Here is a 72089-nt window from a genome sequence, read left to right on the forward strand (position 1 = left end):
CGAAATAACATTTTGAAACCAATGTAAGGTCGGCTAATGTGAAAGAGGTAAAAGTTCCGAATAGCTGAAATTATATACCCATAGGTTCTGGAACAAAATAAATGATAATTGAATTCATTAACGACATCTACAATTCGTTAATCAAACAATCCAAAATAAATATGTTCTCATTCAGATGTAGATGTCACCAATTGGTAGCCGATAGACACAAAACCGACATCCTGCTTCCAATCAGATGGATTAATCTATCTGTTACAACAGACCCAAAGAGGGGCGCGTAGTATTTCAACCATTTCGTAAAACACCCCTAGAGAAACAGCATAGAAATACGACGGATGAAAATGTGTACATGCGTCATTTGAAGGTTTGGACTTTTCGTTTGTAAGTATAAAATGATATAATATTACAGATACACACAATTTATTAATGTTTATATATTTTATATACATTTATAAATAAATATATTTCAATTGTTGCTGTTATTTAAGATTAATTTTTTATATTAAGATAATTTTGTCGGATTGACCTGCGTATTAAAATACAGTGTCCAGCCATTTCCAGCATAATTCGGTGATGTTTTCGATGAAATACGTATTTCATTCGAAGTCGATACCAAAATCGAGGGTATTTCTGGACCACATAGAGTCTTAAGTAATTTTTGAGTGCCATTGGTCATGATGTCATAAACTTGGAAATTATCCAAATGACAATTGGTGATGGGACCCATATCGAATGCTACAAAATAAAATATATAATTAAATAAAAAACTTTTATTATTCTATAGATATGTTCGGCTTTCATTACTACTCACATTGAAAATAGAGCCTTACACTATTTGGAGCTGGCACCCTAATCGTCCAAGAACAATTTGTGAAAATTCGTAAACCTTCATAGTTTGGACTAATAATTCTGCCTTCTTTTATGTCAAACATACCGCCACAGCCGGGAATCAAAGTGCGTTGACTGACGGAATATGTTAGTAATCCTCTTATAACAAATGCCATCTCAATTCGCAATGTCGAATTGGCGCTAAAAATCGGTACAGGTAGATAAATGTTGGCACAACGATTGTAAATGGTGGTGTTTGTTTTCTGATCAATTATCTATAGCGAAAACAACAAATTATTTTTAATTGAAGTTGTAAAATAAGTTAACTGGAATACATGTGTACCTTAAAATACGATTTGCTGCAATCGGAATAGGTGAAATGCAATGTATTTATATACAGATTGAGATTATATTCATCGGAAACAGTAATCAAAGTTTTGCATGTCTCGTTAGCCATTTCTTGACCGGAAAATTCTAAGTTGTAACTTAGATCGGTATATGTTCGATTGCATACTATAAAAGGAGAGAGAACATAGTTTTAGAAAAGCTTTCTCATAACTAAAAGACATTATCTTTCTCTGATACGATCCATTCATTAAATATACATAGACTTACCCTTATTGGTATCGGTTATAAACTGAAAGCCTTTGGCTTCATTTGTGGCATCACTGTGAAAAGTTATTTCCAATTTTTTGTTGGTAATACTTGATGACATTATTGCATATTTTGGATTGTATCCGCATATTTGAAATGTACTCTAAAAATGCAAATATGTACACATAATTTGATACATTGAATTGTATATTCTGTTAAGACTTACATAATCGCCTTTGATTTGTATATAGTCCAAACATTTACCAGAAACTTGCGATACATTTTGTAAATCAATATAATTGAAACGAATTAACATGGGATTATTCAGCTTAAATAACCATGTACAATGCGTATTGGGGCTATAGGTTGATTCGCCATTAGGTGGAAATGTTAAGGTGTATTGCTGAAATGAAATCGGTTAAAAGGTTTAGAAGTTTTTATATAGATTTTGAGATTTCTTTTGGACCAATTTATTTTTTGTTACAAATTCTTTGGCCCATTCTATACCTACCTCATATTCTCCCAATGTGTATTCATCCACCGGATCACCACACTGACTCTTTTCCATTGTTAAGATTATTTCAAAACTATATTTTCGCGTTTGTGTCCCAACAAATTTCAACAACGCCTCATTATATGAACTAAACAATGTGGTATTCATGGAGGCCATTCTGGTCCTGTTGGCATTACAAAATTTACCCATTGATGCTTCACTACTATCGAATATTTCCACAAAGTTACAATTTACAGAACTATTCAAACTACATTGCCCCGTATCGGCAGTTGAACAATTAAAGCTCTCATCGTTTATTTCCAACTTTTTAATATCGATACGTATGCGATAGCCTCGGGGAGCGCTAATGCGATATTGACACATATATTCTTCACCATTAGCTGTCGCCTCATAATTGCGTGCCAGATTCACGGGTGAATTGCCATCGGTAAGTGTAAAACGTTCGTTGCAGTTCGGTATAAAAACTATTAACGCCTCAAAACCCTTGCCGGAGTTCGAAGCATCTGAAAGGGCATTGATGACAGCTTGATTATGGTCCACAATTATAGTGGGCAAGGTGGCCGTTAGATTTCCTGTCAGCATGGACACTCGCTTTTCACGTAATATAGTCCGACCCGAATAAACGCTTAGATGATCGTAGCTTTCTTCTGTCTCAAAATATTTAAAACGCAACACAATCGAGTGATCCGGCGGAGCTGTAACGTACCAAACACAGTTCATATTATCCGCATAGCTGTTGGGGTTTTCATGTCTCAAGGAACGTATGATTTGGTGGCTGGCGGTTATGTTGCCACCACACGTATCGAAACTATACTCAATGGTATATTCGCCAATGTCGTTCGTCGTAAGACGTAAATACTTATAGGCCCGTTCTTCAAATTCCGATGCACAATGTTCGGTTGCAGGCAACTCCTTCCCGTTAGCATCATGTTTATAGGCACTGAAGCAAACACCGGCATTCGCATTCCTCCTAATGCCAAGACTACGATCATAGATGGAGATGGGCGATGAAGTTATTGTTCGGACACTGATCAATCTATCGCTATCCATGGCTTGAAAGATGTATTCACATTGCCTTCTTTGATAGCGATAACTCTGGAATTGTGGACTGTTAATACGCTGGACCTCGGAACTGGTGACATTTACCACCAACGAACAATGGCTGCGGACAAAAAATGAAAAGCCATCTCCGGTTACATTTTCATTTGTCCGGAATACGACTTTAACTTTGGAGGTTGTTGCATTGTATATCGTTGGAAGTTCCCGCCCACAGTAGCGCACATCTGGTATCCACAGATCATCCTGTTCACGTTGTATCTCCAAATAATCTCTGGTGCAGTTTTCCGAATACTCTACAAAGAAACGGCCATAGAAGGTCACCTGTAAATATAAGCCCTGGCGGGTGAAAAAGGTCCAATAGCATTCCTCATTATTGCGATAGGTCTGACGATCCACTTCGACCATGCTTGTCGCCTGTGTAATCATCGTTTGAGATCCGCATATAATTGATTTCTTTGTTTCAAAGTAGAATTGAGTTGTGGGGAAGCTATAATCCTCTGCTTGGTAAACCACAAAAGTTCGTGAATTTTTTAAAAGGAAATCTAAAGACTTTTCATCGCTGTCACGACATATCTTCATCACCGGGTCATTCTTCCACCGTTGTTCCTTAATCATTATAAATTCACGTTCACACGAATCTCGAAATGTGAAATTTCCCACCAAGCGATATTCGGAACCCATGCGTCCATAATAATACGGTCGGCTTAAACTCCACATACACATTATGGCACCATAGTGGGGATCGCGTATCTCCGGTTCCTTTATGCTCAGATCATTTCGTACTATAAAGTTGCCGCCGCAAGCGTGGCGGCGATATGACATGCTTAGCCTGTGTATTTTGTCGCGATCGGTTTGTAGAATTTGCCAATAGCCAACCGGCTGAGATTGCGGATACAGAGCCTTGGTCAAATTTTCTCCCAAAGTTGTTATCAGTAAATTATCACGAAACGTCAGGGGATATACTGCACGCGGCAGATCATTGTCGAGTTTTATCTCATACTGAGTTATATTGAACACTAATGTCTCAGGCGGATTCAGTGTAATTTTCGATCTACAATAATAGGGTTCTTTGAAGTGTGGCTCCACATTGGTTATATCAACATGGCCCTCCAGTTGGGTTTCATCAATATTTCCCGGGCAAAAAGATATTTGATCCGATGAGTATTGGGCCTTAAGGCTGGTGTACGATTGTGTCATTATAGGCATATAGACACTGACCGACATCATATTATCCGTGGATAGAATTGCTGTATTCGAATCAATGCTATTAATACCGAGTGTTGAAATTTTCGATTGTGATTCATGGTCATTGTAGAAGGAAAATGTTATGGATCTGAAGAGGAAAAAAATAATTGAATACAACAAGTAAAAAAGTCGGTTACAATTTGTTGGTTATATTTTTTTTTTTTGTAGAAAATTGGTTTTCAGGCATTAGTCAATGCCGGATCGAACACAGTTCGCTATAACGCCATTGGGCGCCTTACAAAGAATCTAGGATCTCTTAGTGGTAGAATACCTCTCCAGAATTCTTAAAATATAATTTACTTACTTGTTCTCATTTGCCATGTTAACATCGGGTAAATTTAGAAATTGCAAACGCACACGTAATCCCTTCGGTACGGTTATTTTCCAACGGCAGTACGTAGAGTAATATACACGACGAGGAAAACTCAGTGTTATTGGACCTGATTGACCTTCAAATTCTTGATGACACTGACCACCGAAACGATTGTATTTGATTTGGAAACCACGATATTCTGGGCTTTTGGCAAATGTATGAAATCTGACAATGGCCTTGTTCATACTCAAATCGATTTGTGTACCCTTGGTGGTATTACCGAAGACATAGATCGAAGACGCCATATCAGTAGATTCTGTTGGTATTATGGGTATAATTTCCAAATGATCTTTTGTTTGAGGTCGAAATCGATTAAAGGGTAAGTGTATGTCCTGAACTATTAGACGAATCCGGGTATCCGATGGCTGATTAATTACATAGTCACATTGAGTGTTAGCGGCATAGCCACCGGGATGTGGATAACCGGTTGAGGTTATTAAATCCGATGTAGCTGTATATGTTCCACCACATTTACCAATGGATAGGTGGACTTTAAATCCCGCCCTGGGTTCACTGACATCGGTCACATAGTGTATGTATAAAATGTTCTGTGTGGTCTTCAGTGGCATTGGCTTGCGACAATATTTTCCCAAACTCTTTGCCAATGCGGTTGCACCATCAAACAACTCCACATACTCTTTGTCACAGAATTTCGTGTTCATGTGGAAATCGCCTAAGAATTCAATGTCAATCAATTCTCCACGTGGTGCCAATATTCTCCACTCACATTCGGTATGTGGCTGCGGAACATTGGGGTAATTCGGCGATGTCAGATTAATGCTCGCGGCTTGGGGAATCAAACGATATTCTTCGTTGCATGTAGAGTATTCCCGATAGGTGAGGTTCCAACGTCGCGGCAATAGAGCCCTGGGAAGACTTAAATTATATTGGATAGTTACATAATTACTAGTGGAATTCATTTGGATCTGTGTCACATTTTGGGGATTGCAAATTTTACCGGGTGGCAGGAGTGGGGCATGTTCGTCGAAACCATCATAAATCAGGGCATAGTCAGGACAATCAAAGGGATATTTTTGCATTGATGGAGCAAAATCGAATTGTAGCAGAATACGTTTGCCCGGTCGAACAGTTATGTGCCAGAGACAATTGGTTTCGTACAGTAACTTATCTCCCTCAATGAAGCCCACAGGTTCGGTTAAATTTGAACCACATCTGGTTATAAGACGAGCAGTAAATCCCTTGGCACTAACCGAATTATCTGTCACAAAATCCAATTTTAAATTTGGTGTTCCATGGTAAATTGCATAGGGTGTGTATGTCTTTTCGGGAGTATCACAAAGTTTGGCCACTTCGTACCATTTCAGCAAATCACTCGATGAGGATATCTTTAAATAATCTGCCCTACACTTATCCATGACTTCCAGTTTTACTTCGTATATCTCACAGACCACATGCTGGACACTTGAGAACGGTTTAAGTATCCAATCGCAGGCCAGATTACTTTCATATCCTGACGGATAGTTGGGCGAAGAGATCATAACGCTGGCATGCGGTTTTATGCTTCTCTCCAGGTGACATTTCGATGTGGTCACATTTGTGTCTATCACTGAGGCATTGCTAATTTTCCACGATAACTGGAAGTAGTTGGGGTTTTCGGTGTCGGTTTCAAAATAAATGACATTCGAAGTGGACACAAAACGCCATGGTGAATCGGAAATTTCAATGGGAAGGGCGGTATTGTCATAACCGTCGTAAAGCTATAAAAAAGAAGATGAAAAAATATTTTATGGACGGTAGCAAAACGGTCGAATTGATAACTGCAAATGACCAACATTTTCCGCATTCTCTGCACAATGTTTCATCAATATCACTCCAATGTGTGTTATAATGTCTTACCTTTAGTCCATCACGATAATTTTTGAAATTCAACGCCACATACTGTTGCCTTGGAACCAAGATACGCCAGGCAAATGGTTCATCTTCATAGTGCAGTAATGACAAGGGTGGTGATTGAATTTGACCTCGGGTTTGATTAACAATCTCAGTTAAATGGGCTGGAATTTTAAGCAATAATAAAAAATATATAAAAATCAGTGAGTAAAGTGCGATATTAACCGACTGTTAATTCGTATTGGACCTGAAACAACCGGCCCACAATTGAGACCTTTACAATTTATAATGATCAGATAGACGGATTAATGGACAAACACTGCTAGATCGGTTCATCTAACTGAGCTATGAGATTCATATACTAGAAGTTGGATATCTAGCCGATATTTCACCTTCCCTTCTTACCATAACTCCATTTCAATTTAAAACCACGTCCACTGCTACCTTCAGAAGTGCGAAATTTCAACCAAATTGAATCAATCGATTTCAGAATTCCTTGAGGACGAACACTGCCACAATATATAGCCAAGGTATTCGATCCCAGCCACGGTCGTATCTCCAAGAAATCTTCATTGCAATGTTCACTTTGCGGCATATCGAAATCTTCAAATTCGATTTGCAAGGTATTGCTGAATTCGGCTGTTATTGTCCAAATGCATTCAATATTGGCCGGATACGTTGCTGGGAAGTTGGGTGAAGTTAAAGTTCCACTTGTTGCCTTTATAGTTCCTCCACATGAATTTTGAATACTTGAGAATGTGGCACGAAGATTTACATGTTCGGTGGCAATTAATAATGATGTTCTTTGAAACACCATATTTGAATGGAAATGTTCGCAAATCTTTTCTCTAGATATTCCAATCTGTAATTAAAAGTTAAGAAAATATCTATTCGAAACATTCTTCTGGATTACTTTTATAGGAAGGCCTACTGACCTTAGATATGAAGACCTATATAACTAGGTATACTGAAATTTTTATAAGAACACCTAATTATCCTCTCTAAGAAGATCCTTCTGTCATCTATAAGAAGACATACTCATCCTCTGTGAGAAACTTTCTGTTCTGTTATAAGCATACCTCCTTCTACTTGTTTCTAAAAAAATACTAATATCCTGTAGGAAGACCTACATGTACCTATTTGAATACCTATTCTGATTTTCTTAAAGGATCCCTTCTATATATATTTTTTTAAAAATATTGCTTGCTTTTTTACGAAGAAGACTTCCTTGTTTTCTATAAGAAGTCTATGGTTTTCTATAAGAAGTTCTTCTGAATATCTAGTTATCTTCAAGGAGATTAACTTCGATTCTTCTATAAAAATATTGTTGGTCTCCTATTGTAAAATGTCTGCTCCATTGGATGAAAACATTTATTCTTCTGTAAGAAACCTTTCGGTCTTCTATAGGAAAATCTATTTCTATAAGCATACCTTCTGGTCTTTAGGTTTCTCTTATGCCTTAAATAAGAATTTTCTACTTAAGAAAACCTACCGATTTTCCATTCAACCTAAGTCTTGCCAGAAGTATACGAATCTATTGCATTTATTTATCAGGGTGGAACTTCAATTATGTTTACAAAATACCTGTTACAAATATCCTTTCTTCAGAATTACATATATAAGATTCTGAATTTAAATTATAAAAAAGGTCAACTTACCATTATACCATTTACATTGCAATCTTTGGTTCCATTCTGATGGCGGATGCAAAAACAATCCAACTCTAAAATGTTGATACTAATTGTGTTTCCTTCGAAAAATTAAATAATAAAAATATTTTAACCGAAGAAATTTAATTAATAAATAACAAGACATCAGCTTACCTTGCGGTAGATTAATTAGCCACAGACATTTTTCATTAGATTGGGCCACAAGTGTACCAGATTCCGATTCTATTACTCCACCACAGGACTTTTGATATTGCAGAAAAAATCGACTACCAATTGAAGATTGTTGTGTTTTGAATTCAATAGCTAAACGGGTGGATTTAAAACTAGTCTGTTGTGAATCTACACTACACATTGTCACCGTCTTGGTGGCATTTTTTCCTGAAATATCGGAAATACGTAGAAAACTATTTTCACATTTCGACGACTCGTTAAAGGCTACATCCTTAAATTTCAGAATTATCGATAGGGTGTCTGGTATGCTGAGCTCCCATTTACAGTTGATTTCCTCGGTAATATTTTGGGGGTAGTTTGGAGAATATAAACTGCCATAGGAACCACGAATAACACCGCCACAGGTAGCTTCCCGTGTATGATACATGGCATGAAAATATTTACGACCTCTTGATGCAGACGACAAGTAATGGATGTACAGACGATTCGTTGGCGAATAGGTATTGGCTATATTGGTTTGACTACTACAATAGTATATGAGACCATTGGCTGACTTTTTAGTTTCACTAATGGTAACAGAATCTGCAGAACAATCTTTGTTCTCCTCTCCCCTTAGATACTCATAGATGGTAAATACGATTTGCTTACCAGGTGCTACCTCAATATACCACTCACAGTCCATGCCGCCACTATAGGGATAATTGGGTGATTTTATTGTGCCGAAATCATTAGTCAAAATCTCACCACAACCGATTCGGGAGTATTCTGCCCGGAAACCCATTTTACTATTCGAATAATCGCTGACAAATATCATCCGCAAATGATTTCCTTCGGAGGTAATTATTTCATTGGGACGGGTGCAGAGATGATGTTTTTTCAGTATGTCCTCATCCTTCATATCCCACACTTCGACATAATCATATTCACACTCCATGATGGAGGCCTCCACACTGAAATGGGAAAATGCCAATTGGAGTTTATTATTTGTGCCAGCTTTAATGTCCCAACGGCAATTCAACAGCTCCGGATAAGGATCCGGAAAATTGGGTGATTCAATAATACCCTGTATATGGTCCAAAGCCATCTGGCAATTGGTCACATAGTCTATTATGAAATCCGGCAGATCATCACCACTTACGGCCGTAACCGTATAAACAATTAGCATTTGGTTACCGCTCGATGTGAGTGTTACCCGACCATCCTTCATGACATCCGAACAATTTGGTTTCAATAACGGCTTGAATGTTGTGGCACCATCGTAAATACGTAAATTATTACGACGACAAAAAGTCTGAACATCTACAATCGTGGTTATATTCAGGGAAATCGAAGAACCCTCCGCCACATTAATCAACCAATCGCAGGTAGAGCCAAGTCCTTGTATGGTGAACATTTGTGGTGCATGAATGGAACCTTTGTAGGCCGTCAATTTGCCACCGCATCCTGTCTCTAGTTGTTCCCAACTGATGTGGAAACCGGGACCCGAAACGGAATTGTCGGTGATAAAACGTAAATATAAACTATTGCCGAACGAGGGTATTCGGGAGGGAATGTCTTGACCGCAATAACGACCAATTAAAGGGGATGTTGGCAGTTTACCATTTCTGTAAGAAAATAAGTTATTATTTTTTTTTAAATTCAGATTTTAGACTGGCTCTCTTTGCGAACTTACCGAATTTCCAGTGAATCTCCTGTGCAGTCCGGTTCCAGTGTAAAATTTTGTACTCTCAATTCAATTTTATGTGACAGTGGTGCTGTAATTGTCCATACGCAATCTAAATTCGATGTATACATGCGGGGCCAATTGGGGGAATCGATTACACCATATAATGCCTGATAATTGCCACCACAAACTGAAATGTACATTATGGGGTGAAACACTTTCAAATCTCTCATTTTATTTAATTTTAATGACTTTTTTAAAATTAGAAATCTCGTATTCTACCGATATGTATAAACTTATATAGCTAAAGACAGATTTTTTTTATTTTTTATAGAAAATAATAAACGGAACTTCAGCGATCAAAGTTTTTTACTGTAACAAGTCGATCCTTAGGAAGCTGAGTAAATTTTCATATGTCTTGATGACATTTTCTATGCTCCCTGCGGAATATTTCCTCTATGGATAATAACCCAATGTTCCTGAGAATGATCCTAGGTAATCGTGTTTGTTAAAAAATCAATTCTATGTCCCATAAGTATTTTTTCTATAGAAATTATAAATCCTTAAGATATAATATATTATAGAATAAATTAACAGGTTATGGAAGATACATGTGTCTAATGCACTTACCATCCGAATTATTAACAAACTCGTAGTGTCCATTTATCCAACGTGAATGGGTTTCCGCCAAAATCGTTATCTGATTGAAATTGTATGTATCTTCGATTTTGTCGAAAGTTGGTTTTATACTGTGAATCAAATCCGATATCAACTATTCTAGTGTTTGGCTATATTTTCTCATTTGATCACTTACTTTCTTAATAGGAATTTCTGTCCTCCCTGCACATGGCCATAAATTTTGATTGAACTTTTTGATTGTTCATAGGTCAGGGGTGTAAAGGATATGCGTATGTGTGTTCCTTCTGGTGCTTCAAAAATAAATTTACAAGTCTCGGGTGGTAGGATGCCCTTTGAAAATATGCCAGTCTTTTCAGTATAAACGCCCCCACAGTGATTCTCTTCAAATGAATATTCAATGCGAATGCCTCGAGTCTTTGCGGCGTTGCGGGTGGCATGAAATACAATGGTCATTTTATTTTGTTCCGAATACAATTCCATGGGTGCCGCTTTATAGAAACGTTGTTTTTGTGTATTGGAGAGATGGACCTGCATGTGGGAATTCAAAATAATAATCGATGTTATTGTTGTTATTGTTCGCTTAGTTTCTAACCTCAAAATATGTAAGGGTATCATTAGCAACAGCATCATCGGATACATTCTTTGAGAGATTGTCAATTTCAGGGGTTACGGGTAACGAAATATCCGTGAAATTTGCAAGGACCCTTGTTCCAGCCGGCCCATAGATGTGATAAGTGCAGGTAAGATGTTCCGTATATGGATTTGGATAATTTGGTGTGGTTATTATGCCATTCTCAGGACCAAGAAATCGAAAATCACAATCTACAAAGGTGAACAAAAATTCAATTAAAGTGTGGATAAGAGATTAAAGTTTTTCAAGCCCCTACCTCGTGTGTATTTGATTTTGAAAGGACTTGTGTGTCCTTTTGATGGTAATTGATTTACATATCTAATTAGAAGGTAATTTGTGGAGCTCACAATGGTATCGGGTATTTGGTTGCCACCACATGTGATAAGAAGTCGTGAATCTTCATCTGTTTTTCCATCAAACACCTAATGAAAAAAATAAATAAATTCATTATAGTTTAGGATAGCTTCCAGTTTCGATAAATCGCCACATACCTCAATACTATGCAGATTACAATTATTAATTATTACATTATCGTTTAGATTCATCTCCATGAATGTTAATCTTATTTGTACATTTGGTGGTTGCTTAATTGAGTACAAACAAACGGAGGGTTCCGCGGGACCCACGATAAGACCCGTTGCTTCCGTGAATACTCCACCGCAATGTGGTATGGCTGATTCAACTTCATAGTGAAGTTGAAAAGAACTATCCGAACCGTTGGCATCCGTGTGGAGGTGTAGTTTGAGTTTATTTGAAGACGTTCGAAAAGGTTCGGGACTGGTGGACGTACAAAATTCTTTTGCCAATATATCTGCATCATAGATCTGAAAATAGGAGGAGGATTTTATTAAAAAAAACTACTCTGGGAATTTTTTGAATTTGTAAAATTGGTTCTCATGGACGGATTAACATAGAGAAAATTTAATACTCACGAATTGCAGGTTATTTTCTATGGAAAAATACTCTAATGGAGCCGGTTTTTGTCTCTGTGTTGCTCAGAGACCTGAGGATTTTTTATATTAAAAAATCTAAAAAATCATTGTTTCTATACAAAAATGTATCAAACCTCAAATGAAAACTTTAGAGAAAAAATAGACCTTAGGAATTTTTTCTATACAAAAAAGCAATCCACAGGGACCAGAGGCATTTTTCTATAGAACGTACATTTTTCTACGGAAAATAAATTACTCGAGGATTTCTTAAAAAACATATTTTTTTCCGATTATGTTCTTTAAAAAAATCCTCTGAGACATGTGGATTTTTTTTATATAAAAAATCAATCCCAGGGAACAGAAAATATTTTTGTCCTAAAGAATATTTTTTTTCAATTGGAAAAAGAAACAGAATAATAATAATAATTCCTTAAAAATAAATGTACTTACCTTAAAAGAATCCCCCGTACAATTAGGCGAAGATCCCATTTGTATTTCATATATTCTTAAAACAAATCGATAACCAAACGGTGCTGTCCGTTCCCACTGGCAATCCCTATGAGCCGTTGTCTTGCCAGGATAGCCCGGAGAACGTATGATACCCTCATCCCCAGCTGACAATTCCAGAGTATCACCACAAATATGCGCCTGAGATGTCCAATTCATGTGAAACCCTGATTTCTGTGTGGCATTATCCGAACGAAACCAAAAGAAGAGGACATGCTGTGATGAGTAGATGGTGCCACCCAATGGTAACTCATTGCCACAAAATCTTCCAATTAGCTGGGCGGCCAATGAATTGCCATCGTGTATTTGTAACCAATCACGACTGCATTCCGGATCTGCTTCTAAGTCGAATTTGACAAAATTTAAACGCAGTATTTGACCGGGTAGAGTCCGTATAATCCAGGCACATCTTTCCTGGGGAGCATATTCTGTAGCACCCTCCGTTGGATAACTGAGTTCTCCGAAAGGTTTCCGTTGTATCGATGAACAGACACTGCGTAAAACTTCACAACGTTTACCGGTAGTGCCGCGAGGACACGAACATTTATAGGAGTCATCGGCAAGGGGTTTACACGTGCCTTCATTTTCACAAGGATTCGGATGACAGACGTCTTTTGTTTCACACAAGGCTCCCGAATATCCTAATGGACACAAACATCTGGTGCTGCGACCCACCGCAATGCAACTGCCATTGTTCTGGGTGAAACAAATTAAAGATTATTAACTAAATGAATTTTTCAAACCTGTTTTATACCTGGCAAATATGATTTTCACACGAGTCGGTTATGGGATTCGTGTGGCAGCCTTCCGGTCCAAATCCATGGCCGAACATACCATGTGCACAAGTACAGGTGGCAATGTTAGAGATAAATTCGCATTTTGCCTGGGGATGGCATATCTTTTCGGCATCACAGGAGTTGGTGGGTGCCAACTCACAGGTATGACCATCACCAATCCAGCCAGGAGGACATTTTCCACATAGATAGGAACCCTGATAAAATAAGAGTGAAAATACTGATATTCTAAAATGCAATTTGGAGACCTACCTCAGTGTTAATGCAACGGACGAGTGGCATTGAGCTACATCCCCCATTATTGGTGGCACATTCATCAATATCATAACAGTTCATCCCATTACCAGTGTATCCTGCAGGACATGGTCCACACTTAAAGCTACCCGGTAAATTGATACATTCAGCGTGGCAGGGATTTTTCGATTCTTCACATTCATCGACATCCACATCACAGACTAAGGCGGCTGTGGCATTTATCCCGAGTGTTGTATTTTTAGTCCAACCCTGGTCGCATATGCAGTTGTATCCTTGTGGATTGTTTGCCGGAACGCACGATCCATGGCCACACAACTCTTCGGATTGATATTGTTGACATTGGGTGTTATGTAAACGACAATGGGTACCAGAGAATCCTTTGGTACATTGGCACCTGAAAAAAATAAAAGTCAAGGTATCTCAGAAAAAAATACTGAGGTCTGTAAATTTTTTATCTATAGAGGAAGCTGAGGAAGCTCCGATATCTTTCTATTGAAAAAAAATACTACTGAGCTGGCTCCGATTTTTTTCTATATAGAAACGATCTCAGTGGCTTTTGGAAAGAACTCTAAGCGACCTCAGCGACATCTTTCATTAGAGCAAAAGCCACTGATGTCGTTTATATTCTTTTCTATAGAAAAGAGCACTAAGGTCGCTCCGGGTTTCTTTTCTATGGAAAAAAGCTGATAATGGCGCTCAGATTTTTTCTTATTTAGGGGCTCACAGAATCCTTTTTAATGGAGAAATAAAAAGGCTTTCCTCCAATGTCTTACCTATAACTGCCAGGCGTATTGGTGCATATGGCATTATTTTGACAACCCAAATCTGTGCCAGCCAAAAGATAACATTCATCGACATCTTCTTCGCATGTTTTACCCTAAAACAATGAATAACCAGAAACGCCCCCTTATTTGAATAGGAATTACAAAAAATAAAAAAAACAACGATTATAACAAAGAGCAACGAATCCATTACCTTCCATCCATCAGGACATTCACAATGGTAACCCTTATATAAATCATAACATGTACCACCATTCCTGCAAGGATCATTCGATTCAGTGCATTCATTTTTACCGATATTCTCCTCCAATACCGACAGCCGTAACATGAGAGCATGTAAACGTCGAAGATATTGTCGCATTCCACGCAATTGCAATGGTGATCGTGAATTATTTTGTAAATTGGAAAATCGTTGAAATAATCCGAATATGTCATCCTGAAGTTTGTGTATCTCATTCGTCACTGATTGAATGCTTAGGGATGTCATTTCTTTGGTTGCATCTCCATCCGATGGATTGGAGGAGACGTAACGTTGTCTTATCTTTTCCGTAATATCAATATTATTGAATAGTAACGATGAGCCTTGGCTCAGCCGTAGACTGATATTTTGATCCTGAGCAGCCTGTAATATTAGTCCACCATTTTTGTTAAGGATTTGTGGTTGATGTTCATAGGATGCCTCAATTGTTAGAGGTATTAGAAGTATGATGGTTAAGTAATTTGAAAGAAGTAATTCCATGATTTATTTTTTGTATTGCTTTTTTATTTACATAGTTCTTCACACAAAGTAATTTTATTTTTTTTATTTTAAACTGCACTTGTTTTCTGTGTAAATTTGCCAACGTACTGATGGCAAATTTGCATTCTGCATTTACATTTATATCAAAGTGGGGCGTTGTATTGCTGAATTGTATGCATTTTGTTGTGGTGAAAAATGATTGGCAATTTTGTAAAAACAGATATATTTCACCATTACATTGCATTACAGGGTACCCCCTCCCTCATTTTTCATTTCAAATTTAAATAATAAACTATGACAATATTAAATCGATAAATCAAGTCGTGTTCTCCATTCGCTTTATATATAATTTACAATGCTTCTAAATGCTAATAATTTTAGAGTGCGGAGGTACCAGAAGGAGTGGACGTTGGTTTGGAACAAATATGAAAATGTACCCTAATGGGTGCATCGATGGATCCCATCTTCGGACTTTGTCGAGTTTTGAGCTATGTTTGAGTGGACCAATGGATCCCATCTTCGACCATTATATAGGTTTGCTAAGAATATTTGAGTATTGTAAAGATTGGATTAACTTGGATATTTCATCAAATCGGTTACTTCCCTCTAGGGATATCGCCACAGCCAGTCTGCAAGACAAACGAACGCATATTTCTAAATGAAACCCAATCTTTATTTGTGGCCAAAACTAAAGCAACTGAAATTGCAAACAGACAAAAATTTCTTTGGAAAGCAAAAGCGACCCAATCAAGGTTTATTCATAAGGTTAACAAGCAGGCAAATTCATGCCTTAGCCTTCATTTATGTCTAGAGAAATATCCAATCAACCGCTCATTTTAGCTTCAAGGCGTATTTTCGGCTACCAAAAGATGCCATTGTGTACTTAGGTGAAGCATTAAACCCTGATTTCCGAAAAGTCCGACGGCAAACAGCAATTCCTTCTCTCTTAAAAGTGTATGCTGCTCTGAGGTTTTTTTTTTGCGTAGGGAAGTTTTCAAATGACTTCAACCTTGGCATGGCTCAATCCACAATGTCGGTGATTTTGACCGAAGTTGTCCGGCTAATAGAGGAAAAACTGTGTAAAATTTCGATCGTTTCCAAATTAACAGAGGAGGAAAAAGGGAAGAATAAAAATTTTTTATTCGAAAACAAAGTTCCAGGGTGTTGTCGGATGTATAGATGGCACACACGTACAAATCATGGGCCCAAAAGAATGTGTTCGTCATTTATATTAAAATAGGAAAGGCTACTTTAGTTTAAACGTATAGTAGTAATTTTAACCATTATCGGAAGTCTACAAAATTGAGTTCTTATTGCCGAAAAATTCTATTTCAAAATATTTCAATCCATAATTCAAATTTGGCAACGCCACTAAACTATGGTTACCATACGTAATCGACCCATTATTCTTCGAAAAATAAATTTGACAGTCAATGAAGACTTCCAATTCGCCTCCCTATTAACCTTATGAATAAATCTTGGACGTAATTTTTGCTTGTCAAAAATAAAGCTATTTTTTTATTTGTTCTTATAAATAATCAAATTTTGCTAGCAATCGACAGCACACCTACGAGGCATTGAATCTATAAGATGCTAAATTTGATGCTTGGGTATACTGCTCACATCCTGAACCTGTGGGAAGGGCTTATGTTTGTTTCTTTGTGAATATCTTTTGATTTTGCTAAATACGGTACTACAAAGATTTTTCTATAATGATCTGATGATAGTGAAAAAGTACTGATTTTTGACTCCCGCAAGCAATCTTTGACATGTTTCGACGTATGTTTGAAATTATTGTCATGCTGAGACACCCAGGCAAGAGGTATATTTTCTCCAGCGAAGGGGAATGTAGCGTTTTCCAACACTTTTGTAGAAATAATCCGATCCACTATATTATAAATCTCATAAATATATCAAACTCCATAAAAAGAAAAAAATTGTTTTAGAGAAACCGAAAGTAATCGGAGAAAAATAATAATAAGTAGTACACATTAGACATTTTTACTGAAATGTTACAGATAATAGGTTCTATATTATAATTTATTTGTATTCGATATTATTACGTCATAATATTTTCCTATCTATTAAATCAGACACAAAAACGATAATTAAGAAAAATAAATAATAATTAATTTTTCGATTCATTTTTAGTTTTATACGCTATAATTAATTATATATTTCATATAAATGATAAATCATTTAAATTCTCCCGACTTTCGACCTCGTATTTTAAATACCAACCGGTACCATCGAAATTGGGCGATTTCTTAGAAACAATCATAACGCGATTTGACTTCGTCACAACTATATCGGGCATATTCATGCCGCATAGAGTTGTCAACAGTTTGGGGCTATTATCCGGCATTATATCGTAAATTTTCATATTATCCAAATGGCAATTGATATCGGAACCCATATTGAATTCTGAAATATGAAATTATTTATTTGGGTATATTTTCAGAAATTATCTGCACAACTTACCATAGAAAATAATACGAATTTTATTCGGTGCTGGCAATGTTATATTCCATGAACATTCCGAATAGTTACGATCATTCTCGTATTGGGGACTTGCCAAATACGCTTCTTTGGCATTGAAAATGCCACCACATCCCGGTGGAGAATTTCGCTTAGTAACCCAATATGGTATATTTACGTAATATAATTTCCGTTGCATTATTTGAACTTTGTTTGTTGTTGTAAAAATTTTATGATGACTGCCAGGGTTATTGCAACTGTTAACAAGGCTTTGATTTGTTTTTAGGTCAATAATCTGAAAATGGGAAATCAAAAAATTAATATAAATTTATATAGTTCTTCTACTTTGGGGTGTACGGGTTTTCTATAGAAAAAAATAAATTCGTGATGTTTTAAAAAGTGTTATTTATAGAAAAAAGTCATTCAGGAGATATTTCTCCATGTAGACATGTGGTTATATAATGGAATACCTTTCAGGGTATTATGGATGAAAACCCTCTATTGCTCTTTCAAATATGAACTAATTTTCATACCTTCTAATATTTTCTACAGACTTTTTAAAGATATTCTATGGGCAGAAGACCTAGTCGAGGTATTCTCTTGGCGGAAGACCTTCTGGAGGTATTCTGACAACACAAAACCTTCTAATGGTTTTCCATAAAACTAAGGTATTTTATAGACAGAAGACATTCTAGAGATATTTTATATACCAAAAAATTTTTTTAACCCTTCTATCTATTGAAGACATTCAAATAGTTTTCAGCTTAACGAACAACTTATATATGCCTTTGTAGAGATCTCAAGATCTCTCCTCGATCTATTGAAGCTCTTTTACACATATTATAGAAATTCTCTACGTGAGTTTTGTAAATCTTCGTGTACTAACCTGCAGATCTAATGGATCACAATCGTTGGTATAAAAATCGGGAACAAATATATTAATGTTATATATTTCTGGAACAATTATGGTATCATTAATAAATGTTTCGCTATAGACTCCGCTTATCGTATCACTTAATTGGGTATGGATTAAATTGTCAGCTGGAAGAAAAAAAGGAACAAGAAAATATAAAATGCCAAGAAATTGTTAAAAATTGTAAATGTAACCTACCTTCTTGTTTCAATATCGCCAATTCGAAACCTTTGCCTTCAATGCTGGCATCACTGTGGAATGTTATTTCTACAGACAGTTTGACAGGAGGATCAATTCCCACATAGTTATTTAAGTTAATAATATAATCTGAGCTATGGCCACAGAGTTCATCAACCACCTAAAGAAGAACATAATTATCTATCTCTCTCCATCTCAGTCTATGTATACTTACATTATCATATTCAAGTTTTATATAATCCACACATTTTCCATTGATCTGAGAAGTATTTTGCAGGTCAACATATTTAAAATGGAACAGTAAAGGATATGTGGCCTCTAATTGCCATTTGCAGTGGACATTAGGTTGATAGCGGCGGTCACCGTTTTGTGGAAAGACCAGACTTAGATTCTAAAATAACACAGATATACGAAATTTTAAATGAATTAGTTTTTGTTTGACAATCACTCTCAAATGTCCGCTTACCTGATTGCCAGCCAATTCATATTCCATTTGGCTGCCACATTCCGTTTTTTCCATTGTTAAAATGATTTCCAATCGATACATGCCTCGTTGTTTGGCCGTAAATTTAATTATTGCCTCTTCGTTTGAACTGTAATACGAAGCATTTGGTTTCGTGCAAATTTTGCCCATTGACAGTTGTCGGTTGTCCTTTGGACCGTCAAAGATTTCCAATGTATTGCAATGCGAATTTCCACAAGTTGTTGTCGTCGTTGAATTTAAACATTGTGAGGCATTTCCATTGATTTGCATTTTGCGGATATTCATTTGGATGCGATATCCTTTGAGAGCACTAACTCGAAACAGACACATATGATAATCCTCACCATTCGCCGCCGATAAATTATAGATACGGGCCAAATTAACCACAGTATTGTCCTCGCTTAGGGCAATGCGTTCATTGCAATTCCTAAGGAATATTATCTCAGCCTCGAAGCCCTTGGCCGTATTCGACACATCAGAGATTGCATTCACAACTGCCTCGGCATGATCAATTAAAATTTCCGGTGGACTGTCACTGTAATTACCGCTTAATTTCTTCACCAGTTTATCGCCTTGCGCCACATGACCCGTGTAAATACTGACATGATCGAAATTCTCCTCCGTATCGAAATATTTAAATTTCACCAAAATGGAATGATCTTTGGGTGCACTGATATACCACTGGCAGTTCATATTATTGGCATATTCCCCCTTGGAGAGTTCATGCCTCAGGGGACGTATCATGAAATGGGACGTCGTCACATTGCCATTACAACTCTCCAAACCGTATTCAATGACAAATTTCTTCATATCATAACCCTCATATGAAAGCTTAAGATATTTCGAGGCCGACTCTTCAAGATCTTGTTGACAGAGTTTTTCGCCCGTCTGGTCCTCACCGATGGCATTTCGTTTGGTTACAGTGAAGGACTGGCGGCATTGTTGCATATCAAGCCAATGTTGCACCGGAGATGAACTATCATCAAATATTACCCTAACACTGATCATTCGCTCCGTATCATTGCTTTGGAAAACATAGGTGCATCGATCCAGAATACGTCCGAATTGTGTTAGCGAGGGACTAACTAACCTCTTAACCTCGGTACCAACATTAAGCGTTGCCGAACACCTACTGCGTACCAAAAACGTAAAGCCATCGCCCCGAATGGCATCATCGGTTCGAAACACTAATTGGATCCGTGATGATGTGGTATTCACAGCTGGTGGCAAATTTCGACCACAATAACGCCCATGCGGAATCCACAGGCCATCTTCCTCGTACTGTATCTCCAAATAATCCTTTGTGCAGTTAGGTGATTCCTCAATAAAGAAACGATTTATAAATTCCAATTGCATATAACGTCCCGCCGTTGTATAGAACACCCATGAACATTCCTGATTATCCTTATACAGATTCCGATCGATCTCATTTCTAATATTGCCATAGTGGTATATTTTAGTCTCACTGCCGCATTTCAGGGTTTTCTTCGTCTCTATGGCAATTTTCGATTTCTCCGAATTGAAGTTTTCGGCTTGATAGGTCACAAAAGTCATACCTGTTGGCAGGGTATAATTTTGCAAATCATACGAATTATCTTTGCATATCTTCTTGATCACATCCGAGGACCAGCGACCTTCACGAATTGTCACGAACTCACGGTCACACGTATCACTGAATGTGAAGTTGCCAAATAAATGATATTCCGATTCGGAGCTAACAAAATTTGTGGGTATTAAGAGAGACCAAACACACACCAAGGGTCCATAGTTTCCGGCATTAATTCCGGATATTTCGTCCCGATAATATCCACCAATATTATATACTTGGCCACCGCATTTGTACAGCCGATAATCCATTGTCAGTCGGTGTATACGTTGGTAACTCGTTTGCCTTACACGCCATTCACCGTTAGCATGGTTAAATGGCTGCAGGATACTTGTTACGTTCTCTCTGTAATTTGTTGTAACCATACCATCCACAAAGGTCAAGGGGCTATATTCAAAACGGCGACCAGGTACATGTTCATATTCGAAATTGGATATATTAAAGACAAGTGTGTTTCCGATATCGAACTTAATTTTAGATTTACACACATAGTTGTCCTTAAACTGCAATTGGCGATCTTGTATATCAATATAACCTGCCACATTGTTTTCATCGATATTATTCGGACACAATGATCGTTCATCGGAGGAATAACGGGCTCTAATTTTTTTCCCAACAAAAGATTTTCCCATTCTATCAATTCGGACTGCCATTAAATTATCCGATGATTGAATTATTTTACTCGCATCAAATGTGTCAACAGTGAAGTTATGGATTAACGAATGCCTCTCGAAGTCATTGTAAATCTGGAAATGTGGATATCTGAAAAGAGCAATAAAAATAAAAACAAAACTTATGAGGTATTCTTTAAACATGTAGAATCACAAAAATCTGATTTTAACAAATATTTTTAAAACATTAAAGCATTGAAAAACGTCGAACACATATTTGATAAAAATGTGCTACTTACTGTGTAATATTTTCCATTTTCAAATCCTCAATATTTAGAAATTCCAAACGCACCCTTTGGCCTTTCGGAACCGTTATTCTCCACTGACAATAAGATCCTCGGAAGGACACCGGTATGTATGTAGTAATGAAACCCGATATACCCTCAACCTGCTGATGGCAATTGCTAAATAGCCGACTGTAGCTTAATTTAAAGCCGCGATATTCCGTAGTCTTGGCAAAGGTATGGAAACGAATAATGGCCTGGTGTACATTCAATTCCAGGCGGGTAGATTTTGTGGCATTGCCATAAATGAACAGGGATTCTTCGGCATCCTCCTCTGGATCTTCAGAAATTTGAATAATTTCCAAATAGTCACTGGATTTCGGTTGCTCTGCCTTAAATGGCAAATGAATGTCATCCAAGATTAGCCGTATAAATTGTCCTTTGGGCATTGTGATGGCATAATCGCACTGCGAATGGGAAGGATATGAACCCCGTGTCGGATAACCGTTGGAAGTAATTTGTCCCTGGGCCGCGCTATATGCACCACCACATTTGCTAAGTGATATCTGGGCTTTAAAACCACGCATCGGTTTATTTGTGTCCACAACATAGTGGATGTAAAGAGAGTTTTGAGTTGTCCTCACGATATCTGGTTTATTACAAAAACGCCCCAGACTTCGTGCCACTGCCGTCGATCCATCAAATAATTCCAAATACACATTTTGACATATTCTAGGCTGGACATGAAAGTGTTCGATAAACTGCACTTGAATAATCTCACCCGGTGGTGCAAGTATGGTCCAACCACAATCTGTATTGGGCGACGACACATAGGGGTAATTGGGCGAGGTAATATTTATGCTGGGTGCTTCTGGTATCAGGCGATATTCTTCATTGCAGGTGGAATATTCACGATATGTAAGGTTCCACCTCGGTGGCATGAAAGGTCGATGGGAAGCAAGAACATATTTCACCGTCAGGTGGTTTGTGGTCGAATTCATGTGAATTTGTGTAGTATTTTGAACATTACACAGTTTACCAGGTGCCAAAAGGGGTGCATGTTCATCCAAACCATCGTAAATAACTGCGTATTCGGAACAATCGTGCGCACGATTACCGGGAGGTGCTGCAAAATCCAATTGCAAGAGTATGCGTTTACCCGGTTTGACGTGAATGTGCCACAGACAATCATTTTCAAAGGTAATTTTATCGCCCTCAATAAATCCCAGGGGTCCGGTGAGGTTGGAACCACATTTGGTCGATAGCACCGCCATGAAACCGGTACCGTTAATTGTGGCATCTGTTTTAAAGTCCACTTTTATGTGTGGATTGCCCTGATAAACACGATATGGCGTAGAATCTGCATCACGGATACCACATACCTTGTCCACATTATGCCATTTGCTGAGATCCGACGATGTTGATACCTTCACGTAATCCAAGGCACATTCATGACTCTCCTCCACGTTGACCTCGTACAAAGAACAGACGACATGATCTCTTGGATTTTGTGCTTTAAAAATCCAACTACAATTCAGATTGCCGGCATAGCCGATGGGATAACCGGGTGAAGCAAGATGTGTCATTGCATGCGAACCCAAAAATCTTTCCGAATGACAATCGGATAATGTTCCATTTGCTGGTAGTGGTTTCGTGTCGGTAGTATTCCATTTCAAAGAGAAATATCGAAGTCTATCATTGATCGTTTTCAAATAGACGACACTGGTGGAGGAAACAAAACGCCAGGGTGAGGTTGGTATGTTAACGGGTAGGGCTGTTTCATCATAGCCATCATAGAGCTGGAAGGATAAATGAAAATAGTCACTTAGAAGTTAGGAAGTGATTTACATAAGTTATGGACACATACCATCAATCCATCACTGTAATGTTCAAAATCCAAAGTTATAAATTGGCCAGTTTGGAGAATGATACGCCAGGCATATGGCTCCTCTTCATAATGTACCATTGTGGTGGGGGGCGATTCAATTGAACCCAGAGTTTGGTTGGCAAATACATTGAGATGGGCTGCAAAGTTCACAGAATGGTTTAATAAAAATGTAGTTTCAACTCTCGCTAAATTGCTTACCATAACTCCATTTTAGTTTGAAACCTTTACCCGTACTACCCTCAGAGCTGTGGAATTTTAACCACACGCCTTCGTATGAACGAATCACATCCGTAGGCAATTGACTGCCACAATAGACACCCAATAACTGGCCAAAATCGGATTTTCTTATCTCCAGAAAATCTTCATTGCAATGGTCACTCTTGGTGATGTTCATCTCATCGAAGTGCAACTCCAGCGCATTACCTTTGTTGGCCTTTATCGACCATTGACATTCAACATTGCCGGGATAGTATTGGGGATAGTATGGTGATGCCAAGGTGCCGAGTGGTGATTCAATATTGCCACCGCACGAGTGTTGAATTGTTGAAAATTTAGCATAAAAATCGATATTTTTCGTTTGTAACTGTAAATTGGAGGCTTCATATAACAAATTTGTCTGATGCTTCTCGCAAAAGTATTCGGTACTGGTGTCATTGCCTCCACCCAAATGAGTAGTAATCTGGAAATGATGATAATATTTGAAAAGGGAAGGAGTTATTTTTTTGGGATTAACAAGTTTAAAATTCCGACCGCAGGGGACCAATAATCGAGAACAAGTTTAAACTATGTGCAAGGAACTTCCAATTTGAATTATTGTTCAAAATTCAACAACCCATGCTCTGGCAGCCTTCTTGGCAAGTGTAACCCAAGTTAAATGTTGGTTTCTTTTGAATTTTCGACATAATTTCATAATATTACATAATAATGACATAATTTCCGAATATTACTAATATTCTGCACAGTCCTTCTAATTACTTGTCCATATTCCCTTTACCGTGTGTTGTGATGTTCGGCTTTGATTGTGGCCTGTAGATCGACTCGAAAAATCATAAAAAATTAAGTTTTCGGTCCACTTCATCCCAAAATTATTATCTGATCATCACCGAAAATTATAGGTGTTGTCCTTGACCATAACTGGAACCTCATAAAAAAATTCAAATCGATCAGCTTTATATTTCCGCCCTCTAGTTTGATAATGGGTTACTAAATAATATCTGAATACGTTAGCACCTGTATATATTGAAGTGTAACTCCCACATCCGAGAACATATGACAATATAATTGATATTAACTTAAAAGTTAACCACTTCTCTTGGATATATTATCAACTTCTCGGCTTTATGTCCTTCAGGTGTAAATATATACGCCATAGAATACAAATTTTGCCATTTTTCACACAAAAGTCAGGGTCCATTTGAACCGCTAAATATTGACCGATCCTTATCAACACAGGCATGCTTATTCTTTGGCCCGACCCCGTTCTCCATGAAAAAATTCGCGATGTTTGAGCTATAATTGCGGCCACTGGAGCGACCAGAAAACCCGACAAAAATAAAATTGTTGGTCCATTTCTTAAAGGTGGGACTAGGACCAATATTTCGCGGCGTTACAAACTCTTGGGCCTGTTCAAAGCTTTAATACCCTGACAACATAGTTGTGTAGGGTATAAAAATAGTTAAATATTGTTGTGATGACCAAAGTTACTATTTGAAGACTTGAAATATTTTGTTCAAGTAGTACAGTTGTGCCAAAAATGTTTAGAATGAAAAGTAATTTCTAATGAAGATGTAAACAAGTTCCCGTTTACGATTAATATTTACGATTTGAACACAAAAAATAAAAGTTTTGTGTACGCTGCTAATTTTGACACACATAAGGAATTACATATGGATGAAATAAGTGACAGCACATATGTAAAATACATATCGTGTAAAAACACCATAAGGCTACATATATATTCACTCTCGGTCACTTCAGCAATCGAGCATGTCCCAACAACCGGAGTCACTTGTCGTTGCAATGGTTCTGTTTTTATAGTTTTTATTTCACCAGAATATTGAACTTACCGCCAAGCCATGATTATCACAGGTTCTGCCTGAACCATTTTCCTTCGCCTCTTTGCAATAACAATAGAATTTTAAGATATTTATACTTATTAAAGTACCTAGAAATATATAAGAAAATTATAATGTCTATCATAGGCAATTGTGGACCTTCGTCGCTACTCACCCCGCGGAACATCAAACGACCAATCACATCGCTCATCAGCTTTGGCATACAAAAATCCTTCGTCTCTTTCGATCGGACCACCACATTGCTTTTGATAGATCAATGAAAAACGACTGCCTCCTTGTGGGTTCTCATCGACATACTCAATAATAAAACTATTTTCAGGAATTTGCAGTATTTTGATATCGTGCGAAGAAGAACAGAATTTGTGCAACAGTTGTTCTTTATTATTCCGATTCGTGGAGATGGCAAGGTAATTAGCGGTACATGATAATGCTGTAAATTGCAAATCCTGAATTGTAACTTGAAATGCAGTGCTACTGGGTACGGCTATTTCCCATTTACAGTGATTTTCTTCGGTAGTATTTTGCGGATATTTCGGAGACCCTACTCTTCCAGTTGGGGCGGTGGAGAGGCCACCACATTTCGCTGTTATTGTGTGATACATGGCCTTAAAATATTTACGATTTCCCGAGGAACCCGAACGATATTGCAAATACAAACGATTTGAGGGTGAAGTTAATTTCATGATGCGTTCGGTAAGTGATGAACATTGTTCGAGGAGAGTGTGATTGGATGTTTTTGTCTCTTTAATCGTTAAACCATCAAGGGAGCAATCCGTTGTCTCCGTATCGAGGACATATTCCTGTATATTTAATACGATTTGTTCACCTGGCTCCACCTCCACATACCATTCACAATCCAAATCCAAACTGTGTGGATAATTCGGCGACTTAATGGTATTGAATTTCTTTGTAAAAACTTGACCACATCCCACACGGGAATATTCAGCTCGAAAACCATTCTTGTTATTGGAATAATCACTAATGAATTTCAGTCGCAAATGATTGCCCTCTGATATTATGGGTTCCATTACCGGGGTACAGATACGCCGATTTTTCAAGACATTTGTATTCTGCATATCCCACAATTCTATATAGTCCCGTTCACACAACATATCCTCAGTTTCCAAATCGAGATGAGAAAATGCCAATTGGATTTTATTCTTGCCACCACCAGCATAAATGTCCCAGTTGCACTTCAATAATTCCGGGTAGGGTTCGGGAAAATTAGGCGATTCAATAATGCCATGAATGTGATCCAGGACCATGTTACAATTGGTTTCATAATCCAAAATAAATTCAGGTTTTGTTACAAAATTCTCCGGGGTTTTGTAGATAATCAACAATTGATTAGAAGATGACCGTACAGTCAAATTTCCCTGCTTCTGTAGAACGGAGCAATTGAATGGTAATTGGTTATCCGCAGGTTGGGTGCCATCAAAAATGCTTAAACGTTTGTTGTGACAGAATTCTAGATCGTCTTCACTGCCAATGATATTCAGGGTGATTGAAGAACCCTGAGCCACATGTATTTGCCAATCGCAGGTATGCTGATGTTGATAGGCCAATGTAGTGAGAGGAGCGTGTATCGAACCCTTATACGAAGTCATTTTACCACCACAGCCAGTTTCAACTTGTTCCCAAGTCAAATGGAAACCATTTCCCTGAGTGGAACCATCCGAGAGAAATCTAACGAAGAGGCTATTGCCAAACGAGGGTATCCGGGAGGGTATTTTATTACCGCAAAAGCTACCGATCAGTGGTGAATTTGCAGTGGGACCATTTCTAAAGATTGAGAAAATAAAAACAGATTTGAATATTTTTATCATTTACTGCAGTTTTACGTTACCTAATTTCCAAAAAGTCTCCAACACAGTCATCTTCCAGAGTAAAGTTTTGAACTTTTAATTCGATTTTAAAACCCAGCGGGGCTGTTATTACCCATGTACAATTCATATTATCAGCATAGGGTCTAGGCCAATTGGGCGATTTGATAACACCATATAATGTTCGATATTCGCCTCCACACGCTAATAGTATACGAGAATAAAGAAATGTGCAAATTAAACTATTTTAAATCCATGGAATCAAATAATTGATAATAGGTCTTGTAAATGTAATTTTAATATCCTGACTATGTCAGACATTTTATACTATACGTGATTAGTATAAATAGCAGGAAAATATTTTAATTGTATATACCCTTCAACATAAGTATAGAGGGTTTAATAATATTTGTTATTATATTATTTGCAGAAGTCGGGTATTGGGGATTGTCGAAGGGCAAGTGATCACTTCTCCATAATACGTGAATGTTTTCATGTATATAGGTTCATGTCTTTACGAAGCGACGATATAACGCAGGTGCATAGTACTTGAAAGCCTCTAGAGTCATTTCACAACCAAACATCTACACTAATGCCTGCCAACAATTCAAAATTCCCTGTTCGTTGTGCTTACCAATTTCCGGTGAAATAAAGCGATACACTCCACTGCTCAAATAGGTGTTTCTGTTTAGCACCAATGTCACAAGATTATGGGGTAAAAGTTCACGAAATGATTTCGATCCCGACACACTGTAAATACAAAAATCAATTATATTAACCGACCAGCGTTCAATTTGATATATAATTTTAACTTACTTCTTCAACAAAATATCTTCTCCGCCAACATTTGCATACAGCAGAGCACTATTTCCACCGTAATAACTCTCAAAATTCAATACATCGAATGATAATAAAATATTCATTCCTGTCGGTGCTTCAAAAATAAGTTTACAAACCGTCGGTCGTCCCGCAGCGAATTCAGAAAAATCTCCGGATTCTTTTGTGTAAACACCACCACACCGTATTTCATCGAATGAATATTCCAGACGAAACCCACGAGCTTTTGCAGAATTTTTGGCAGAATGAAATACAATTGTCATTTTATTCAATTCGGAAATCAGTTCCATGGGTGAGGCTTTATAGTAACGCTGTTTATTGCTGTTCGACAGGTATACCTAAAATATAGCGAATAGTGTGTATAATAGTCTATTTTAATTTGTATCAATATTATTACCTCAAAATATGTGATAGACCCATCTAAACTTGTTTCAGTGTTGCCATCAGTGTCATTGCGTCCATTTCCAGCTAATGAAATATCGGTGAAATTAGCACGTACCACTGTCATAGCTGGTCCATAAATGTGATATGTACAGGTCATGTGTTCGGTGTAGGCATTCGGATAGTTGGGTGTGGTTATTATTCCCGATTCTGGGCCAAAGTATCTAAATTCGCATGCTAATAAGTAAAACAGAAATAATGATTAGATGAATGATTCTGACATTGGGGTATTCCTATTGTATAAGTACTGAAGAGAATTGTCAGTTATAGTACGTTTACATTTAACCGGGTTTCGTTAACCCAATGGGTTTCAATTGTCAATTCCTTTGCATATATATCAAATGAATCCTCATAAAGTAGGTTAACCCGGTAAAAAGTTCTAATGTATAGTTTCTTTTTAAGGTTCTGTCCAAAGAAGTTCATAACGGGTTGGTTTCAAACCAGCACAAAAGAAAAGAAAATAAGTGGCGTACCACTTTTAATAAATAAAATATCTCCACCTGCAATATTTTGTGAATTCCGGACCCTATAGATGGATCATCGGGGCCTCGATAGCCCTTGATGAAATATATAATATTAGTAAAGCAGTGGTTTAGATGTTCGATAAATGCGAGCAGCGAATATCGAAGTCGAAAAGCTGTAAACACAACAGGGAACAAAAGCCTACTCCGCTCAACTTATCCACCTGCTTGACGAAAGCACTACTTGTCCCGATATGAATATAGAAGCACAATGGCAAATAATCGCCCACTCCCAACAAACTGCAGCAAAAACAACACTTGGGTACCAAAGACCGCCATCAAGAAACCCGTGGTACGATCAGGAGTGTCGTAATGCTACTGATGTGAAAAACGCAGCGTAGAGGGCAACCCTGCAAACAGTGGCAACACGTAATGTGATGGAGAATTTTCAGAAAAGTCAACAAAGAACAAGAAAAACGTGAGCGTGAGCAAAACACCAAACTGAAGGCTTTGGTGCAGGCACATCTTCCTGTAGACAGCGTTGAGGATCTGGAAGAAGCAGAACCAATAAGAGACGAGGTCAGAATAACAATTAATCGACTGAAGAATAATAAAGCATCAGGTGTCGATGGATTACCAGCCGAACTATCAAGGCCGGTGGTCAGATGCTGGTCAGGAGAAAGCACCAGCTAATTAGTACAAACTGTCTAGAGGAATGCATGCCAATGATTGTGTTCCGTGTAAAAAAGGAGAAATACGGTATGTGTCAACTGGCACAACGTCAGCAGTAAAAGTTGGAAAGGAAAGACCAAGCTGATGGTATGAACGCGCAAGACGTCCAGTAGACTCGGACCAACGGTGGAACACTAGAGAACTACAGCTTCGTGTTAGTCAATGATTTTATATACCTTGGTACCGCTATAAATAAAACTAATGATGAGAATTGCGTTGGCCAACAGATGCTACTATAGTCTTTGTAAGCAATTCAGAAACAAGTCCACCTTTCGCCAGACCAAACTCACACTCTACAAGACGCTTATACTACCCGTACTGTTGTATGGATCTGAAGCATGGGTACTTGCGCAAGCAGATGTGGTAGCTCTTGGAGTGTTTGAGACGAAAAGATCTACGAAAGATCTATAGGCCGATCTGCGTTGATGGTGAATATCGCATCACATTCCAAACAAACAAATAGATGTTTAAAAGCCTAGAAACGTATTTTTGGGAAATCCGTATATGCAAAAAATATCGGTCTACATTTTAGTGGTAGAAACTCTACACACTCAGATTCATCTTCCTTTTAATTAACCTTCCTTACCTCTTGAGTATTTGATTTTAAAGGGTGTCGTAAGACTACCCTTGTCTAATGTATTCTTAAATCTGATGAGCACAAAATTGGATGAAGATATTATTTTCTCCTGAATCCTTGTACTGCATATAAATGTCAAGCGTGGATCTTCATTAGTTTTGCCATCAAAAATCTAAAATAAAAAATAGTTCGCCTTTAATTCATTTGGGTACAGGACAAATCTGCGTCCATACCTCAATACTATTCAAATTACAATTTTCCTCCTCGGAAAGATTTAATTCATTGAACTCCAATTGAATTTGGGTATTCGATGTTTGTTGTATTAGATATGAGCATATCGATGGGTCGCTGGGTCCCACAATGACCCCCGAGGCGTGAGTGAAAATGCCACCACAATTTGGCATTGAAGATTCCACTTCGTAGTGCAGCTGAAAAGAGCTGTCCGCTTTGATGAGATCCGTGTGGAAATGTATTGAAAGTTTATTGGATGTAGTCTTAAAAAATTCTGTGGATGAGGTGTCACAATATTGCTTTAGCAACAGATCACCATCATAAACCTGAAAAACATAAAAAATATTGTTAAAAAGCTTATTAGAATACCAGCAAGTTGTGTACCGACCTTCAGTGAATCCCCACTGCAATTGGGACGATTGCCGGTATTGATCTCATAAATCCTCAAAACAAACCGATAACCATATGGTGCCGTTAAATCCCACTGACAATTTCTGGAAGTTGGACTTTTAGCCGGATAACCAGGAGAACGAATAATTCCCTCATCTCCCACCTGGAGATCCAATGAATCTCCACAGATATGTGGCTGGGTATGCCACTCCATGTGAAAGCCGCCTCTTTGTGTGGCATTATCACTGCGGAACCAAAAGAATAATTCATTTTGCGAGGACAATATATTACCACCCATAGGCAGGTCCTTGCCACAGAATCGTCCCAGTAACTGAGACGACAATGAATTGCCATCGTGAATTTGCAACCAATCGCGTCCACATTCTGGATCCTCTTCCAAATCGAATGAGGTAAATGTGAGATTAAAAATTTGTGTCGGCTGCGTGCGTATTATCCAGGCACATCTTTCATTTGGTGCATATGCGGTGGCATTTTCCGTGGGGTAGGTTAATTCCCCTGCCGGTTGTCTCAGTATTGTGGAACAGACATTGCGTACAATTTCACAGTGTTTGCCCGTGGTACCACGTTTGCAGGAACACTTGTACGATTGATTGGGTTGGGGTTTACACACTGCATTATTTTGACAGGGGTTTGGATGACAGCCATCTGCAGTTTCACACAGAGCTCCGGAATAACCTTCAGGACAAATGCAACTGGTACCACGTCCCGTGGTCAAACAGGTGCCGTTATTCTGTAAGTAAACTGTATTATATGTCTGATTTTTAAACCCAATTTAATTATCAGTTTACCTGACACAAATGTTTCTCGCAGGAATCTTCAATGGGTGTGGTATGACAACCCTGCGGTCCAAAGCCATGGCCAAACATACCATGGGGACAGGTACAGGTGGCAACATTGGAAATATATTCACATTTTGCCTGGGGATGACAAATATGTTCGGAGTCGCAAGAGTTTGAGGGTGCCAAATCACAAGTATGGCCATCTCCAATCCAACCCACAGGACATTTACCGCAATGATAGGAACCCTGTTCAAAACATTCCAAATATCTTCAATTTCCAAAACAATCTCTCCACTCCAACTTACCTCAGTATTAATGCATCGAACTTTAGGCTGAAGACTACAACCTCCGTTATTTATGGCACACTCATCTATATCCAAACATGTTGCACCATTTCCTGTATATCCTGCCGGACAAGGTCCACATTTAAAACTACCCGGTAAATTTATGCATTCACTGTGACATGGATTTCGTGATTCTTCACATTCGTTTACATCGATGTCACACACGGGCGTTGAGCTGGAATTTGTTCCAATTAGAGTGGAATCTTTGGTCCAACCTTGATCACAAATACAGGTGAAACCTATGTCATTATTTGCTGGAACACAAACACCATGGCCACACAATTCGTGCGATTGTTGTTGTTGACAAATGGAGTTTCGCAAACGGCAATGGGTCCCCGAAAAACCTTTCGCACAAATACATCTACACAAAAATAAAAAAAACATATTAAAAATGTAAATAGTTTTAATAAAAAATGGTCAAATTAATATTATCATACTTACTTGTAGCTACCGGGCGTATTCTGACATACGGCATTATTTTGACATCCCAAATCTGTTCCAGCCAATAGATAACATTCGTCAACATCTTGCTCGCATGTTTTCCCCTAAAAACAAAAATTCCAAAATGCTAATAATAACATAAGAAGTAAACGCCCCCTAAATTTGTATCTAATTATCATATCACCGAAATTTGTGGCGTAAACACTTCAAATTATATTTTAGAAATTATTGAGATAATGAGAAAAACAAATTAAATGCACAATTTTCAAAAAGAAAAAAAATTAAAAAAGAAAATTTAACTTTTGTCTGCTGTTAATTGAAAATCTGTGATTCAAATTTAGCCTTAGAAAATAAGTTCGGAAAATACACAATATGAGGAGCTATGCCTGAATTCGGTTGAAAAACGCACTTAAGATCCCCAAAACACCGAAAAGTGGCGGTACTCTTATATGTGGGCTACCCGAAAAAATTTACCTATATTTTTAACTTTTAGTGAAGAGATTTGCCACCCAATAAGAACTCAAAGTACTAAATTACAGCCAATTCTGTTCTAAAATACTTTTGAGCGTATTTAAGAACAGAATTGGCCCAAAAGTGGACCTATATATAATTTTTAGTGGAGTTAGTTGGTACGAACCCAATGTACCAAATGTCAGAGAATTCGGTTGAAAAACGCACTCTAGAACCTAAAAATACCGAAAATTGGGAGGTACCCTATATGGGAGTTACGCTTAAACGTGGGCCGGTATAGCCCATCGTCGAACTTGACCTGCCTGCAGACATAAGACAACTCTATGCTAAATTTTGGCGATCTATCTCAATTAGTTTGGAGGCAGAAGGACAGACAGACGTACAGATTTAAATCGAATTTTACGCTGATTATTTCGATGAGTTACAAAAGGGAAAACAAACTTAATATACCCTCCATACTATAGTGGAGGGTATAACAAGTGAACCGATATCGGTCAGGGAGATTTGCTATTCAATGGCAAATTAAAGTAAAATCAGGATAAAAATTTGCCAACGATTCCCAAAATACAGAATATTTGGGGGTACTGTTGGACCGTTGACCGATATATCCATCCAGGATATGCATAAATCGTCGAAGAATTTTATTCTGACCACCTTATTGTAGAGGCTATACAAATATTTACCGTCCATCCCTCAGGACATTCACAATGGAATCCTTTATATAAATCATAACAGGTACCGCCATTCTTGCAGGGTTCCACTGCCATGGCACATTCGTCCTTATTTAAATTTTCATCCAATACAGCCAGACGGCCACTTAATCTACGCAAACGGGCCAATTGACGACGTAACACACGGGGTCCTATTGTATTTCGTGTACGATTTTGAAGTATCGAAAACCTACGCACCAATCGTTGAATATCATCACGAAGTGCGTGAAGTTCTGTACCGGCTTTTTCAATTGTTGGAACATCTAATGGTTTTACCTCACCATCTAATGTGACTGGTGTGTAAAGTTGTCGTATCTTTTCCATAACATCGACATTATTTAGTTGCAGTGTAGAGTCATGGCTTAGGCGTAAACTAATATTTCGATCAATGGCTGCTTCAAATATTAAATTGCCATTTTTAGAAATGATTTTTGGTTGCCCATTATAGTCGGCAGCAATGAATTTCCCGTTTAAACATAATAAAATTGAAACACAATAGTATATTATGGAGTGCATTGTGTATATCCTTTGGTGTATAATAAACAATTTTAAAGGACTATTCGATATGAATTTGTTTCATATGGCCCGCATTTTTTATTTATTATATTCAAGCATCTACTTTCTTTTATTTTTCGCACACTTTTTCTAGCACTTCCTTTGAGAAATCAGAAAATATATTTATTCGTTGTAATTATTTATTTGTACTGAGGTCCGTTTAAAAGTCCGTTTGAATATTTATTTTTTTATATATATTGTTTACACATATTGAATTATTATCCTTTCCAATAATATCCAAAGGATAACATATATTTATTATGAACTTATTATTTGTCCTGTGATCCTGTTTTAGAGATTTTTTTATTTATATTTATTTTATTTTAAATGTTTCCACTTTTACCGATCCGACCGATTTGAGAATCTAATTCGTACTGTTTAATTTCCATTACAAATAACATGTATTTATTAAAAAAAGTGGGCGTCTATTCGAATGGTGATAGAAATGCGACAATCTATCTAATCAATTTCATTTTTGCTTCTGACTTAGTAAGCGGCACCATTTGGGATTTGATCTTTTCATTTTACTCGAGGGATTTGTGATGGATATATGGATGTGTGAGTGTGGTGAAATAAATGAGAGGGTGTGTTTCGATAATTCGAATTTTTGTTAGATTTCTGTTTTTTGTTTTTTTGTTCTGTGAACTGCTACTGAAATTGTAATACAATATTTAACACACCCCGGATAAAGCGAAAAGTAAGGATTCATGTTTGAATTATGTAAAGTTATAATCGATTAATGGGAGATATGGTATATATTCCTGATCAGAATAAAATTCTGTTTGCTGAAATCACGATAGAGATCGCAGTGTTTAAGATCGAGCCATGAAACGTACATACATTGATAATATTCCTAGAATACGACGATATTATCATTCTAGTATGATGGTCGATTTCTCGGCATTTTGATTTTTTTTGCATTTCGAAAGAAAATGATCTATATAGGTGCATGTATTGACCTAACCCCTATAATGTTTTTTTACCCTTCACCACACTGAGGAACAGGGAATTAAGTATTTGTGCATATGTTTGTAATATGGAAAAGGAAACGATATCGACCCATAGTTCCTTTTGAGAATGTGCGTAAAATCACTTTATAATCCGATTGAAATTTCGTGCAGCTCATTTATTTGGCCCAATGACGAACCCTATTGAAATGTAAATAGGTTCGGATTTATATATAATTTTGTCCGATTTTATGTAAATAGGGCATCAAAGCCCCTATATTTCTTTCGTTTCGCACAAAATTCCGTGAAAATTGGTTCAGATTTTGATATAACTCCAATATATATTTTCGTCCGAATCTTTCGTCCGAATCTTTCGATTGCACGAAATTTGGTATATCGTACCGAATTAAAATGCTAAGTTTCGTGAAAATGGGTTCAGTTTTAAATATAGCTCCCCTATATATTTACATCCGATTTTTTGTAAATGGTGCACCAAAACCCCTTATATTTCTATCGGTTGGTTGGCACGAAATTTTGTATAGCGTACTGAATGGAATCTGATTATGTGTGCTAAGTTTCGTGAAAAGTCGTTAGTCGGTTAACATATAGATAAATATCACATATTTATGTTCGTTCAATTCCATGTTAATGTCCCTACAAAAAGGAGACGTCTGTTAGGATACATATGTTAAATATACCTAAAGAAGTCCTAGTCCGACTTTACTAATTTCCTTACAGCCTTTTATTGCCTCAATCGAAGTGGGTGTAATTGGCGATATTTTAAATATTTTGACGCATTATCCTGGTTCTGACTCCTCTGTATCGAAATTTAGGAAGGATTGCAACCTGTATTGTCTGCGGCAGCAGGGAATTTGGATGTATATGAGTTGACTCAGCTTCGTGGGCGTATGTATGTATGAATGCTATTTAGATCTGTTGATAGGTCTGTAGAGGTTCACACTTTGAGCCTCCTTTTCTAGGTCATGAGTATCCCTCGTGACAAGCTTGCCTGGGCAAGCTGTTCCTGGCTATGATAGGGACGTTCCCGTGGATAACACCCAAGGAGATAACTTGACTATTGTGAGCAAAAAAAAAAAAAAGAACTACTCCATTCGAATAAACCTGTTTCAACCTTTGCATACATAAACCTTACAGCCATAAACACATGATACAACAACAGTTACGACGCTCTGGGGATCTGGGGAAGACCTACTTTGTTGTGGACAACGCAAACAACCAAAAATTGAAATTTTGTATTTAGTTTTTGATTCGCTGAAGGTTCGCCTAGAACAAAACAGGTCCTTTTGAATTTCTGATCCATAGAAAGTACGAATCCTCTTAGAATATATATTCAGCATATGTTCGGTAGATCCAGCTTTTCGTCATTTTTATCACATGTGTGCTGGAGATCTTAACCAATGTTTTTGGGTTTATTTTGACATGAATACTGGTTAGGATAGGCCACGCAAAAGAGTACCAATTTATTATCACAATTGTGTTATGTACAGCTGTCAAAATTGTTAGATGTGTATAAAAAAGTTATGTTAGAAACGAACTTGAATAAATCTGTAAATCCATTTCTTCTTTTGTTCTGGGAATATTTTGATTTTATCGTTTGTATTTTACTCTTTATTAAATTACTAACATGGTTTCTTTGTTTTAGATTTGTTTGTGTTTTTTTCTTAATTTAATACAATACATGACATAATAAATTAATAATTATGGTTGTTTGTTTTTTTACTTATAAATGCTATAACAATTTCACAGTGACAATAAATAATTAAAATTACATTGTTTTTTGTTGCGACTTATTTTATACAATACAATTTACAAGGTTCTAAAATAAAACCGAATTTTGAAACAAATAAGGAATATAGAAAAAATAATAACATAAACGATTTTCCTTTTTTTTTTGGTTTAAATCACATTTTCCAATTTTCTGTTCTGTTCTAATCTATTTTCCATTTTGTTTGTGCTTGAACATTTGGGAAGGGAGGGAGTGGAGCAATATATCTACTACTTCCTATTGTGGTTAAAAACTATTATTTGAAAAAGAATTGCATGTTCTAAAATTTTAGTTTTTCCTTTTTTGTGTTTGTTCGCTTGTATTTCCGGTTCCGTTTCAGCTGAAACTTTGTATTAATATGTTTTCATATATGTTGTTGTTTTTTGTGTTTGTTTTTAGTTACTGGCTAATAAATTCGTACAATTTTTTGGTTTAGTTTGTTTTTGGTTTTTGTAAATATTATAATTCCATTTTAAATAGAACTTAAGAATCTCCTTGAAAATATGAATTCTGCATTAAATATAATTTATCAATTGGATTTATGAGGTTATTATTCAAATTGGCTAGAATATCTTGAGGATTGGAATTGTGATGGTGGCCCGATGAACTGGTCGATTGCAGTTCCAAATTGTTAAGCGACAACGAGTCGGCATCATCATCCAAGTGATCGAAATTACTGCCATCCAAAGAGAGATCAGAACTGCAAAAGCTATCATTTGAATTGGCGGGATAGTCTGAAAGTATGAAACAAGCAAATAAGCCTCAAAGCCATAGAAAATTTTATTTTTTTTTTAATAACTTACCATCTGGTGAGAAGGGTAGGTTTGGATTTAACGGCTGTGTGGCATATGAATTGTCCATACCCAGATAACCGTTTTCACTACCCGAACCGGAGCCCATTTCTTGTTTAATACCATCCTTGTCTTTACCATCCTTATCCTTGTCACCATCCCCTTGGCGGTTGTTATTATTCTTCGCCTTCCTTTGGATTTTCTTCATTTTGGCTCGCTGATTTTGAAACCACACTTGGACAACTCGTACCGACAGTCCCGTATCTTTGGCCAAAGCTTCACGTACCTTACGGCAGGGTTTGGGTGATTGTTCAAAGGAGGCCTTGAATTGCTTACGCTGCGCCGATGTTAATATGGTGCGTGGTCGTTTAGGTCCCCGCCGTCCATCACGTGGACGCATTAAATCATCATCATCCAAACCCAAATAGCCACAATGTTGAGCAGCAGCTGCTAAAAACATTTCCTTTTCCAAATCGTGGCGAAAACATAAAATCTGACCATCTCGCAGCATAAATTGTTCACCTTTTTGCAGGGGGATGCGACAGGCGTAACACACAAAACACGACAAATGAAATATTAAATTTGGCAGGGGTCTCATAACCATATCTTGGGGTAAAATTGGATGACAGCATGCAGCACATTTGAAGGCAAATAATCTGAAAAACAAAAAAAAATATTTGATTAGTTTTCGAAATTCTGGAAATCGATGAAATTTTAAAAAGGTGAACATTGCAGCATATAAGCTCCTGTTATTTTCGTATGCTTACCTATCATAATCCATTTTACAGTACATTTTTCCATTCCGCACATAACAGGTCTGATGCAACTGTAGGCCACAATAGCAGCAGGACAGACAGTTCTCGTGCCAATTTGTATCGCCCACATTCATCAGATAACGATCGTGTATCTTTAGGCCACATCCTTCACAGACTTCGAAATTCTTTTCACATTTGATTTGATCGACTTCTGTAAAAAAGATGAAAAAGAGATTTATTTGGATAAGTTTTTAGGAGATTCAAGACATAGACGGCAGCTAAAGACATTACACATTTAAAATTGTAGTCATAAGGCCAATAAAATATCTCATAGTTTTGGAAACCTTATATAGTTGTCATAGAAAAATTGTACATAGCTGTCTGGTCTAAGAAAGACGAACAAAAAGGCTCTTCGATATATAGGGTATCTAAAGTTCTATGTGACCTTTAAGAAATTTTCAAATGCAATAATGTAATTATTAAAGGTCTTCTGGCCTTTAAAATGTCGTCTAGGTATAGAAGACCCACTAAAGGTTAGCTATAGATGATCTGTATAAGGAATTTTGTGTAAAATTGATCTTAGCCATAGCATATCTTTAGTAGACCATCAGGAATCTCCTGTACGTCAAAGTTCTATAAACGTGGGGAATCTTAAAGCCCAAAAAAAGGTGAATCCATGGAAAATATGTTGAAATTCCTATTACCATAGACTACATGATAAGGTATAGCTTTAAGCATGTCCTTAACTTTAATCAGTCTTGAGAACTTTGAAAGATAAATACCTAAGATCTGGTATCTATAAAATGCAAATGCAGAATGAATTGAAAATATATATTGGTCAGGATATGTTAAATTCAGTCAAGCAAAACCACATTTTCTCCAGTGGATCAGGGGTTTATGCTGCTTAAGACCCTAAGTTGGGAGCCAATTCTCCCTATATATAATAGGTGTTACAAGTTTGACTTTATTTCTTACTTAGTCAACTACCCTGTAGTTTAGTTAGCAACCCTGTACCCTTTTATATTTTCCTAAAGTGCTTAATATATCAACATATGATTTACTAAGCATATCATTGATAAACTCCCTTTTGTCTGCATATAAATACAAAATATAAATATACATTTTCGTATAGCCATCTATACATATGTATCCGGTTTTATGATATTATTGACATTGCGTGCTCTTGGATTTTTATTTTTGCATTGGGTTTTTTGTTCTGTGTTTTGCATTAGAATGTTTTTTGTGTCATAATCAAAATGCAATTTTTATGATTGCATACTGTACCACAAAAAGAAAAAACAAACAAAATGTTTGCATATAACAATGCCGACGGCGACATTCATAAATCAAATTGGCAAACGAAACTCTTGAGCTCGTATTTTACAGTTAAGCTGAATCTAATACTAGCACAAGGAGCAGACCAGAATTTTTTTACGCCAATACTATGTTTTTAGTGGGGAGACTAAAACTGAAATCTGTATTTACAACATTACATGAAATAGAGATGGTGTGTGAGAGAGAGAGAGAGTGTGAGCTATTCTCTTACTCCCTTCCATTGAAATGTTAAAAAATGTTCTCTATGATATGGAGAATAACGATTCATGAATGTAGTGGTAGTTATTGTTTATGATGTATTCCATTGAAAGGAAGTGGGGTTTTGTGTGGAGTCAAATCTACTAACACACACACTCACACACATTTAAAGAGGATGTATTATACACTACTTGTTGGTTTCTACAAGTGACTTGATAACCCAATCAACTGTATGAGAAGATAAATTCTGTTACTACATATAATTTAAAAGTGATTGAAAAAGTGCACAGACATTAAAAGATACGGGTGAGTTTTACATCATAAGAAGGCATAACTACCAAGACTTTTAGACGTATAAAGTTAATATATAATTAAAAAAATAATTATATATTAAATTTTATTGAGTGATATTTTCATATAGCCTTTATATGAGTTTAATAAAACCCAAAGAAAACTTCAAGATTAATTTGTATCCAGCTTTCTTAAAACTTATACATTTATTTCATAGTTATTAAATAAATGTACTAAATCCTCATTCTCACGTTGCAATGTTTACTGGGTTACCCATACACTCTGACTCTATGATTTATAGAAGTGTTCGTTTTATTTACATTTCGTTGTTTTTATGGTTATTTTTCTCTGCGGTTTTTAGTAGATTTTTTATAATTCCCCAACTACAACAACAACTGCAATGGATATTTTCACTTTGACATCGGGTATTATTTTTGAGACTACCTATTTTTAGAGCAAATAACCGTGAAAAGGTGATTTACATCGAATGTTTTTTGTTGTTCAGGATGAATGGAAAGTTATGGCAATGGCGACAATACCATAAATAGTATAAGGGGTTTGGGGTCTCAGACTTGGAGGAAAACCAAAGAAATGTTTAAATTTAATATTGAAATTTATTTCAAGTAACATTGGCAGCAGACATCACAAACAGATGTCAACAATACCACAGCACATCAATTGCAAGGTGACAAGTTCTTTTGTTTTTCCTTAAAGGAATGTTTTTTTTTTTTTTCTAAAAATAGTTGAGTAAATGGTTCATCAATATAATATAAGAAAATAATAAGTATTGGTAGGTGTTTTATTTTAGTGTGCAAAATTTGAACCAAATTTTAACATTTTTTAAGGGAAAGGTGTGGTAATTACTATGGGATGGATCCCACATTCATAGTTGAATCGTTTATTTTGAAAGTGATTAAGTCCATATTAGGTTACGATAAATATCTTGGTTTTCTAAAAAAGTTTACAAATGTTTAGGGGGCAAATGTTTTTGAAACAAATCAAACCCAAACTTTTAAATATTTCAATATAAGAACAAATGGACTTAAACCACTTTCAAAATAAACTAATTTAAGACTAGATTGCCCAAGGCGGTCATTTTGACCGTTTTTCAATTTCAAGTACAAAAACAACTGGGCATTTAATGACACCTTTTTTTAAAATGTGGTGACGTTTTATACCACATAAAATTGTGTTTATTTTAAAAAAATCACCAAATTTTAACCAATATTAAAAAATGGTCAAAATGACCGCCTTCGGCAATCTAGTGTTAAAGTTGGTTTGGTAAAGATACACCATTCCGTTTGTATGAGATTTAAAATTATATTTGTTAAATATATATGTTTATCAAATCGAACACTCTGTTCGCTTTTTATGAGATTTACAGATTTTTACATATTTTGATCATTTTATGGGAACAGTACCAGAAGGTTCGGTAGCATGCATTACCAAGTCGGGATCAAATCGGATAATCCGTTCCCATTATACTAAAGACTTATATTTTACAGTTAAATTCTGATTTTGGAAACGGAATTTGCATCTTTTGCTTGGAAATATATCTCAATATTGTAAAATAGAAGACATGTATCCCACATTGACATTTGATTGACCTTACAAGGTCATATTTGGAAAATTACAAGCTTCGAAAAATAGAATCCTTAAATCCGCCACATATGACAGATTTCTTATTTTCACCCTTTATATAATAGGTATTACAAGTTTGGCTTTATTTCTTACGTAGTTAATTATCCTGTAGATTAGTTAGTAACCCTGCACTCTAGGTTTGGAAATATGTCTCAATATTGTAAAATTGGGCCCATTTATCGCATATTAACTTTCGATTGATCTTACAAGGTAATTTTTTTTTTTTTTTTGAAAATTACTGGCTGGGATAAATGGAACCTTAAAAAGGAACTTCAGAAAATGATAGACTGTAGAAGATTTCTAAGACATCTTTTTCTAAACATTATTTTTCCTACAAAGAAAGTTATTCGCTTTATTTCTTTTGACATTGCCGTTAATTTCATTATAATTTCAAATGTAATTTAAACAATTTGTAATATTTGATTAGTTATGAAAACAGTAAATTTAAATATTTTTGCAATCCATAACAATTTTATTTATCATTTAAATTTAAATAATTTTACATCGACATGCCTTAAATTTCAATACACACGATTGTATACGTGCGTATATGCATGTGTTTGGTGCCCATATCATATGTGGTGGTAGTGATTATGTCTAGTAAGTGGCTACATCTGTTGCAAATATATTCAAAATATTTTCGAAGACGAAAATATTTGACGAACAATTTGTTTGGAAATTGTCATGCAACACTTGGCTGGGATATTAGAGCGGGTTAAATAATTGGAATAAAACCAAAAAAAAGAAAATTTAAATATTCCATCAAATATAGTTCATTACAATATGCAGTTATGTATAAATATGCACTGTAACTATTGACATTTATGTCAATCATTCAAATGCGCACTTGATCCTTCTAATCTATTATCTTGTGATACTTGAAAAATATGACAGAAAATCCTTCAACATAATAATATAAAAAAATATGACACTCTGTTCGTTCGTTCGTTTACAAAATAAATATTGAACACCCCCCTTTAAATCCTATCCAATGTATATACGAGTATATATAATCGCAATAATATATCAACATTAAATAGTTAAGATAACGAGAACCGATTAAAGTTGAACTTGTTTAAATGTGTAGCTGTTCAAATATATATTTAGATGGACGAACGACAATCAAATGGTTGATGATAAGCTTTTGATAAGATTAGCCGAAAAAGGAAACCAAAGGTAGTTTGGTGGTAGGGTAGAAAAAAAAACACGCACACAAAAGGGTTATATGGAGTATAGATAAACCCATCATTGAAGTCAGCCAAAAACAAAACAAAAAAATAAATGGCAGGCCAGAAGTATTTTTATCGATTATTGACTGCCTTTTAATGACATAAATGACAAACAAAATCTGCAATTATGCCAATATTGACTATATTAACTGTTGTGGTCGGGAGTGACAGGTTCATGTCATATTTTCGTGATGTTGAAAAAAAACTGGCAAAATTTGGGAGAAGTTTTAATTTTCGAAAACAAAATACCTGTATATTACAAGTAATTTTCTAACAGAACAATTAAAATAGTTTAAATCCCTTTTATCTTCACTTGGTGGAAACTAGATATTGCCAGAGAAATGGATTACAAGAGATTTTGCTGGATGAGTTTCGGAAGGATTGGTATATTAAGTAAAAACGTGACTGAAGTTTTTTACCATGAATAAGGTTTTTACCCACAGAAGAAAAATTAACAAGAAATAATAAGCCTAATAAATTTGTGACAATAAATGAACACATTCCTATAATCTTCTTATGACGACTGATGCTGACGCTGATGCACGTAAACTAAATTTTATTGCAGCTATGAAATAGGTAGGATTACCAAAAGCGACTTTTACAAAATTCTTTGAAAACAATATTAAATATCAATGTTTTGGGCTTCGACTTATTTTACACCGACTTCGTCAGACCTAACCCCAGCGAACATTTTGTTTTCCTAAAAGAATAAGCAGTCCTGAGTAATACTACTTTCAAGGCTTTAACCCCAGCGAACATTTTGTTTTTACGAAAATGGCATTGATAAGGCTTCACTTTCAAGGATTGCAATGATCAGTATAGGGAAGTTAATTATGTTGAATGAAAAATACGAATGTGGCCAATAAACATGTGTAGACTGTTACAAAGACAGTGAAAGATTCTGAAATAATATTTTATGTCTGTATATATATTTTTTTAATATCTTCTTTTTAGAGAATACTATTAAAATTAGAGAAGACAATTAAAATTATTTTATCATGAAATTTATAGTCTTAAACCTTAGATGATGCTAGACCGAATTGTCGTGGACCAATTTTGACACTTTCCAAGAACTTGAGTATGTATTGATTTTCCATAGTACCCCAAAATTGTAAAAAAACAAACAAAATTGTATGAAACTTTTTTACAACTTCCATTTTAGAATAAAGAATTTTCAGTATGGGTATTTTTATTCATTGAGAACCAAATTACAATAACTTCTTCCGGAAATTCTAATGTGAACCTCAAAATACATAATTCATGGATTAGTATTGAAGTGTTTCTACATTTTTTTTTTTTTTTAATTTTTAAAAAAAGAAATCATAACCAACGACAGTATTTTATATGTCAAAATAATTGAAAACGTTCTGTTCAGAGTTTTTTTAGAAAGGTCTACTATCTATTAAACCCGAGATGCCGAAAAATGGGCCATTCGAAATACCGTACGCTAAATATGAAGGCTATGTATAGATTGTGAACCTATATTTTGACTTATGGGGGAAAACGCCGAATTACTGTGACTTTGTTTGAAATATGTGGATAAGACTTTAAAAATACCGAAACAGTATTCACAATTCTTCATAATACAGTCGACGAACACCGGTTATAACGAACTTTCCTTACAGCGAACACATTTCCAGGTCCCGAAGTTTTAAGACATATTTTTCATAGAAATCCTTACTCTTATAGAAAAATTACGGATATAACGAACTTTTTATTAGGTCCCAACATTCACTTTTCATATATTTTAATTTGGTTTAATACTGACGATCATAATCTTCACAAAAGTTAATTTTTACTGTAACGTTGACAATCTTTACAAAAGATGTCAGATGTAATGTGAAATTCATTAAAGAAAAGGAGAAGCATCTTACTAATTTTCAAAAAGGACAAAAAATCTACCAATTTCTAACTGAATATATATTTTTCTACTAAGACTATAGTTTGCCTTACCTTAGATATAACGAACTTCTTCTATAACGAACTAATTTGCTTGGTCCCCACGAGTTCGCTATAACCGTACTCGACCGTATATCAAAAATACAATTTTTTTATTTTTAATATCAAAAATATATTCCCACCTCCCACAAAAGAGAATGTCATCATTAAAACTCTCAACAGCAACAACAACAACAAAAAGTGACCAAATATTCAATACCTTGTACCAGAAGAGTTGAGAACAAAACTTGTAAATAAATTAAGGTAAACATACCAACACCTAAGTTATAAAACCAAAAGAATTATTTTAAGGATATTTTCCTTCATTACCGCAACGAAATGCAGGAGGTAGGAGGTGGAGTGGCAAAACAAAAGAAGATGTTAACGAAGAAAATCAAGGTGAAAATCTAAAAACTCTTTTTTCACTTTTTTGTTTTTGAAAATGTTTCCCCAAAAAAGTTTTTACTTGCACACACACAAAAACATCCAGATGAATGCTGAAAGGCTTAAGAAATCCAAGCAAACTATTTTCGCTTTTAGAATGTTGCTGACTGCCGTAGGTCATCGTTTCACAAAAACCCGAAAGAAACAGTGTGTAAATGATACCAACCTGTGCGTCCATTACAATCCGTAGATAATTTTGTACAGGTCGAGGAGGAACTAATGCTGCTGCTGGTATTTGCCGCCGTCAAGTTCGAAGACGATGTAGCCAATGTTGTTGTTAAACAGGACGACGAAGAGGTGGAGGATGATGATGTTGAGGAGGTGGTGGAGCAGGAATTTGATGATGCTACCGTATTCAGAGAGTTTAAATTTGCTTTAAGGTTGTTACAACTGCTGCTGCTGTTGTTGTTGTTGCTGCTAATTGCTGTGGCCTGTGAAGTTTCTGAACTCGAGGCCGGCAAACAGGCAGCTGATGTTTGAGCTGTTAATGAAGCTGTCGACGAGCAGGTGTTTAAGGAATTACTGTTATGATTATTGTGTGTTGGCGGGCAAGCGGCCAGACTGGGTGAGACAAGCATTTGGTGTGATTGCTGCTGCTGTTGTTGTTGCTGATTTATGTTATTGTTGTTCATGTTCGGGGCCGTCATGGCATTTGGATTATCCAAAAATCTGGCACCACCATGATTCTGACCATGATGATGATGGGGATACAAGGAGGCACCATGATTTAGATTTGTAGGCATTGGATAAAATTCTAACATTTTATTGATTTAAAAAAACTCACACACAGTGGTTCGGTTTGGCACTGTGTTTTTTTTTATTTATTGGATAAGGTGTGTTAATTGAATTTTGTATTTCTTGGTAATTGACTTGTGTTATTTTTGCACTAATATTCCAATGTATTTTACTTCTTCTTAAAAAGCACACATTTAAGTCCACTTAAGATTGTTTAATTTTATTTTCTTGATTTTTAGTTTAAAATCATTTTTATTCCAATTTATTTTTCTTTCGATTTTTCACTTCGTAAAAATTCTTTACTGTTTATATTGATTTGTATTGGTTGCTGTTGTTTCTATTTTTTTTTCATTTGCTTTCGTAAGCGCGCCGCGTTGTCTGACCGTTTCAATGCACTGTCATCGGACATATGATCGCAAATCAGAAAAATCAAAGCATTTTAGGATTCCAATTGCAAACTGAAACCTCCACTAGAATTCGACAACAATGACAACCCTCTCAACCAACCATCCATCCAGCAGCAGAAGGGAAACACACAAAACAAACCCCGAGTAGAAGGTATTGTAAACAATACACCAGGCTATTGTAAACAATAAGAGTTTCTCTCTCACAAATTCTCTCTCTTGTTCGTATTGTAACGAAAAAGAGTTTTCTCAAAGCAACCAACCCTTAAACACAAGGGTTGTTTATTGATATCATTATGACTGCTCAGTTTCCGGTGCGCTTGTGCCAAGAGATAATAGTGTTTCCCCCATTTATTCAACACTAACTCATTGCAACACTGAGAAAGAGAGAGTATCACACCACACTCACTCAATGTCTCTTGGGATTTAAGTGTTTTCTGCCACTAGCGGAGAGTGTGCGTGCTAATATGAGTAATTTTGATTGTTCAAGTCCCACCTCTATGTGGCTGTGATTGGTGCAGAGTTTCCCCTTATTTCTGGATGATTTAATTCACCATTTTTATGGGATGGCATGCAAAATGTTTAATTTCCATTTGAGCATGTCCCACAAACCCAAAAGGGAGAGAGTGTTGAACACATAACCAAAAGAACACGACGAAATTCATTCTAAAAACCAGTCTAATGTGAAAAATGTCGATTGTTTGTTTATTTGTTGGCTTTATGCTTCACCGAACATTTTTGTGCGGGCATTCTCATTGCCGTCGTCGCTTCTTTGAGGCTGAATGCAACAAAAACAAAACCGAAAAAACAGGAGGAAGATTTACGCAAAAGTTGGCTTGATTGTCATGCCCACAATCATCAGTAAAACTGGCCCAACAACAAACTGCTAAGAAAGTACACAGAAAACAACAACTAAGTAAAAAACTTGTCAAACGACATTTGAGTATGTCATCACATTGCAAAAGCAGCAACAAAAAACTTCGCAATGGCTTTAAAAGTTGTATTTTTTCAAAGGACTTTTTTTCTTAGCTTCAAAGTTCAAAATGGAACAAAAAATGGTTGCTGTCGATTCTCGTTGTTGTTGCATATTCTATGTTTTGATTTGTTGTTCCTGTTGACCGCTGCTCTTGCTGTATCGATTGTGTGTAATGGCTTGTATTTTTTGTGGCTACATGGTTAGATGATTGTTGAAAAAAATAAGGTAAAAATAATAGTCAAAGTGGAAATGTCCAAGTACGTAATAACCTACATGCATAGCAATAAATAATAAGAAACACATATATCGGCTTAAATATCAGTTTTCGTTTCAAATATTATAATTTACTAACATATTAAAAATCGATCTGAAAAATTTAAAATGTAAAAATGCAATAATATTATTTCTACTAAAATAAAAACGAGCGCGGAGATGGACAATATCGGTCCACTGCTACTACATAGATGGAGGTACTGAAATTAAATCCTTATGATTTTTAATTTGCACTTCAATATTTTGAATTTTCGCATTAGCGTACTCCTTCTGTTAACTCCGCCACAAATGGACAGAATGGAAAATTTCATGTGAAGTGATTGATCAATCCGTATCCGATTTGATCAACCCAGTTGATATCATAATATTTTTTACCACAATATCGGAATAAGTCTCCGATATAATTTAGACATTGTGATCAGTACAACTGATCGGTTTCCATACTATTTCGCACGTTTCGTGATTTTTTCACGGTCAAACGTCTTCAGTTTGGTCTACAATTTAACAATCGTGTTACAAACGAACAACGCTTTCAAATCATTGAATTTTATTATTAAAATTCGTGCTCTTTTAAATGGAAGACCCACGGAAGCGGCTGTTCGGAGTACTTAATAACCAGAAGCAGAATTATAGATTATTGAGCGAAGATCAGCCAGAGGCATTGGTACGGTGTATGGATTGGTGGTATCGTTAGATCGTATTTCCTCAAATATGCTGCCAATTGTGAATGTTCAGCGCTACCGTGAAATGATATCCAAGTCTTTTTGCCCAAAATGCAAAAATATGTCTTGCATGACATGTGGTAACAACAAGACGATTAACCCTGGACTTATTGAAATGAGAATTCGGTGAACATTTTATTTCACGTTCGGGACTGACCTATTGGCAGCATTCATCGAACGATTAAACGCCTTTAGACCATTTTTTGTTGGGCTATGTTAAAGTCCATGTCTCTACAGAGAAATCCGCTTTAATTGACACATTTGAAGATAATATTGAAATGTTGGGACAAGTATGCCAAAATGGCTGTTGCGGTCAAGATTTGGATGAAATAATCTTCATATTCTAATAATATTCAAAAATAAAGATTTAATTTTTTCTGAATTTTATGTCTTTTTTTAATTTAATGGACTTTAACACAACCCAGCTGCAGTGTTGGCGGTTTACTTAGGATACCATTTGTATTTTGTTTTAGTGGGAATGTATGGCATTGTATGCCGGGGGTTAAGGCAGGGAAGACTATAGTTTCGGAACTCACCACAGATCCTCATCAGTTCCCTTGGTTTTTTGTTGGCTTCTGGGGAGAATATCCCACCGGAATTCTACTATATTGCCATTGATCGAGGCCTTTATATTGAATATATATTATGTTGTCCCATAAGTTTCTTCCGCGCCACGCTATGATTGAGTCTGACAGGCTATGCTTATATAAACATGCAGGCTTATTTATCTTTTAGCCGTTTATGGTATCGGTTTCAGTCGTCCGTTTCGTTTCCTTGGTGACAAAGCCGTTTTAAACATTTTTTTCTGCCCCGTTCAATATGGAGAACCAAAAGAAGCATTTGCGGCATGCTATTCTTCATTTTTTTAAAAGGCAATAGTGCAAAGGACACTGTAGACGAGACTTGCACATTTTACGGGAGTGGTAATACGACCATTAGGACCCTCCGCAATTGGTTTAAGAAATTTAGAGCCGGCAAGCGGCCGCTCAGTAACGACGGATGCGGACCTTTTCAAGACTGTGCTCGCTGAATATATATAGTGTATATAGTGGATGACACTAACATTCCAAAGACAACGGTACATAGGCATTTGATCAAGATGGAATATGCAAATCGGTATGAAAAGGACAACCAATACAACATTAAGACTCATATATATATATATGTATATATACAACATTAAGACTCATATATATATATATATATATATATATATATATATATATACGTGGTCTCCAACGAATATTTCGAGGTGTTACAAGCAGAGATAAATTTAATATACACAGCTCCTCATAATGGGGGGATAAGCATATATTTGGAAAAAATTAAAAAAAAAAATATTGATGAAATGAATATATGCTAAATTCATAATGTTAAGTTCGGCCCGGCTGAACTATTTATACCCTCCACCATGAGGATTATATTCGAAATATGTAAAATTAATGGGTGGGTTCTTAGAAGAAAACTATTGTTATGATAGGTCCTTGAACATAACAGAAAATACGTGAGAAAATTATGGATCTAATTCCCAAGATACCTAATAGTCGGGTTATATAGGCCAAAAATACCAACTTGAGTCAATTTAAACCCTCCACTATAAAAATAGCGTAAAATTCACCAAAAAACATAACCGGTAATTCCAAATTAAATTCTTAAAATTTAATTTAAATGTACAATTCACACACTTTTTAAATGGATCTGTTTACTACCGATCACGAATCCTTAATAATAATTACAAATCTCTTTACAAATCTCTTTAATATGTCAAATGAAGTATTTGACTATTAAATTTAATTTTTAAATTCTGTTATATTCTCACGTTTTGTCATTTCGAAAATAATAAGAACAAAAATTATTATTTTCAAAAATCAAGTTAGTTCGTTGTTAATAACTGTAGGTGTGTGCGTGCGTTAGACTGCATGGCGACATTTTTAAAGCGGAAGCTCAAAAGACAAACCAAACATGGCGCACTTCAAAACAGAAAAAATAAAAGAAAAAGTTTCTTTTTCATGCCATTTTTTCTTTCATTTTATACTTTGACTTTGTTCAACTGATGTATATATATATATATATATGGCGTGTTGTTTTAGTATTCTCCAACCATTCAAAGTTAATGTTTGTGTCAGTGTGTGTGTGTGAATGTACATGTATGCTATCCACCATCCAAAGTGGTAGCATGTACCAAAAAAGTATTCTTTTTGTTTAGTTGTTGGCGTTCTCTACATATTGTTTCCTAGAGAGAAGAACAGGACTACTGGGACGACTTCCACTACTGACATCATCTTGTTGACTTTTTGGCTTAAATCTTTTGAAGCTTTTTTTTCTTTGGCTTAAATTTCTTCAAAAGAGCACGTTGCAGCTCAATAGTCAACTTGTTGGCAAGATTTAGAGAGTTTTGGATTTCTGTTTCGTTTTTTTGTTTCTTTTTCGATTTTTGTTTCATATTTCAATACAGTGGAATAAGTTGAGGATAAAAATGTAATCTATATACAAACAAGTTGCATTACGAGTAACTATATAATTATCAAGACCCGAACGATGTGACTGAAGGTAAAAACTTTTACATAAGTACAGGGTTTTATTACAAAAAAAAAAAAATAAAATAAAATCTACTAAATAAAGTACATCTGTAAAAAGTGTAGAGGTCGAAATCTGTATGCAGTACGTATGAAAGCAAAGTGCTGTACAAATCTATTCTTTGGTAAAATTATAAAAAAATATCATTAGGTACTTAAATAGTAAATTGGTATATAGTGAGCAAGGTATACCCGGCATATATTTCCGAAAAATAATTTTGTGATTTTTATTTCGTTTTCTGGAATATTTCCTAAACTTGTATACCACTGTCTTGCAAATCGCCATAGAAAACTGTTCATCTTTGCTATTGTCCATCAGTCCTTGGGAAATATTGAATGGAGTTTTTCAACGAAAAAATATTCACGTAGTTTTTCCTTTCATTTTATTTTACTTTTTCATTCTTCTAAGTTCTTCTATAGTCTACAACATATTTTCTTTTTGATTTTTTATCTTATGCTTTGTGTTGCTGGCCACAGCATAAAATGCATCAAGCTAATGCTGTCTGGTGTTATTCTTTAGTGGGCGTTTATATTTTCTGCCAGCCAGTGTTAGCAACATGTATTTGTTGCGGTATGCTCTAGATATTTGTTGCAGTTTTTCTTTGTAAAATCTTGTTTGTTGGTTATGGTTTATAAGGACAAGGATACTTTGAATTACACATTTTGAATTTGAACTTTTTTAGTTTGAAATAAGAAGAAAATCTAACTTCAATATTTAAAGCAAATAAATAAGGACTATTTATCAAAAATTTATACCTAAAACTGCTAAACATGTTGTTTCAGATTTTCATATTTCATTCAGATTGATACTGAAAACCTATACACAAACAATACATCCGATCTTTTGAGATAAATCGCGTTAAAGCATATTTCACCCAATTGACTGCAATGCGGAAATTTTCTGCGAAATTTGCACCAAATGCGCCTACATCGGACCTCCACTGGCAAGGATTTCTTTACGAATACACTGGTTTTCATAAAGAATAATTTTTAAGAACAACTATTTTTAAGGACCTCCAATGGCGTGAATTTCTCAAAGAACCTCCACTGGCGAGGATTTCTTAAATAATATATTTTAAGGACCTCCATAGGCGTGCATTTCCTGACGAATATTTTAAAGTTCCTCACAGGCGTGGATTTTTCAATTAATATTTTTTAAGAACCTCCATAGGCGTGGATTTTTTAAGGACCTCCATAGGCGTGGATTTCTTAAAGAATATTTTTTACAGAACTCCATAGGTGTGGATTTCTTAAAGAATATTTTTTACAGAACGCCATAGGTGTGGATTTCTTAAAGAATATTTTTTATGAAGCTGCTTAGACATGGATTTCTTAAAGAATGTTTTTTAAGAACCTCCGCAGGCACAGTTTGGTTAAAGAATATTTTTTAAGGACCTCCATAAGAATGGACCTTCACAGGCGTGGATATCTTAAAGAATATTTTTAAGGACCTTCATAGATGCGGATTCCTCAAAAACTATTTTTAAGGACCTCCATAGGTGTGCATTTCTTAAAGTATAAGAATAATTAAGGAATTCCATAGGCGTGAGTTTTTTAAAGAATATTTTTAAGGACCTTCATATGTTTTTTTAAATATATGGATAGATGAATTGTTTAATATTTTTAAAAATGTTTTTCAAGGACCAAAACAAGCATAAGCTAAAAATATTATATATAGACTAAAATGTATTAAAATCGGTTAGGATTTATAAAAATCTGAACGTGGACCGAAGAGAGTCTAGAATAGCGTGTATCAAGTTTTCGGATCAAGTGAATTATATCAGTTCATCGGATCTTTGTAATTGTTTTAATCAAATGACAGATCGTCTCGGATTTATCGATAAATTAAATTTGCTTGGAATAAAAACTCCGTATATAATTGTCGCTTACAAATTGCATTGAGAATTTAATTTATCTAGTAATAATTACATTTCCAATTACATAAATTCGATTTTATGTTTACTCCCTTTGTTACAAAAATTCCAATTACAAACGATTTAGTTGCCACAATAAACAAAACATACACATCTGCCTCTTCCTTCCACCAACAACAACAACTACCCGAGTTTTACTCGGCCAACGTCTGTCACCTCAGCCCATTGTGTAAAAGCAATAGGGCTGCTACAACAACAACAACTACCAAAGAAGAGACAACAAACCCTTTTTAAAGCCACAAACAATGTCAACAAAGCCAAAATTTCCACGTACTTTTCTAAAATAAAAACTAATTATTTTTTAAGTAGGTCTTCCTTTAAATTGGAAATACTGCAGCAGCAGCAGAAGGACAAATAAGTCAAAATATCACATTCCAATACAAGTGGGCACCAACAAAACAAATATTTGAAACCGAGTAGTAAAGAAGCGCTTGCGTGCCTTATATCATCATCACTTGCTTGACATCGGTGTTAGTATGGACTACGAATAGAAAGTGGAATGAAACACTTTGACAACAGCTCTACAGTCATCTGCTGTCCTCGATGCAGCTACGTAGCTACCACACCACAGCAGGCCTGCTGTTCATGAAGTGAGCTAATTTCAGTTGGCAACGAGAAAAGGCAAGGATTATTGTTGTTTTTTGTTGTTGCTGCCGGATAAGTGTTTGTGCATCTCCAATAGGCAATGAATGATGAATGTTAGCATTGCCATTGCAAAGGATTCAATATTCATGAAACCGGGGGTACACCAAGAAATCGAACAATAAGTTGTGGACCATTGTCGAAAGCCAACCAACCGACCGACCAACCAACGAAATCCGGAGTTGATGAGTTTTGGCTCTCTAGTCATTTTTCAATAACCATGGAACGAGACACACACCACGAGGACAGACATTATTGTGTTTACACAGTCTCTTAATGTGTTAAAGGATTTACAACTGTGTAAGAATGATATGTTCCGCTGGGAAGCTACGAGGTACTTCCCCTATTTCCACTCTTGGCTCTATTTCGGTATGGTATCGTCGTCGTCGATGCATTTGTAATAAGAGGTTATTTCTGCAGATGTTCGAAAAACGTTGTTTACACTCTCAAGAGCCAATGGACAGACAGACGGACAGATAGTCAAACAGACAGCGATTGATGATGTTAAACCACCATGCATCCTTAAGAGGGCAGCACTTTATTGCTCATAAATTCTTACGAAATTAGTTCACTTTTACCCTGATAATCGAAGTGATTAAATGGAGTTAAATATGGAAGAATGGTATGGAGATTATAGGGTAATGGTCAGTGATAGTCACTTGGATTTAGAAAAATATCTAAATCTAAACATCTTGTAATTACCTCCATAGGCGTGGATTTATCAGAGAATATCATTTATGGACTTCCATAGGCGTGGATATATTAGACAACATCTTTTAATTACCTCCGTAGGTGTGGACTTATTAGAGAATTTCGTTTAAGGACCTCCATAGACGTGGATTTATTAACAATATATTTTAAGGACCTCCATAGGCGTGGATCTATTAGAGATATTTTTTTAAGTACCTCCATAGGCGTGGATTTATTAGAGAACTTCTTCTAATTGCATCCGTAGGTGTGGACTTATTAGAGAATTTCGTTTAAGGACCTCCATAGACGTGGATTTATTAGAGAATATCTTTTAAGGACCTCCATAGGCGTGGATCTATTAGAGAACTTTTTTTAAGGACCTCCATAGGCGTGGATTTATTAGAGAACATCTTTTAAGGACCTCTATAGGCGTGGATTTATTGTAGAACATCTCTTAAGGACCTGGATAGGCGTGGATTTATTAGAGAACATCTTTTAATGACCTCCATAGGCGTGCATTTATTAGAGAAAATCTTTTCAGAACCTCCATAGACGTGCATTTATTAAGAGAACATCTCTTAATGACCTCCATAGGCGTGCATTTATTAGAGAACATCTTTTAATAACCTCCATAGACGTGCATTTATTAAGAGAACATCTCTTAATGACCTCCATAGGCGTGCAATTATTAGAGAACATCTCTTAATAACCTCCATAGGCGTGCATTTATTATAGAAAATCTTTTTAGAACCTCCATAGACGTGCATTTATTAAGAGAACATCTCTTAATGACCTCCATAGGCGTGCATTTATTAGAGAAAATCTTTTCAGAACCTCCATAGGCGTGCATTTATTATAGAAAATCTTTTCAGAACCTCCATAGACGTGCATTTATTAAGAGAACATCTCTTAATGACCTTCATAGGCGTGCATTTATTAGAGAAAATCTTTTCAGAACCTCCATAGGCGTGCATTTATTATAGAAAATCTTTTCAGAACCTCCATAGACGTGCATTTATTAAGAGAACATCTCCTAATGACCTCCATAGGCGTGCAATTATTAGAGAACATCTCTTAATAACCTCCATAGGCGTGCATTTATTATAGAAAATCTTTTCAGAACCTCCATAGACGTGCATTTATTAAGAGAACATCTCTTAATGACCTCCATAGGCGTGCATTTATTAGAGAAAATCTTTTCAGAACCTCCATAGGCATGCATTTATTATAGAAAATCTTTTCAGAACCTCCATAGACGTGCATTTATTAAGAGAACATCTCTTAATGACCTTCATAGGCGTGCATTTATTAGAGAAAATCTTTTCAGAACCTCCATAGGCGTGCATTTATTATAGAAAATCTTTTCAGAACCTCCATAGACGTGCATTTATTAAGAGAACATCTCTTAATGACCTCCATAGGCGTGCATTTATTAGAGAAAATCTTTTCAGAACCTCCATAGGCGTGCATTTATTATAGAAAATTTTTTCAGAACCTCCATAGACGTGCATTTATTAAGAGAACATCTCTTAATGACCTCCATAGGCGTGCATTTATTAGAGAAAATCTTTTCAGAACTCCATAGGCGTGCATTTATTATAGAAAATCTTTTCAGAACCTCCATAGACGTGCATTTATTAAGAGAACATCTCTTAATGACCTTCATAGGCGTGCATTTATTAGAGAAAATCTTTTCAGAACCTCCATAGGCGTGCATTTATTATAGAAAATCTTTTCAGAACCTCCATAGACGTGCATTTATTAAGAGAACATCTCTTAATGACCTCCATAGGCGTGCATTTATTAGAGAAAATCTTTTCAGAACCTCCATAGGCGTGCATTTATTATAGAAAATCTTTTCAGAACCTCCATAGACGTGCATTTATTAAGAGAACATCTCTTAATGACCTCCATAGGCGTGCATTTATTAGAGAAAATCTTTTCAGAACCTCCATAGGCATGCATTTATTATAGAAAATCTTTTCAGAACCTCCATAGACGTGCATTTATTAAGAGAACATCTCTTAATGACCTTCATAGGCGTGCATTTATTAGAGAAAATCTTTTCAGAACCTCCATAGGCGTGCATTTATTATAGAAAATCTTTTCAGAACCTCCATAGACGTGCATTTATTAAGAGAACATCTCTTAATGACCTCCATAGGCGTGCATTTATTAGAGAAAATCTTTTCAGAACCTCCAAAGGCATGCATTTATTATAGAAAATCTTTTCAGAACCTCCATAGACGTGCATTTATTAAGAGAACATCTCTTAATGACCTCCATAGGCGTGCATTTATTAGAGAAAATCTTTTCAGAACCTCCATAGGCGTGCATTTATTATAGAAAATATTTTCAGAACCTCCATAGACGTGCATTTATTAAGAGAACATCTCTTAATGACCTCCATAGGCGTGCATTTATTAGAGAAAATCTTTTCAGAACCTCCATAGGCGTGCATTTATTATAGAAAATCTTTTCAGAACCTCCATAGACGTGCATTTATTAAGAGAACATCTCTTAATGACCTCCATAGACGTGCATTTATTAGAGAAATTCTTTTCAGAACCTCCATAGATGTGCATTTATTAGAGAAAATCTTTTCAGAACCTCCATAGACGTGGAAGAATATTTTCTTAAGGTCCTCTACAGGTGTGTACGAATATTTTCTTAAGGACCTCCTTCGACGTGTAAGAATATTTTGTTAAGGACCTCCATAGACGTGGAAGAATATTTTCTTAAGGTCCTCCATAGGCGTGGAGGAATAGGCTTGCATTTTCAAAGAATATTTTCTTAAGGACCGAAGTTTGGATCAAATCGTGAGCATTCACTTCAAGAATTGTCGTTCTCATAATTCATTTCCAAACTATTTAATTAATTTATTTCCAAAACTATTCCACTTTATCTGAAACAGATTTGGTCCAAAGAAACTTAGGGACTGAAACCGATATTTTGTTGAAGCAAATATATTATAAGGTGTAATTTAAGGAGAACACACCGCGAAATTCCCATAATGTTCTTAAGAATTAATGCTCGCAATAAGAAATCATTCGCAAAGAACTGGGGAATCATTGGCATGTTTGTTTACATTTAACAATTCGGGTTTTGTGTCAACAATTTCGAAAATACAGAATGAAGAAATTTTTATAAAAATAAACCTCATTATGTTAGACCGTTGTCGTGCGCCAAGCAGTCTGCAATGTCAAAAAAAAAAAGAAAGAGTTAAATACCAATGGGTGTGTATGTATGTTTCGGTACGGCAAATTTTCATCTGCTCTAATTGTCGTTTCGATGTTTTTTCCTCAATGGACACTCACTCTGCTTTAGTGTCATCCTGAGATCATCCTCAATACACACAGCCCCACACAAACGCATTAATGGGTTCTCTTCATATAGTTGTTGTTGTTTTTTCCATTTTTTGTTTTCTTGTCCCCTGTTGTTAAATAATCTCTTTGTTAATATGTAATTTTGTATTTATCCTGCGTTTATTTTTGCCGTTTTATTGTTTATTTTGACAACAGTTCATTCATATCCATGATGACGATGATTGTGGCAGCAACAGCCACAGCGGCACCGCTAAGAGTCTCCCTGTCGTGAGAGATATTCCACTTGAGATTTTTCATTAAATCACTCACCAGTGCTGTGCTGTGCCGCGCCGAACGAACATCTTTGGCAGTTGGCAAAGCGGTGCATTTATTTGTCCACAGCTCTGTTGTGGTGACGTTCTTTGAAATCATTGCGTTTTTGTTGCTGTTCTAGTTGTTGTTTGGGTTAAGCCTTTTCGTTAAGTGGAGATTTTAAAATAGCTTAGCTTGGTTTATTATTATTGTTATTATTTTTTCGGCGCTGACTTTTTGTGTAAATATAAGCGATCCAGTTTTTTTCGTTTATTTCGGTTTTTGCAAAGAATGCGGATTTTGGTCAGTTGGCGTGGGAAATGAGTTTTTTGTTTAGTTGATTATTTTGTATGTCGACATCGGACATGTTTTCAATAAACAGTGTGTATCTTTTCTCAGGGATAAAACGGATATTAACCTTAAAGGGGAATTCTGATAGATGGGGACGTGTGATTTAAAAAGGAATTTTGATTTGCAAACCTATTCGAAGCAAATCAACAAACAAAAAATTAAAATGTCATAAAAGTCGGTGGGGTTATGTCAAAATATGGAACTACATTGAACACGTTTTAATAATATATGTTGTACTCAACATAAAATAAAAGCAAATGGATGGTTCCAAATATAGAAGGAGTGTAACTTACTATGGTTGGAAGGGCAAAAAAATGATGTTCCATAAAATAATAATAATAATGCAAATGGAGTTCTTATCAAAGAAATTTTTTTCGGTAATTCAAAGATGGATCGCCTGAAGAAAATGAAATATATGCTTGTTATCGAAACGTTGGAGGGTCGCTATGGCCTTAGAATCGGCCGTGAAGGTAATTATGTTTAATACATAGTTAGGCAACATCAGATATATTCTCTCAGAAAATATAGTATATTTTTATACCCTCCACCATAGTATGGAGGGTATATTAAGTTTGTTTTTCCTTTTGTAACTCATCGAAACAATCAATTCCGACCCTATAAAATAAATATATTCATGATCAGCGCAAAATTCTATGACGATTTAAGCATGTTTGTCTAGTTTTGCATAGAGTCGTCTTTTATCCGCAGACTAGTCAAGTTCGAAGATGGGATATATCTTCCATATAAGGGTACCCTCCAATTTTTGGTATTTGAGCGCGTTTTCAACCAAATTTGGCCCCATATAACCCTCTTTTTATAATAAAATAGTTTACTAATTTGTTCTGCGTTTTAGAATAGTCTCAATATAACCGTTTTGCACCGTAGTATGGAGGATATTCTGTACTCGAAATGGTCAGTTTATACCCAACAAAATATGGAATTCAAAGATGATTTAGTCGATTTATCTATCTATTGTAATCATTCTACCTTCGGAGGATATCGAGATAAACAAACTAGAACGTCAAGAATGAACTATATCGGACCGTATTTAGGCCTAGTCCCTATATAAAAATACCAACTGATTTAATATTTAGGGTGAAGGAAGGAATTGTGATACACTACGAAAATGTTATGCTCGAAATTGAGCTATATCGTCCTCAGTTAGACATAGACCCTCACATAATGATAACTCAAATTTTTTGTAATTCCTTAGGTATAGTCTCATATATAACTTAGGTATAGCCTCACATATAACTTTGCCCTCTAAATTGCAGTATTTTGAGGATTTTATACACACGTTGCAACCTACAATGCGTTACCAATATCGGACCACGATTTGGGGTTTGAGATTTTGGGGAATTCCCATTAAAATTGTTGAAATTTTATTTTCTTGTGCATTTCGGATTAAAGTAATCGCCTTGTACAATGTCGGTATGGGCGACTTTTGGATATTCCTCCATTATTCCTTACACGGGGTTGGAATTTTAATTTCCACGTATATCGATCACGCTAGACTATACAACATCTGACTTATGAATATAGGTGCATCTATTTATGAATATAGAAGCGCCAAACACGTTTATAGAATATTTTCCGCAAATTTATTATTTTTGTTACTATTTAAAGATTTCAAACCTCAAATAGTTTCTAACATATTTTTTACGCACATACATTTTCTTGTAGTTATCCCTTTTTTATACTTGAATGATTGTTTTTGTTAACAGATTTGTTAATATTCAATGAGACCACAAGGTGGTCCTTCATTAATCCACCACCATCAGCATGACCTTATCAACACTCTGAGGGCATACATTCATGCCTGAGGCCAATAATACGAAAATCGTAAGGCATACATTTTCATTGATCTTGAATGGTAGTCAGGCGTGGCAACATTGATACTCCTTCAATGATGATTTCATAACACCATCAAAGAACAACAACATCACAAAAAATATAAAAGACTACAAAACCAAAAAAAATAAAAGAATAAAAAGAAAGACAACCAAAAACAAATCGAAACGAGTCCTTTTTAAAGGTTGGCTGTTTATCATGGTTAAATGGGATCTCGAGTACTTTTCTATGGAGGTCTAGTCAAGCGACATAATATCAAACATAAACGCACACAAACTATACCGCATTTTATGTTACCTTTGTAAGGAGTAATGCATTACAAACGAGTTGTTTTCTCCATGTCAAGGGACAGGGCACAATACATTGTTGTCTCTCTATTAGAGATGGACCTTAAAAACACACACACACAAATTATTGTTCAATATTATCAATGTTGACTAGACAATAGTACCCCTTCCCTATCGTCCGCCCTTTGTTTTTTCCGAATTCTTTATGCGACTTTGGTTTTTTTATTAAAAATATATTTCTTTTGCAATCTCATTTATGTCAGCGCAAGGGGTGGGCGTCGGTAGTTTGTTTCTCGTTTTTTGCTTTGTTTTACAATGGGCAATTTGCAATTTTTATGACAATTTTCTGCTGGAAGAAAAAAATATCCACAAATAAATAAATAAATGAATTGTTTGGGCGGTTAGATAGTAATTGTTACCCTGATAGGGTATTTTATGTATTTATGACAATGATGATGATTTCTTATTACCCTTTTTATTGTGGGTCTAATGCCGAATTGACATGTTATCAAATATTTTATTTAATTTATTAGACTGATGATTGGTGGTTATGAGTGCTGATGTTCAATGACAATTGTTAGATAATGATTGATTTAAGGGAACCCCCCCCCCCCATTCTGGATTTTCAATGGTCTGGTAAATCAATACCAACGCTTGTTAAGGTTTGTAACTTTGCACATATATAATTGAAGATTTAAAAGAGAAGAAAAATAATTTACAAAAAATTTTTGTTATTGTTTTTTGCAATTAAAGAAAAGTCCTTATTTTTGATGGCGGGCATGATAACTCCTCACTGGAACATCGGAATCCGAAAATTCCAACGGTGTTAGAAAGAGTACATGTCTGGCTCTCGTATGAACTAGGATTATTGACTTCGCTCTAAAATTAACAAAATGGTGGACCTTTGAAAAATTATTTTTGGAAAATCGGCGATTTTTTACCAAAAACCAAGTTAAAAAATAAGGAAGATCTTCACCGATTGGCTTTATCCTAGTTCATACGAGAGCTATACACTCCCAGAGAAACGTTGCAAAATTTGGAACCGATTGGATTATTAGTTTTTGAGTTATCGTGCCCGCCATTCGCAAAAAAATGTTTAGAGAAAAACGCGTTTAAAGTTTGAGAAGCCCTTCAGCCGTCACTTGATGCTGACACAATAAATCGGCTATATCTTCAAGAGTTCTTGAGATTTTCATTTGAAATTTTGTAGAGACATTCTTTAATCAGTGTAGATTCGAATTATATCAACAAAAATTTTGACCCCGAGAATGGGGGGATCCCCTTAAATAAGATAAGAGATAACCATCGTGAATCTAGATAATACAGTGACATTAACCTTGGTGTCCTTTTGTAATATTCATAAGGATATCAGGACAAATACACACAATGCTGGGAAATTTAAGTATAAACATGCAAAAGATATTTTAAATATTTTTAATAAGATTATTATGCTGGAGGACAAAATCACTATAAAAACAATTTTAATATAAGGAAAATTTTCGTCGAAGAGAGGTTTCTACATTCGTCGAATTAGAAAAATTAAATTACAGGTACTTTAATGGGGTAATCCTTGGGGACATAATTAGAAAATAGTCATTATTTTGGCCTTCGCATGTGATTCCGCCAACTGAAACATGATCGCTCTAGGATTAATTATTTCTTATGAAAATTAACAAAATAATAAAAGTCGGGATCGATATAATTTATTGTTATCTTCTGAGAAACTGAAACTCAAGGGAAAATTTTCTGTTAGGATGTTTTATTTATTTATTTATTCATTCAGTAATAAGGAAGCCTTCACGGCCAATATTATATTACAAGTTCAATATATGCCTAAGAATAATTCAATATTAATAATAAATTCAAAATTTATACATTTATTATTTACATATTTATAATGAACCAAATACTCACTGATCCCCACCATAAAAAGTAAACGAAAATAATATACAAACTAAAAAACTAAGAAGGTCGTGCCAGTAATAGATTCTTCAAAATTTGACCTAACTTAGTTAAGAAAACGCATCAATTTCAGGCGGAAAACATTATTGGAGTGCGAGAAAATCCTCAAGTCATAAGGTAAGCTGTTCCAAATCCGGGCTATACGCACAACAAACGATCTAGCGTACATAGATCGAAAAACGCGTGGTATAAAAATTTGAGGGTTTCTAGTGGATCTAGAAAAAACAAAGAACGAACGCAAAAGAGTAGGCTTACCAGTCTTCACAACTTTGTGGAACAATATTAAATTGCGACATTTGACCAAGTTTTTTAACGAGCAGCCAAGAAAAATTTTTACATAACTTGATATATGATTCCTACTAGGAACACTGTAAACAAATCGCACAATAGTATTCACTACACGCCTTAGCTTAAGAGTGCAATTGCCAACAGTGCCTGAAACAACCTCTAAACCATATACAACTTGCGACAATAGAAGTGAACGAGCTAAGATAGTTTTGACACGAAGGGGCAAGAACATATTAGTCGAACGTATTCTGCGCAGAATACCCCAAACCTTTCCAGAAACGACGCACAGTGGGAAAAAATACCGATCTAGCGCGCAGAAAATCAAAAAATGAAGTTGAAGGAAACTTTAAAACATTAATGCAGTTTTAAAGTAGAGTGTTGAGAGTACTTAAGTCCGTATAAAATAATCCGAATTGATAAGCTAGAACGGAATAACGGTACATTTAAAACAGAAAATTTTTCCAATGTTAAAAATGGCATTTTTTTGCTATAAAATTGCGATGGTCGTGTGCATTCTGTGAATATATTATTATAAAATTTTGTCTATTTTTGATATATAGTATTGGTATTTAATTAAATGGTATAGTTATATAACCCATAAGTTATTTTAATTTAGGTGTTTCGGGCTAAATATATGTAAGGTCCGTTTTTTTTAATTCCTTCAATTAAAATAGGGGTTTAGTATGGAGTGCAGTTGAGTTCAGCTTTGATTTTTGTTTTATTTTTCTTGTGTGTCTGTCTAGAACATCATACTAAATTTTTTCCTGCGACTTCCTGCGATTCTCGGATTTATGGCAATTTTTTGAAAAAATGCCAATTTTGTGTAGGAAGCTTTTTTAAGGTTTTGTTCAAATAAAATTAAAAATTTGTGAATTTTTTTGATATAATTCATCAAATATGACTTGGAATAGATCACAGCATAGCAGATAAAAAAAAAAATAAGTTCAAAATGTACATCCTAATGTTCAATAGTAATGGGTGTGAGTATGAAAATGAGGGATTTAAGTAAGCTGCTCCAAACGTTGATTTTAAACTCATGCACTGAATATACATTTATTCCAAATGTCTTTCTAAATGAAAATTAAAATTACAACGAAATCGGTTGTAAGAGTCTTCTAAAATACCGCAGGTAAAGGGTCCACTTTATGAACCCTGAAAAATATCATTGGTGTAACATTCATATATACACTGTTTTACCTACATTTATGGTTTTCGCTATAAGCACATAACAGCAAAAGTAATGAATGATTACAACAAAATTTCGTCATTAACCCCAAACATCAATTTATACGAATACGGTCTGTCTACCTTACATGCAAGGATTCGATTTTTAGAATGTATATTGCACATTTCATACCGACTGGTTTTGAAAAAGTGGAAAATTAATAGCTCCGATCGGCCACTTTTCGAAGAAAGGAAGGCACGTATCATTAATGATTTGAAGGAAGAAATGCACATTATTGTTGACACACCTAAGTCAGTATCCGGAACAACAAACGATGGCAATATTGCTAGGCGTTTTTAGCCAACCTGGCTTGGCATCATCGATAACTGGTGTTGATGAAAAATTAATTAAAAATTTTAGTATCATCCTTTCAACGATGGCCTGTGGATATGCTATTAACGCAGAGTCATTTGAAAAACTTACTGAGGAAACATTTATTTTTTTTTCGTGGAATTATATCCTTGGTTCTATATGCCTTCAAGCATACACAAAATATTAGTGCATGGAGCTGATATAAGTAAATGTGCAGCTTTGCCCATAGGAATGTTGTCTGAAGAAGCCATGGAATCCAGAAATAAGGACTTTCGGAACTACAGGGAACTGTAGACCAGAAAAATTAGTCGTGAGGAAACAATGAGGGATCTTTTCAATAGGTTGCTATTTTCTTCTGATCCAAAAATATCAAGTTTGTCTCGTAGTACATCTCTTAACCATCGATATAGTGAGCCACTATCTGAAGAAGTCCTTAAACTACTGGAGGATCCAATGCTACCAACTAATTCCGATCAAAACTCGGATTCTGAATGTGATTAGTATTTAATAAGTAACGCCTAAATTTTGTAAAATATATATAGTTTAATGTTTTAGATATGTAATATTTACAATAATAAAGATATATATAATAACAATAGTGTTTGGCCTTAACCCACTTTTTACCCTCCAAATGTTTCGGAATTTTTAAAAGAAGCTTCCATTTTAGGAGTACTATTAGTTATAACGAAAAATATTGCTTATTATAAAATATTTCAATTGCTTCAAAATAGTAATTTACACCAAAAAATTTAAGTTTTTTCTAAAAAAAAAATCGGCGCTTAATGGGTTAATAAAAAAAAATTGCCAAATTTTTTCATAAAATAATTAAAATTGTCCATCTAAATCTATTCTTATCCAAAATATCGATAAACATACAGTAAAACATCTACTTTGATTTTCTGCGCGCTAGATCTGCATTTTTTCCCACTGTGCGACGTCGATATGAGACTTAAATGTTAACCTATTATCTAATATAATACCAAGGCATTTATGTTTATCAACAAATTCAATTCGAGCACTACCAAGGAAGATGTTCAAATCAACCGACGAACGGTTGTTAGGGCAAAATAACATTGCCTTAGTTTTCGAAGCATTCACATTTAAAGAATTTAAAGAGGTCCAGTTCAAAAAACGTTCTAAGCTAGAGTTAATAGAACTCTCTAAAATATCTATACTAGAAATAGTACCTGAAAACAACAAGAATACATCATCCGCAAAGGGAAATGTGGCACATGAGCGAGGGCTAAATATACCAGGAAGATCATTAATATACAAGACAAATAATAGGGGCCCCAGAACTGATCCTTGTGGAACTCCAGAAAACAACTCTATGATCAATTATCAATTAAAAAACCGAAATTCCAAAATACAAAAACATAGATTGAAAATACGTTTGAGACCTTCAGAATACCGAAAAAGAAACTTGACCTTTATATTGAAACTTTCTCAAGTCAATATAGAAAATATTTTCCAAGGAGGACTTTCATTCTCAATAAATGCATTTACTCATATTGAACAATTTCTACCTAAAAAAATCTGAGAATTCACAAATTACAGTCCCTTCGGATCAAGAAATAGCTAAATTGGCTGGGTGACCCATTCCAAAACCCAATAGTTATTGAAGAGAATCTGAGGCTGTCCGCAGTTTATTAAAGAGAGGACATGTAAATGTTTAATATGATCAACAATTTGACTCATCAAAAGAACGATTTTTAGAACGGATTTAGAAATATCCACACGTCTTGGTGAAATCGAATTTTTGCTTACAAATTTTTACAAAGCTTAGTTCAATGCCGAATATGCAGAATATCGAATATCTCCCTGAAAGGGGAATATTTTTAAAATACATTAAATTAAATCGGGAAATTCAGATTTCATTTAATATTTTCAAGGCGTACAATATTTACACCCCAACATTGCTCCAGTGGAACCGTTGCCAAAGAATCATGCGACCCTTTGGAGCCTCGAATATCGTCCCACATCAATTGCTTTTGCTTTGCTTTTTTGCTTTTACTCTTATTCATAGAACTATAATACGATGATGATTTAATATATCGCTCATTTGCTGCAAGATAGGCATAACTAAAAAAATGCACAAAATGCATTTTAAGTTTTCAATTTACACATACATTACATTGAACAGAGAAAATTATATAGCGTCTCAATAAGAGTGTGTAAGAGATATGCCCTTCGAAACATTTCGTTTATTTTCCTTTTTTAATAGTTTTAAAAATAGGGTCGTCACGAGGGTTTTTTCCTCGATTCAAAATTTGTCCAAGATTCAACGAGCACAAACCTGCCTTTACCAGGTGTTCATGCTATATTTAATGTATACGACATTTTTGCATACTCAAATTATTTTTCCATTTGTAGGATCTAGAATGTATCAGCTGGAATGATACATTCATATGAATCACTAAATATGAATCACTAAACAGTAAGTCAGTTTTTCTATGAATTCATAACATCACCAAAGAGCTAATCCAAAAACGTAACCAAACATCAGCTAATCCATCTAGGAGCAAAAATCAAATAACAAAAACTCCAAATGGCTGGTCGCTTACATCCCACATTCAACATGAAACCAAAACATTGCCTCCAAATAAATTGCGAAAAAAATGTGGTAAACGAATATTTTTGGAAATAACGCGAATATTGACATAAAAGTTGCCTTAGGCTACTTCATCTCCCTCTCCCAGCGGCATTAGAACTTAGAAATGATGTTTGGCATTTTCTATCTTTTTTTTTTTTTAGGGCATAGTTCGGGAAAAATAACAATACCACAACGGAACAGAACAGAAGCGAACCGAACGGAAGCATGAAGTTGTGGTAAAGCAACACAATTGCCACATGAAATGGCAAGTGGAAGTGTTGCAGGATATCTACAAGGATTTATTGCCTTTGGTGTCACCGATATGTTCTTGCTATATAGCTTAGCTGTCTATATACGAATGTATGCAGCAAGATACAAAAACTCAAAATTAAATTTTCCCCAAACAATGTCTTTCGTAAATGGCAATGTGAAAACGAGTAAAAAAAATATTTGGTTTCGACTTGTGATATATGACGATTTGACTGGGGGAAAAATAAAAAAAAAACTCATGTCTCGTTTTCTTGTTTTTCTTTTTTTGTTTCGGGTATAGAGTAATCTATTGAAGGATGTATGTTGTTGTTGGTGTTTTTGTGGCTGTTGGCCTAAACACACCGCTCACCACACACCATATTCGTAAAAATGTCAATTTTGAGAGTTTCATTTTTAATGAATGAACTCAGCCATCTATCATTGACTTGTTAAGTAAACGAAATATTTTGGGGGAGCTAGGAACAGTGATTAGTAGTAGGACCAATACTGACTTTTTTATGTGGATGTTTTTTAAGGATATAGAGAGTTATAACCTTAGATTGTGTAAACAACATTAACATTAAATATTGGATTTAAACAAATATATATGTTAAAGATTTGGTCTATAGAACAACGTTGGAGTTTTGAAAAATATTTTTTTTCAAAAAGGGGTTTCTTAAGGCGTGTTACTTTTTTGTCTTTTTGTCTTGTTTATATTTTTGAAAATTATTATTTTAAGTCGTGCATTTATGAAAAAAATTTTCTCAAGCCTTTAGAATTCAAACATATTTTTAAGCCGTTCAATTTTTTTCTAGTCGCGGTTTTCAAGGCGTTGCTTTTGTTTAATTCGTGGCCCTTCTTCCAAGGCGTGGATTTTTAAACTATTTTTTCATTCGTGGAATTTTAACCTATTTTTTCATGGCGTAGATTTTTAAACTATTTTTTCAAGGCGTGGATTTTTAAACTAATTTTTCCAAGGCGTGGATTTTTAAACTAATTTTTCCAAGGCGTCGATTTTTAATCTATTTTTTCAAGTTGTGGATTTTAACCCATTTTTTCACGGCGTGGATTTTTAACTAATTTTTTCACGGCGTGGATTTTTAAACTATTTTTCTCATGGCGTCGATTTTTAATCTATTTTTTCAAGTTGTGGATTTTAACCCATTTTTTCACGGCGTGGATTTTTAACTAATTTTTCCAAGGCGTGGATTTTTAAACTATTTTTTCCAAAGAGTAGATTTTTTTAACTATTTCTTTCATACCGTGAATTTTTTAACTATTTTTTCATAGCGTGAATTTTTTAACTATTTTTATAAACATGGATTTTTTAACTTTTTTTGAATATAGTTAAAAAAGTACTCACGACTTGCCTTTAAAAAAAGATGTTCTCAAAATGTGACTTTAAAAATTCACAAAATGATGTTTAAGACAAATTTTCTCTTAATCTGGCTATCAAAAATACTTCAAGGTGTGGATTTTTAACATTTTTATAATTTTCAAGTCGAATATAAAAAAAAAGAAAAAAAGAAAATTTGGGTTTAATTTTTTTTATATGAAAATTTGGGTTTAATTTTATATAGAAACTATTTTTCCAAGGCGTGGATTTTTAAAATATTTTTTTCCATGTAGTCTAAAAAAGTGTTCTCAAGGCATGGCATGGCATTAACAAAATATTTTCTCAAAACGTGTCATAATAAAAGGATATTCTTAAAATGTGGTCTCACAATGTGGCTTAAAAAAAATTCACAAAAAGTGGCTACTACTTCAAGGATTTTTAAACATTTTTTCAATAATTTTGAAGTCGAAGATTTTTCAAAAAAAAACAGGTTTCACGTCGTGGATTTTTGAAAAAATTTGATTTATATTGTATGTGTCCGGGAGCCATATGCTCCCCTACGTACTTCCCACTACCACCCTGGGAGGAGCAAAAATTGCAAAATTTTACGGGATGTTGATCCGCAGAAATAGTAGTAACACGCCGTCCCACTGTCTTAAATCCGAACCCACACTCATATCCTTGGAAATAAGTCAAACGAAACGTTGCACAAACAACAAAAAATGTTTCATAAAACCACAACTCAAGTTGTTGCTATTCACGGCGGTATCAGCCAACATTGTCGCTCTTAATTCCTCAAAAAGTTTTCAAAACATTTTCATTGCGATATTAGACAATTTTTTTCATGATTAATTTTGCGGCAACGCATCCGATGAAAATACTCTCTACGGATGGTTGATGAAAGGATGTACTCACCCCGACCCCATTTAGAGAATAATTCAAACATTGAAACTTTGGAATACAGCTGACAATATCGGGATCTGGAGCTAAATGAAAGAGAAGCTATATTTAGAATAAAAAAGAGGCGGGAGATGGTGTGGTGGTTCAAAATAAATATTTAGACAGAACGCTGGTATAGCTAGTTTTCGGTTTTTGTTTACCAAACTTGGTTGACTTACTTCGGGTTTGAGGGGGCGAGGGCGTGGAGGTTTCCCTTGGTTGGCGTTGGTTTGTTGATTTCCAAACTGGCAAATGATTGAATGTTTTGTGAAAAGTTTGTGTTGAGGTGGTGTTGTCACAACCACAGCCACGGGCAAAAGGATGTCAACGTCGATATGGATGGTTTCACGAATTCGGTATTTATCTATCGTTCAGTATTCTGTTGGTGGCTTGCTTTTTATGTGTTGTTATTGGGTGACACTTAAATAAACACAAAATGCCAATAACGAAGCGTTTGGCATAGACATCGCTTTCGACTTGGCGTTTAGCAAATGGTTGCTAGCTTACAATGAAAACTGTGGCAAAGTCAAAGAATTTTTATTCTTCTTTCTTTTAATGAAGATTTTTTGGTGGGGAAAACTAACTTTTGGGTCGAGTTTTTTTTATGTTCTTTCATATCTGTTTTTTACGCTTCATAAGTTGTTTTTAACATCAAAAGAAAACAGTTTAGTTTGTGGTTTATTTGAAAAAGTATGTTGTAGTTTTTAGGTTAGGTTTTCAGGTTCAGGTTTTCATGACGTTCGAGAGATCGAAGAGGGACAGAGGGACTGTTAATGCCAAAAAAATCAATGAGGTAAAATCCTAAAATCTGATGCACACTATTTAGAGGAATAAAATAATTTGTCGAAGTCATGACTATTGAATATTTAAGATTTTCGTTACAATCCCAAAGTTCGATATTTGGCAATAGTTCGATTATTGATATTAGTGCAAAATTCATAGTTTCACAACGGTCGGAATGGTCGGAACCCCAAAAACGTTCTTCAGAATATAATTTTAATTTTATTAAAGAAAAAATTTAAGTGTTTATGGATTAATGAGGCTACAAGGACATTACAAATACAAAGACCAATAATCTCCCTTTCAATCAATTTCCAAATTGTATTTCCTTTAATAGCCACAAAAAGCTATTGTTGGCAATAACGGTTTTCTACAAACATACAAAATTTAAATCGTAATATTGACACGCTAAGGCCTCACAGTCATTGGTTTCTTTTTTTCTTCTTCTACTGTTTGTATTGCTGCATGCAGAGGCGATTTCTACCATGTTTTAAATACATAGACACACATATGTATATGTATGTATACATATATATTCCGACTATGTCTACACATTTAACTGTTGTTTTTATGTGCTGCAGACAAATATTTGCTTTCCGACAATAGTCATAAATACCAAAAGTTACATGTTCAGCATACTCAGAACACTTATGGCCGGTTGGATGGTTCGGTTGGCTCTTTGGTTGCTCGCTTGGTTGGTTGGCTGGCTGACTGGTTAGTTAGTTACTTAGGATGGAGGACGAGGACATGTTGAGCTTATTGGAAGGGGGAATGGGTATTAAAAAACAAATACTATATTTTTTCTTTGGCAATTGCAACCCAGTGTAAGAAAAAATGGTCTGAAAGAGAGACATGAAAAGGAAGGCCCTTTTTGGATTTAGTTAAACTAGAAAAAATGTTTGCTTAGAAAACTGCTAGAGAAGAGAAAAAAGAAATGTTGAACACAAAAAATAAGAAGAAACAAAACCCTGGTAACCAACCAACAGTCATCGACAAGCTCAAAAGGATCGGAAAGAGCTCAAACAAACACATGTGATGTGTTGAATATTAAAATAGCCTAACTAACAAATTATTATAATAAAAGAGGATACTTAAAACATATTGTTTAAAACATAATGTTAATAATAATAAATGAATAGACAAAGGTAAATTAACCATAGACAATATCCCTTTTCCGACAAATAAATGTGGAGAAATGTTGACGAATTTGTTTTCATACTCCAAAATTGTTATAAATTTTTTACAGTTAAATATTATACAGATATTCTTTATATAGCCAATTAGTATTAGGAAATAATGTGGGTGAATTTGGGTCATAAGCCCAAAAAAAACGAAATAATTTTTTCCTTTAAATACCCAATTAGTTTTGCAGTTTTTCTGGATTAAATATTATAC

General features: G+C 35.4%; 3 protein-coding genes across 3 annotated transcripts; all 3 read right to left on the bottom strand.

Annotated features, from left to right (window-relative positions):
• Window positions 1-502: 502 nt before the first annotated feature.
• Window positions 503-15247, bottom strand: LOC133336038 (cubilin homolog). The gene is made up of 22 exons (XM_061544334.1): window positions 14702-15247; window positions 14500-14603; window positions 13724-14120; window positions 13432-13668; window positions 12621-13373; window positions 11730-12062; window positions 11495-11660; window positions 11200-11429; window positions 10783-11135; window positions 10599-10717; window positions 9978-10158; window positions 8288-9909; window positions 8123-8214; window positions 6870-7326; window positions 6471-6628; window positions 4545-6331; window positions 1934-4328; window positions 1649-1825; window positions 1444-1585; window positions 1172-1341; window positions 812-1103; window positions 503-735 (listed from the first exon to the last, which is right to left on the bottom strand). Exons 1-22 carry the CDS (start codon window positions 15245-15247, stop codon window positions 503-505), a joined length of 10944 nt encoding a protein of 3647 aa, XP_061400318.1.
• A 3331-nt stretch (window positions 15248-18578) lies between these two features.
• Window positions 18579-34558, bottom strand: LOC133336039 (cubilin homolog). The gene is made up of 20 exons (XM_061544335.1): window positions 34016-34558; window positions 32862-32965; window positions 32382-32781; window positions 32086-32322; window positions 31275-32027; window positions 30889-31212; window positions 30665-30827; window positions 28842-29062; window positions 28424-28782; window positions 28242-28357; window positions 27631-27811; window positions 25939-27566; window positions 25776-25873; window positions 23908-24388; window positions 23689-23846; window positions 21837-23620; window positions 19303-21688; window positions 19051-19227; window positions 18837-18996; window positions 18579-18766 (listed from the first exon to the last, which is right to left on the bottom strand). Exons 1-20 carry the CDS (start codon window positions 34556-34558, stop codon window positions 18579-18581), a joined length of 10461 nt encoding a protein of 3486 aa, XP_061400319.1.
• A 3255-nt stretch (window positions 34559-37813) lies between these two features.
• On the bottom strand, window positions 37814-46713 carry LOC133336040 (LIM homeobox transcription factor 1-beta). The gene is made up of 4 exons (XM_061544336.1): window positions 46119-46713; window positions 38889-39087; window positions 38134-38777; window positions 37814-38064 (listed from the first exon to the last, which is right to left on the bottom strand). Exons 1-4 carry the CDS (start codon window positions 46711-46713, stop codon window positions 37814-37816), a joined length of 1689 nt encoding a protein of 562 aa, XP_061400320.1.
• Window positions 46714-72089: the final 25376 nt, after the last annotated feature.

This window comes from Musca vetustissima, unplaced genomic scaffold (assembly GCF_032173495.1).
Source record: "Musca vetustissima isolate MV318-11 ecotype Yass unplaced genomic scaffold, APGP_CSIRO_Mvet_v1 utg35856, whole genome shotgun sequence".
Lineage (NCBI taxonomy): Eukaryota > Metazoa > Arthropoda > Insecta > Diptera > Muscidae > Musca > Musca vetustissima.

Excerpts from the sequence above, each read along its gene's own strand:
- LOC133336038 (XM_061544334.1), bottom strand. The coding sequence starts at position 15,247 with ATGGAATTACTTCTTTCAAATTACTTAACCATCATACTTCTAATACCT. Across the intron at positions 11,136-11,199 it reads ATACCCTTACATATTTTGAG|GTCCATCTCTCCAATACACA; the intron begins GTTAGAAACTAA and ends TCCCACATGCAG. Across the intron at positions 4,329-4,544 it reads AACATGGCAAATGAGAACAA|ATCCATAACATTTTCCTTCT; the intron begins GTAAGTAAATTA and ends TTTCCTCTTCAG.
- LOC133336039 (XM_061544335.1), bottom strand. The coding sequence starts at position 34,558 with ATGCACTCCATAATATACTATTGTGTTTCAATTTTATTATGTTTAAAC. Across the intron at positions 32,323-32,381 it reads TTCGATGCATTAATACTGAG|GGTTCCTATCATTGCGGTAA; the intron begins GTAAGTTGGAGT and ends TGTTTTGAACAG. Across the intron at positions 32,028-32,085 it reads GCGAGAAACATTTGTGTCAG|AATAACGGCACCTGTTTGAC; the intron begins GTAAACTGATAA and ends GTTTACTTACAG.
- LOC133336040 (XM_061544336.1), bottom strand. The coding sequence starts at position 46,713 with ATGTTAGAATTTTATCCAATGCCTACAAATCTAAATCATGGTGCCTCC. Across the intron at positions 39,088-46,118 it reads GGATTGTAATGGACGCACAG|AAGTCGATCAAATCAAATGT; the intron begins GTTGGTATCATT and ends TCTTTTTTACAG. Across the intron at positions 38,778-38,888 it reads TGTAAAATGGATTATGATAG|ATTATTTGCCTTCAAATGTG; the intron begins GTAAGCATACGA and ends TTTGTTTTTCAG.